General features: G+C 47.1%; 1 protein-coding gene across 6 annotated transcripts; it reads left to right on the top strand.

The window, feature by feature from the left end:
• The first annotated feature begins 21,115 nt into the window (after positions 1–21,115).
• PHOSPHO1 (phosphoethanolamine/phosphocholine phosphatase 1) lies at positions 21,116–48,288 on the top strand. 6 transcript variants are annotated; one of them, XM_068262665.1, is made up of 2 exons: positions 21,116–21,237; positions 47,518–48,288. In XM_068262665.1, exon 2 carries the CDS (start codon positions 47,527–47,529, stop codon positions 48,265–48,267), a length of 741 nt encoding a protein of 246 aa, XP_068118766.1. In that variant the 5' UTR covers positions 21,116–21,237; positions 47,518–47,526; the 3' UTR covers positions 48,268–48,288. The 6 variants fall into 6 exon arrangements, with proteins under 6 accessions (XP_068118766.1, XP_068118767.1, XP_068118765.1 ...); XM_068262666.1 differs by having other exon boundaries at positions 47,515–48,288; XM_068262664.1 differs by having other exon boundaries at positions 21,116–21,296.
• The last annotated feature ends 23,801 nt before the right edge of the window (positions 48,289–72,089 follow it).

Genomic DNA, 72,089 nt, shown 5'->3' with positions numbered 1-72,089 from the left:
GTGGGTAACCCGTGTTTGTGAGTATATATACATACAATTGTACTGAACTCTTCATTTTACCTGACAATACTGCACCATATTGGGCTCTCGATCCTCTTCTTGTTTTTAAAGAGACACTGAAGCGAGAGAAAAAAATTATGATATTATGATTTGTATGTGTAGTACAGCTAAGAAATAAAACATTAAGATCAGATACATCAGTCTAATTGTTTCCAGTACAGGAAGAGTTAAGAAACTCCAGTTATCTCTATGCAAACAAGCCATTAAGCTCTACTACTTTCAAAGTCGTGGAGAGGGCTGTTATCTGACTTTTATTATCTCAACTGTTATTGAACTATTTACTTTTCCTCTGGCAGAGGAGAGGTCATTAGTTCACAGACTGCTCTGAAAGAATCATTTTGAATGCTGAGTGTTGTGTAATCTGCACATATTAGAGAATGATGCAATGTTAGAAAAACACTATATAACTGAAAATAAAAATATGAGAATATTTTCTTTGCTGCTAATCTTCTAGTAATTATTCATAGTACACAACCAATTCATTATATCATATTTTTTTTCGCTTCAGTGTGTGTGCGCGTGTGTGTGCGTGCGTGCGTGCGTGCGTGTGTGTGTGTGTGTGTGTTAGTTATATCAGTTAATGTATCATAGTCTAGGCTCAATTTAGGGGGGGAAGCCAATTAACTTATCTGTGTGTTTTTGGGAGGTAAGCGGAAACCCACACAGGCGCAGGGAGAACATACAAGCACTGTGCAGATAGTGCCCTGGCTGGGAGATGAACCATGGACCCAGCGCTGCAAGGAGTGCTATCCACTACACCCCCCCGCATATGAGCCTGCTCCCTGCCTTATGGCTTTTTTAAGTTTAAATGGACTTGAAAGTGAAAGAAAATGCTCAAAGTAAGTATATTATTATTTACATCGGATGAAAAGAAAGATAACTAACGATTGGTGTCAGCAATAACAGTTGTTATTAATCTGCAGTATCACCAATAATCCAGACACTATACCTGATTATGTGGTGATCTGCAGAATCACCAATAATGCTAGTATAGCAGACAACTGAAGTGATAGCTAATAGCACAGTATCGTGATTGGTGCAACAGTAGTACTGATAGGTTTAGCTATACCTCACCAGAGGAGCTGGTGGGTACTAACAGTACAGAGCCCCTCACCAGAGTCAAGGGCCCTCTGGTGAGAGTAGAGTGCTGAGACTAATCGGGTTGGCAACAGACAGACAGATGAAGTATAGAATCGGAAGGCAAAGACAAGAAGGTTAAACAGGCAGAGTCGGCCGAAGATCAGATGGGCAGAGGTACAGAATCACTGAGCGGAAGAGTAGTCAGAACGAGCCAAAGTCATACACAGATAATATACAGTCTATCAAGTTAGATAATTAAGCTATCAAAGGTCTGAGCGCTAACACGAAGTATTCGCAACAGCAGACAAGTTGCGAGTGATTCGGCAAGGCTTATGAAGCAGAGGAGACCCCTCCGGCACGCCCCCTCCCATCAGCCAACGAGGAGCGGCGAGCGTCTCCTCTGACGTCAGCCGACCGGCCGGTCAGCTGACGCGCCTCCTCCCTGCATAAAGGTCCTGTCTGTGCGCACGCGACCCTATGTGCGGCTGACAGACCCGTCCTCGACGTGCTGGACGCCCGAGGCACAGATAGATTGCTAGGCAGGGAGCTGGAGGCAGCTGCGGTGGTAGCGCTGTTCACCGCAGCTGCCTCTCCAACGATTGTTACAGACTATGAATTAAACCCACTCATTTTCTTTGCCCATCCATCCTGGCCATTGCAACATTTAGATTATGTTCCTAGCACAATGTAAGGTGACAATATTGTATTTGGAAATAAAGGTGTCTTTTTTCTATTTTTTGTTTTCTCGTTGTACGCTATCCTTGATTACAAGGCCTTATTTTGAAAAATAATAGTAATATACACTCATGGTATACATATTTAAAAAATCCAGGTTCCTAAGGTAACAACAACACTGGACAATTACTGTGTAACGGCAGGGGAGCTGGAAAGGTATTAACAGTGAGAGTACAGAAAAGTATAACTAATCCTCACCAGAGGAGCAGGCAAGGGACTAGTAGCAAAATAGATGACTGTATAGTTTAGCCAGACCTTCCCAGAGGAGCTGGAAAGGTACTATCAGTCACTATCAGAGCAATGTGTATGAATCTCCCCAGAGGAGCTGGAGAGTAATAGCATATCACCTCACCAGTGGCAAGGGCCCACTGGTGAGTAGAGAGGTCAGACAGGCAAAGTTCGGCAACAGAGAGGTAAGTATCAGTACAGAATCGTGAGGCAGAAGGATAACGAGTAATCAGGCAGAGGTTCAGCAACTAGTCAGATAGGCAGAAGTACAGAAGCGTTAAGCAGAAGCAGAGTCAGAGAATAGCCAGAATCATACACAGGTAATCAATAACAATAATGTGACAATAGTCCTAGTCTTGTGCGAAATCCCTGGTTTCCTCCCAGATCAAAGCACACCGGATACTAGTCTTAGGTCTGAGCGCTAACACAAAGTATTCACGACAGCAGACAGCGATGGAATGAGTATCGAAGGCTTATGAAGCAGAGGGAGACTCCCAGCCACTCCCAACTCGGAATCAGCCAATCTGAGCGTCGAGAGTCACCCGTGACGTCAGCCGACCGGCAGGTCAGCTGACGCGCCTTCTGCCCGCATAAAGGTCCTGTCTCCGCGCGCGCCCGCGCGAGACAGAAACCTTTGAGCTGGAGATAACACCGTTCCCAGCGTACTAGACGCCGAGGGAACGGATGACACTTGAGAGCCAGGGAGAAAGGCGGCTGCAGACACCCCCTGCGTGTCAGCAGCCGCCGAATCAGTACACGTTACATACTGTATATGTGTCCAGTTAGGTTTAAGTGGTTAATAGTAGGTTAGGTGTGAGAAAACGCGGAAAAATTGCCGCGTGTACTCAGAACAAGGCGGCTGATTCCGCGTCCAACACGGCGGTTTGCACGCGTAGGCCTACATCCACTAGTATGGCTGAACGCGGAGAAACCGCCGCATGCTCTGATAGCGGTGCGGCTGGTTCCGCGTCCAGCGCGGCGGGTGCTTTACAACACATGTCTGGTGTGGCTGGGACTGATAGTCAACACAGGTTCAGAAGGACGCGCGCGCTGAGAGGCAGAACTTTTATGACAGCCAGAAGGGAGTCAGCTGACCAAGCCGGTCAGCTGACGATTCAACCAGTTTCCATTGGTCCAGCACTTAGGGGAGGCGCTGGAGAGCGCTTTACTATATATACTGGGTGCTGGTCATTCTCTGGTTGTCTGCCGTTGCGATCACTACGTGGAAGCACTCAGACCTTTTGTCAGAATCTGTGTTGTTATTCTGTTATACTCCAGACTAGTTCCAGGGTGTTGATGATCACGGACCTCACACCTAAGCCTAGGGACTTGTATTACCATTCTGTTATACTTCAGACTAGTTCCAGGGTGTTGATGATCAAGGACCTCACACCTAAGTCTAGGAATCTGTATTACCATTCTGTTATACTTCAGACTAGTTCCAGGGTGTTGATGATCAAGGACCTCACACCCAAGTCTAGGAACCTGTATTACCATTCTGTTTCTTTTTTGTAAAGAAAAAAGATGGAGGCCTTCGACCGTGCATTGATTATCGGGGCCTGAATAAAATCACAGTAAAAAAAATCGCTATCCATTACCTTTGATACACGATTTATTTACTCAGATCACCGATGCTAAGATTTTTTTAAAAATTGGATTTGCGGGGTGCATACAACCTGGTGCGGATCAGAAAAGGTGATGAGTGGAAGACGGCCTTTTACACACCCGATGGGCATTACGAGTACCTGGTGATGCCCTTCGGGTTGAATAAAAGGACCCAGAGTGTAAAAGGACCCTGAATATTTTACCCACTTCACCCCAAAGCGGTTTTTACCCTAACGGACAAGAGCGATTTTCACCTTTCAGTGCTCATCCCTTTCATTTGCCAATAGCTTAATCACTACTAATCACAATGAAATGATCTATAGCTTGTTTTTTTCACCACCAATTGGGCTTTTTGGGGTTGATATTTGTTTTCAGTAATTACTTTATTTTCTATGCATTTTAAAGGGAAAAACAAGGAAAAAATTAAAAAATACACTATTTCTCCAATTTCATTCCCTATAGTTTTAAAGACACTGTAACAATAAAAACGTCCCCTGGGCGGTACTCCCCTCGGGAGGGGGAAGCCTCCGGATCCTAATGAGGCTTCCCTCGTCCTCCTGTGTCCCACGGGGGTCTCGCTGTAGCCCTCCGAACAGCGGCCCGACACACCCGACAGCCTGTGCAATATTTGCCTTTCCAGGCTCCAGTGGGGGCGCTGTTGCTGCTCTTCTGACGGAGATAGGCAGAAATAGCCGATCTCCATCAGGTCCGCTCTACTACGCAGGCACAGGAGACTTGCGTTTGAGTAGTAGAGCGGCCTGACGGAGATTGGGGAAGCCTCAATAGGATCCGGAGGGCTTCCCCCACCCGAGGTGAGTACCCCCCAGGGGAGGTTTATTAGTTACAGATTTTCTTTAACCACCCTGGCGTTCTGATTAAATCGCCAGGGTGGCTGCGGGAGGGTTTTTTTTAAATAAAAAAAAAAAGTATTTCATGCAGCCAACTGAAAGTTGGCTGCATGAAAGCCCACTAGAGGGCGCTCCGGGGGCGTTCTTCCGATTGCCTCCGGCGGCCAGAAGTAACACGGAAGGCCGCAATAAGCGGCCTTCCGTGTTTCGCTTACCTCGTCGCCATGGCGACGAGCGGAGTGACGTCATGGACGTCAGCCGACGTCCTGACGTCAGCCGCCTCCGATCCAGCCCTTAGCGCTGGCCGGAACTGTTTGTTCCGGCTACACTGGGCTCGGGCGGCTGGGGGGACCCTCTTTCGCCGCTGCACGCGGCGGATCGCCGCGCTGCAGCAGCGATCAGGCAGCACACGCGGCTGGCAAAGCGCCGGCTGCGTGTGCTGCTTTTTATTTCATTAAAAGCGGCCCAGCAGGGCCTGAGCGGCAGCCTCTGGCGGTGTTGGACGAGCTGAGCTCGTCCAGACCGCTCAGCAGGTTAATACAAACACCGCTACTGTGCATAAAACCCACACATTTTATCTGCCCATTTGTCCTGGTTATCACAAGATTCTAATTATGTCCCTAGTACAAAGTATGGTGACATTATACTATTTGGAAACAAAGGTGTATTTTTTGTTTGGTGGTTTTTTGTTTTTTTTACTATTTTCACACGCACGTGTACAACGACAACAGCACTGTCTGACCAGGGCCGGCCCTAGACAAAAAAAAAATTTCCGCCGCCACCCCCCCCCCCCGGTTGGGGGGGGGGGGGCGCTCTGGGGGGCCGCCGAGCTGGAGGGGTAGCTGGCAGGACGGGGTATTGGGCCTAGCGGCGGGGAGGGGGTCGTACCCCCCCTCCCTCGCCTGGGTCCCCCGTCCTCCGCTCCCCTCCAGCCTTACATAGAAGTAGCCGCTATTTGTAAGACGCACGGGCGGGGAGGACTCACCTCTTCCCAGCGTGCGCTCCACTGACATCACTTCCTGCAGCGTTGCAGGAAGTGACGCCAGTGGAGCGCACGCTGGATCGAGGAAGAGGTGAGTCCTCCCCGCCCGTGCCTCTTACAAATAGCGGCTGCTTCTATGTAAGGCTGGAGGGGAGCAAGGACGGGGGACCCAGGCGAGGGAGGGGGGGTACGACCCCCTCCCCGCCGCTAGGCCCAATACCCCCGTCCTGCCAGCTACCCCTCCAGCTCGGCGGCCGGCTCCCCGCACGGACGGGCGGATGCCGCCCCTGGAAATTTGCCGCCTGAGGCAAAAGTTTCACCCCGCCTCATGAGCGGGCCGGCCCTGTGTCTGACTTATAAAAACGTCCTGGAGCCATTAAGAGGCTCTAGCAGGAGGTTTTTTATAAGTCAGCTTGTCATTAAGTGGTTAAGATTGACAAACCTACCTCGGGCAGCTAGAACCAGTTCCTGATCTATGAGCTTTCTCAGGCCTGCATCCTCTAGGAAATGGGTTTGTCCTCCCCTAGAATTTGGGCAGTTAGCACCTGAGGCTGTTGGACAGGCAGCTCCCTCCTCCCATTGCGCATTACATATGGTAAATAGTTGGCCTGTACTGCAGGGCTTACCTTTTTTTGTTTCACAGATACCTACAAATTTGGTTTTTAGATCAGCACACAATAAGAATCTGCATGTTAAACAGGTCTGGTTCACACAACAAAGGGGGACAATAAAGAGTAGGGGGTTGACTGTCAATAAAGGCTTTCATTACACAATGGTGTTCCTTTAGTGCTTCTTACTGTGTTTATCCCCATCTTCAATGCTCCAGCATTTCGCTATTTAATATGGAACCCCTTCAGGCCACCGGGTATTTCAGCCTAAGTGACCAAAACAAATTGTTGTCATTTTAAAGTGACACTGAAGTAAAAAAAATCTCCTTATAATATAATGAATTGGACATGAAGTACGGATAATTAATAGAACATTAGGAGCAAAGAAAAGAGTCTCATATTTTTATTTCCAGTTATATAGCTTTTTTTCTTTTCTTTTTTTATAATATTGCATCATTTTGTAATATTTGCTGTTTACACACTACACTCTGCATTTTAAACTATGAAACAGAGCAGAGCTAATGACCCTTTGAACTTCTCTGCAGTAAAATCTTATCTGAAGTTGTCTTTCACTGTTTCTTTGATGTTTAAGCACTTCAGAAAATAGCAGTTAGCTCTCCGACTAAGCGATACTGGATCCCCACCATACAATTTTTTTGGCAGATTTACCTGCCAGATCGGTTATTTCCAGCATGTCCAATCTGAGAATCGATCGATTTTATGAGCGATTTTCTGACCAATTTACCTTAGCTTCTATGGAAATCGATCAGAAAATTGTATGGTGTGGATTCAGCATTAGTCAGAGAGCTCAGAGAAGCTCTTTTGCATAGATAACAACTGAAGTTTCTTAAAGGATACCCGAAGTGACATGATGAGATAGACATGGGTATGAACAGTGCCTAGCACACAAATAGCTATGCTGTGTTCCTTTTTTTCTCTCTGCCTGAGGGCCCATTCACACTAGAACTGCCTTTCTGAGTGTTTTGCGATTGATTCGCGTTTTTTAAAATCGCTCCCTTTCACTTTCATTAAAATCATGGAAAAATCGCTGCAATTTTCGCGGACGCAATTGCAAAATCATGGCGATTTTTCAGTGATTTTTACCACGATTTTAATGAAAGTGAATGGGAGCGATTTTTAAAAAAAACGCTAAACATTCACAAAACGCTCAGAAAAGCGCTTCTAGTGTGAATGGGCCCTAAAAGAGTTAAGCATCAGGTATGCAAGTGGCAGTTTCTGTCCGGGTCGGGACTAGGTTGGACGGGGTCAGACTATAGCATAACCCTCAATGATAAGTAATTACAGCCATAAAACACTTTCCTGTCAGTAAATGGCTTCTGAGAACAGGAAAGAGATTAAAAAAAGGGTCAATAATTCATAGATTTCAGCTCTGGCATACTTCAATGAAGGTGTCATGGAGCAGAGACAATGACCCAGTAAAAAAACTTAAAAACTAAATTTAAATATAAAATAAAACTGTGGAATATCTAAAAAAGTCATTTTTAGGAGGAGGGGGACACACAATTTTTTTTCTCATCAGTTTATTTTCACCTCGGATGTCCATTAACTCTTCCTGTACTGGAAACAATATGAGACTTATATCTTTGCTACTCATATTTTATTTCTTAGCTGTACTACACATACAAATTATTATATCATAAGTTTATTTTCATTTCAGATTCCCTTTAACCTCCTTGGCGGTAACCCTGACCTGGGTCGGGGCGGAAAACCGCAGCTAAGAGCGGTAATCCCGACCTCTGCTCGGGGTAGCCGCTGGAGGCTGTGTGCAGAGCAATGTCGTCATGACAAGTCTCCTGCACCTGCGTAGTAGAGTAAACCCGACAAAGATCGGCTATTTTCGCCTATCTCAGTGCGGAAAACTGCAACAGCGCCCCCGCTGGAGCCAGGAAAAAATAAATCAGCGCTTATTAGCGCTTGTCAGGCTTGTCGAAGGAGGATTCCAGGACACTTCGGGGGAGCCAGCGCTGGACTGCCTGCAGCTACAGGGGAGGGGGAAGCCTCATTGGGACCCTGAGGCTTCCCTCTCCCGAGGTGAGTACCCCCCAGGGGAACTTTTTTTTTGTTACAGAGTCTCTTTAAAGGGAACTAAGCACATTCTTTTCCCCTGGAATTTCTCCTGGCATAGAAGTGGCCATTTTCCCCCCTCCCCTTCTCACAGTCCTTATTTATACAAGTCAGAGATGCTATCTTGACACATTGGCACACACAATGGCCTCAATTCACTAAGATCATGCTAGAGATAATAAGGCAAGAGAAAACTTACCTCCACACGTGAGAGAGTTATCTTACCTCTTCATTCCTAAGTTACCTCCTCTGTAGTTAATTTACCTCCTCTGTAGTTAATTTACCTCCTCTGTAGTTATTTTCACATGCAGCTAATTAACAGCCTGTCTTTAACTCTGGAGTTATTTTAAGGATTGGAGAGTTAATTTAAAGACAGAAGAGTTAACTTTAGGCTTGCCTGAGGTAAAATGTTTCCTGAATACTACATGCCTTATCACCATGGTAACAACTCTAGAAGAGTTATTGAAGACAGGAGATAAGTGTAGTGAATTGAGGCCAATGTCTATGAAGTAACTGTCCTAATCACCCACCCCCTCTGTTCATGAAAAGGTATTGTTTAGGTCTTGGTAATTACCTCAATAAAACAATTAGCTTCCTTAATACTCTGCAGCTGGTGATGGCTGGGCAGGCCTGCTGAAGTAGGCTAATAAAACTACTTTGAATGTAAAATAAAGGTTAAATGCAAGTTCATTTTAATAATGAAACATTGTTGGCATGCATTGTTCATGTGCTTTAGAGATGTCTTGAGTGCTAAAAAAGGTGCTCTGTTCACTTTTTAAAGCAAACCTGTACTGGAAATTCAGTGCATGATGTGAGGCTACATTGTAAAAACTCACCTGTCCTAGCGCGCTGTTCCATCTGTCTTCTGTCCCGCCCCCTGCCTCCTCTCCATGTAGCGCATGTTATGCATAAAAACCCTGCACCGGATCATGGAGAAGAGGCCGGCAGTGAGGATTAATGCTGGATCCACACAGTGTGTTCGCGCACTCGATTTCCCGCTCGATTTCCGTCGATTTGTTTATTTCCAACATGTTCGATTTGGATTTCGATGGATCGTTAGGTCGATTTGGCATACTTTGCATGCGAATCGACCTAACGATCCATCGAAATCCAAATCGGACATGTTGGAAATAAACGAATCGATGGGAATCGAGTGGGAAATCGAGTGCGCGACCGCACCGTGTGGATCCAGCATAAGACAGAGCAGCTGCTGGGAGAGGTGAGTTATTACAATACAGCACAATGTGCATGGTGCCCTGGGGATTTGGTAATAGTCAGGGAGGGGGGGGGAGGGGATACAACAAAGCATGGACATAACTACAAATCATTAAGCCCCCCCCCCCCCATGAAAACTTGGATGGGACCCATTAACCACTTGAGGACCTCGGTGTTAAACCCCCGGAGTGACCAGGGCATTTTTTACTAAAATGGCCACTGCAGCTTTAAAGCTTCGCTGCAGGGCCGCACAACACAGCACACAAGTTATTTCCCCCCCCCCCCCTTTTCTCCCCACCAACAGAGCTTTCTGCTGGTGGGGTCTGATCGCTCCCCAGTTATTTCTTTTTATATAAATATTTATTGTATTTATTTTTTAATACAATGTGCTCATTTTTTATTCCCCCCTCCCTCCCCCCGCCAGCCAATCCGCGTGATCGGCTGTCATAGGCTTCAGCCTATGGAGGGGACAGCCGTGTCACACGGCTGTCCCTAGTACAGCGCTGCTGCCAATCACAGCGCTGTACGGGGTAATTAGACGGCGTCTAAAGTTTTGCCGTCTAACAGTCTCCGCTCCGCCTTCCAAGCGGCGATGCGCATGCATTAGTGCGCACATTCTTCTGCTAGCCCCATTGAAGGCTATTCACAACAACCGGCGTGGAGCGGTCCTAGCATGCCGCCGTGTCCACGCCAATCGGCGTGGAGCAGTCGGCAATAAGTTAATGTTCACAACCCTTCCCTTATCTCCCCCATTGACCCTCATAGCCTCGGAGCCCATTTTACAAGGGTCAGCATACAAGTGTGGAAAGGGTGACTGTAACACCCATAACATGCATAGCCACATAAACACCTGATCTGGAGTATCAGAGGGAGGGAAGGTTAGGGCCCGTTTCCACTAGCGCAAGTTCACACGCATTTTCTGCATGCAGATTCGCATAACCAGGGCCGCCATCAGAAATTTTGGGGCCCCTCACACATCAGGCCTGGGCACCACCCTCCCTGGGCCCTCCCACTGGTTGCTGTGCCCGCCCACTAGCCACCCCACCGTGCGCGAAATGCGATGCGTGGCTCCGACACTGAAGAAAGCGGCATGCACAGCATGATGCGGCAAAAAGTGGGTGTGAGCATAGCATGGTGTGGGTGGAGCCAAATACTAGCAAAATACAGATAGTCCCCGGTTAACAAATGAGATATGGACTTGTAGGTCCGTTCTTATCCTTTATCCGTTCTCTTTTGTTCCCCTCTTTTCTTCCTGTGCCTCTTTTGTCCCCCTCTGTCTCACCTCAGTTTGTGCCTCTTTTATCCCCCTGTGTTACCTCTTGTCCCCTTCTGTCTCAGCTCGTCCCCCTGCCCTAGCCAGGTATAGGTGCCCTCAGTATAGGTAGCCAGGCATAGGTGTCCCCTGTATAGGTAGCCAGGTATCGGTTCCCCCAGTATAGGTATTCAGGCATAGGTGGTGCCCAAGTAGCCTGGTGTAGATGCCTCCAGTATAGGTAGCAGTGGCGGACACAGCCAGCAGTGGGCCCCTGTGCAAATTTGTAATTGTGGGCCCCCTACGACCTGCGGCGCGCATAGCGCGCCGCGGCAAAATATGGGTGTGGCTACAAAAACAGGTGTGGACAGAACCTTGGCAAAAAAATGGGCGTGGCAATGACCGGATGAAGGCGGAGCTAACTGTAACTTAACGCCAACCTGGGGTGAGAGTTTATTTCCTTTTAAACAATACTAGTTGCCTGGCGGCCCTGCTGATCTATTTGGCTGCAGTAATAAACTGAATTACACCAGCAACAAGCATGCAGCTAATCTTCTCAGTTTTGACAATATTGTCAGAAACCCCTGACCTGCTGCATGCTTGTTCAGGGTCTATGGTTGAAAGAATAAGAGGCAGAGGACCAGCACGGCAGCCAGGCAACTGGTATTGCTTAAAAGGAGAGAAATATGGCAGCCTCAAGATTATTCTCACCTCAGGTTCCCTTGAAAAGTGCAACGCAAAGACAGTGGGCCCAAGTTTTGGTGACCCTTTCCCCAGAAAATTCACATAATTGTGCAGGTTTTCTCAAGAAAATATACATCATGTCGGCAGATATACCCAGAAAATATGTGCAATCATGTCGGCAGATATGCCCAGAAAATACGTGCAATCATGTCGGCAGATATGCCCAGAAAATACGTGCAATCAAGTCGGCAGATATGCCCAGAAAATACGTGCAATCAAGTCGGCAGATATGCCCAGAAAATACGTGCAATCAAGTCGGCAGATATGCCCAGAAAATACGTGCAATCATGTCGGCAGATATGCACAGAAAATACGTGCAATCATGTCGGCAGATATGCCCAGAAAATACGTGCAATCATTTCGGCAGATATGCCCAGAAAATACGTGCAATCAAGTCGGCAGATATGCCCAGAACATACACCTGCTAATATAAATAAAAAAACAAAAACATTTACTCACCTACAGCAGCAGACCTCCTGTCCCAGCCTCCATCCGGCGCGCAGCTCCCATGGGTGGTTGGGTGGATAGGTAGCCTGGTGGGTGGGTGAGTGGGTGGGTGGGTTGGTAGCCTGGTGGGTGGGTGGGTAGGAAGCCTGGTGGGTGGGTAGCCAGGTGGGTAGGTTGGTAACTAGCCCGGTAGGTAGGTAGCCTGTTGGGTGGGTAGGTAGGTAGCTTGGTGGGTGGGTGGGTAGGTAGGTAGCCTGGTGGGTGGGTAGCCGGGTGGGTGGGTAGGTAGCCTGGTGGGTGGGTTGGTAACTAGCCCAGTAGGTAGCCGGGTGGCTGGTTAGGTAGGTAGCCGGGTGGGTAGGTAGGTAGCCGGGTGGGTGGTTAGGTAGGTAGCCGGGTGGGTAGGTAGGTAGGAAACCTGGTGGGTGGGTAGGCAGCCGGGTGGGTAGGTAGGAAGCCTGGTGGGTGGGTAGGTAGCCGGGTGGGTAGGTGGTTAGGTAGCCGGGTGGGTAGGTAGGTAGCCGGGTGGGTAGGTAGCCTGGTGGGTGGGTAGGTAGCCCGGGTGGGTAGGTAGCCTGGTGGGTGGGTAGGTAGCCGGGTGGGTAGGTGGTTAGGTAGGCAGGTGGGTAGGTAGCCTGGTGGGTGGGTAGGTAGCCGAGTGGGTGGTTAGGTATTTGGGTGGGTGGTTAGGTAGGAAGCCTGGTGGGTAGGTAGGTAGCCGGGTGGGTAGGTAGGAAGCCTGGTGGGTGGGTAGGTAGCCAGGTGGGTAGGTGGTTAGGTAGCCGGGTGGGTAGGTAGCCTGGTGGGTGGGTAGGTAGCCGGGTGGGTAGGTGGTTAGGTAGCCAGGTGGGTAGGTAGCCTGGTGGGTGGGTAGGTAGCCGGGTGGGTGGTTAGGTAGTCGGTGGGTGGGTGGTTAGGTAGGAAGCCTGGTGGGTGGGTAGGTAGCCGGGTGGGTAGTTAGGAAGCCCGGTGGGTGGGTAGGTAGCCGGGTGGGTAGGTGGTTAGGTATCCGGGTGGGTAGGTAGGTAGGTAGCCGGGTGGGTAGGTAGCCTGGTGGGTGGGTAGGTAGCCGGGTGGGTGGTTAGGTAGTCGGATGGGTGGTTAGGTAGGAAGCCTGGTGGGTAGGTGGTTAGGTAGCCGGGTGGGTAGGTAGGTAGGAAGCCTGGTGGGTGGTTAGTCGGGTGGGTAGGTAGGTAGGAAGCCTGGTGGGTGGTTAGGTAGTCGGGTGGGTAGGTGGTTAGGTAGCCGGGTGGGTAGGTAGGAAGCCTGGTGGGTGGGTAGGTAGCCGGGTGGGTAGGTAGGTAGGTAGCCGGGTGGGTAGGTAGCCTGGTGGGTGGGTAGGTAGCCGGGTGGGTAGGTAGCCTGGTGGGTGGGTAGGTAGCCGGGTGGGTAGGTGGTTAGGTAGCCGGGTGGGTAGGTAGCCTGGTGGGTGGGTAGGTAGCCGGGTGGGTGGTTAGGTAGTTGGGTGGGTGGTTAGGTAGGAAGCCTGGTGGGTGGGTAGGTAGCTGGGTGGGTAGGTAGGAAGCCTGGTGGGTGGGTAGGTAGCCGGGTGGGTAGGTGGTTAGGTAGCCGGGTGGGTAGGTAGGTAGCCGGGTGGGTAGGTAGCCTGGTGGGTGGGTAGGTAGCCGGGTGGGTAGGTGGTTAGGTAGCCAGGTGGGTAGGTAGCCTGGTGGGTGGGTAGGTAGCCGGGTGGGTGGTTAGGTAGTCGGGTGGGTGGGTGGTTAGGTAGGAAGCCTGGTGGGTGGGTAGGTAGCCGGGTGGGTAGGTAGGAAGCCTGGTGGGTGGGTAGGTAGCCGGGTGGGTAGGTAGGTAGGTAGGTAGCCGGGTGGGTAGGTAGCCTGGTGGGTGGGTGGGTAGGTAGCCGGGTGGGTAGGTGGTTAGGTAGCCGGGTGGGTAGGTAGCCTGGTGGGTGGGTAGGTAACCGGGTGGGTGGTTAGGTAGTCGGCTGGGTGGTTAGGTAGGAAGCCTGGTGGGTAGGTAGGAAGCCTGGTGGGTGGGTAGGTAGCCAGGTGGGTAGGTGGTTAGGTAGCCGGGTGGGTAGGTAGGTAGGAAGCCTGGTGGGTGGGTAGGTAGCCGGGTAGGTAGGTGGTTAGGTAGCCGGGTGGGTAGGCAGGTAGCCCTTTGAGTAGCTATCCGGGTGGGGGGCCCGACTCCTATCCTCCCTCCCTCCCTTCCTTCCTCACCTCGGGGGGCCCCCCTCCCGATATGCGCGGCGGGAGAGCGAGCGGCAAATACAGGAAGTCTTCAGAGCTCCAGGCAGACGCTAGAGGCCCAGCCGCTTGGTCTCCAATATGTCTCCAACTCTGTCGACATATTGGAGACCAAGCGGCTGAGCCCTCTAGCGCATGCCTGGAGACCCGGATTTGCCGCTCTCCCGCCGCGCATACTGGGAGGGGGGCCCCTGAGGTGAGGGAGGGTGGGAGGATAGGAGTCGGGGCCCCCCGGGGGAAAAAAATAATAAAAAAATATATATATAAAAAAAAATACTTAATGGGCCCCTGAAGAAAACGGAACTTCAGGGGCCCTCGTGCGGCGGCACGGCCTGCACGGCCGTATGTCCACCACTGATAGGTAGCCTGGTATAGCTGGTGCCCCAGTATAGGCCAGCAAGATACAGGTGCCCCAGTATAGGTATTTAACTATAGGTGGTGCCCCAGTATAGGTAGCCTGGTATGGATGGTGCCCCAGTATAGGTAGCAAGCTATAGGTGTCCCAGTATAAGTAGCCAAGTAAAAGTGGTGCCCCAGTATAGGTAGCTAGGTATAGGTGGTGCCCCAGTATAGGTAGCCAGATATAGGTGGTGCCCCAGTATAGAAAGTCTGCTGTAGCAGGCTCACTCATCTCTTCCCCACGTTTAAGCGCTGATGTCACTCTTCTCTCAGTGCTGGAACGCGGTGTGCGGGTTAGTGAGACACAGGCCCGCAGCCAGCACATGTGGCTCTTCCAGCGCTTTTTGGGGCTCAGAGCCCCCAGAAACCCTGGGCCCCTCACTGCAGTGTCAGTTGTCCCCCCCCCCCCCCCCCCCTGATGGCTGCCTTGCGCATAACCAATACAAGTCAATGCGCCTGTTTCCACTAGCAAAGAAATCTGCACAGCAGAGCCATCAGAATTCGCACACCGCAAGCATAGTGTGCGATTCGCATGTTATGTAATTCATAGGAAAATCGCATGCGTTTTTGCCATGCAAATTTTCCATGCAAATTCGCATATGTTTTTGTGTAAAATTAATGTAAAAGCACACAGGCACTGACATGGTTAAAATCGCATACTTGCGAAAATGGGTGGTTTTTCACGTTAGAATTCACATAGAAACGCGTACGAATTCGCATCCGCATGCAAACTCATGTACGCGTTTTCTGCACTGGAATCGCTCCAGAAACGTAGCCTTAGTAAGGTTGCAATCGCAGGGGTTGCTTCCCTCTAGTTTCCCCACTGCCACCATGGGGGTCTGGCGGCACGGGGGGCCCCGGTTGTGGTTGGGGCCCCGGCAGTGGTTGGGGCCCCTGTGCAGTTGCTTGCTTTGCCTTCATGGCAGCTCCAGCCAGGGCAGTTTCTAGGCTAAATTGCACCCAGGGCGAGGGTGTAAAAATTGCGCCCCCTTGTCCCGCCCCCGTGGACTAGCGAACCCTTACTCTTTAGGGACAGTCACACAGCCACAGGTCACAAGTAGATCTGCCTATTACTAGTGACCAGCCGCTCATCCAGGAGGAAGCAGGAACAGGAAAACACAGAGGGGAAGAGAGCCCAGAAAGCAGACTCCTCTATGGGCGCCGCGCACTGACAGCCTGCAGTACCGCTACAGGACACCAGGTGTCATCACGTGGTGGTGACAGCCTGCAGTACCGCTACAGGACACCAGGTGTCATCACGCGGTGGTGACAGCCTGCAGTACCGCTACAGGACATCAGGTGTCATCACGCGGTGATGACAGCCTGCAGTACCGCTACAGGACATCAGGTGTCATCACGTAGTGGTGACAGCCTGCAGTACCACTACAGGACATCAGGTGTCATCATGCAGTGGTGACAGCCTGCAGTACCGCTACAGGACATCAGGTGTCATCACACGGTGGTGACAGCCTGCAGTACCGCTACAGGACACCAGGTGTCATCACACGGTGGTGACAGCCTGCAGTACCGCTACAGGACACCAGGTGTCATCACGCGGGGGTGACGTGATGATGACTTGACATCAGACGCAGGCACACCAGGAGGAGTCAATGAAGGTGATCGAGCTGGTAATCTTCTTCTTCCATTTGGCTGCACCGCGCGTCACCAGCTCCCTAGCGGTTATGTCATTCTGCCTGCGCAGGAATAGGTTGTGGCTAGGGGTGAGCGAGCAACATTTTTACATTCAGTCTCGCAGATAATCGGCCCCGAACTCGCTTAGCAAGATTCTCACAAATTCGTCAGTAAAGTTCAGCATGTGGCTATGGGGTAGGCGAGAGCTAATATTTACAAGGATTTTCCTTGTAAATCATCCTAAATTATACCTTATCAATGTTAGCACAATCTCTTAGTCGACCCCAACCGAAGTTTTGCAGGGGGGGGGGGGGGGGGGGCAGTGATTTCTAGTTGCACCTCTGAAGTTATAGCACACTCAGCAAGCGCATGGTGAGCCGGAACTCAGCCTGGTAAGTCAGAGAGAGAGGGAAAGGGTTAAAGAAAACCTTAAAATAAACATACACAAGTCGTACTTACTTACCTCCCGTGTAGTCTACTTCTCAATCTCTTTCTTCTCTCCTGCGTCCCGTTTGTCCACTGTGATCGATGGAATTCTCCGTCCTCCATTCTGAAAATGGTCATTACCCCATAACAGCTTTCTGGCCAGCACACTGTTAAACTGTAACATCACCCACTTGAGCCACAGGGAAACATGGACATTACCTGGCACATCAGTTGTCCTTTCAGCTATAACTGATAGCAACTGATATATAACTTACAGCAACTGATATATTTCAGTTCTGACAAAATGTTGTCAGAACTGGAAGGGATTATTGTCAGAATAAAATGGTGAGCTTCTGAGAGGAACTGCTGGCAAGGTAACTATGTAATGTTCATTTTAAGTTACCTCATGTGTTTATTTTAAATAATTTTACTCAGTTCAGGTTCCCTTTAAGATGTGACAGTAACTTGTGTTGGCAGTCAGTGAAATGATTACAGTTTTCTTTAATTGCCCCATTATTGATAGTTCCAGCAATAATATTGTTCCCTATACTACATGGCAGCCTAGGCTGCACTGCTGTGGTTTCCCAGTATTGTTTATCAGCGGATAGACCCACGTGTAGCTGGGAGAAGGGAGACAGGACAGGGGAGGGAGGGAACAGGAGATGGGGAGGAACATAGGTTGCCAGAAGAACCGGCTAAAAGCAGAAGGAACCTGCTCAGCTTTTGTAACCTCAGTATCTCTATAGTCACTGCTAGGAATCCCTCTGTCTGCTAATACCTGTGTACACAGCGTCCTTTTCCTGCACACTGTGTAATGTTATGTACATTTGTTTATACGGGCAGCAATGGGAGACAGAAGTCATTATTAGTGCTACTTCCAGCCAGCAATTATTTCAGCATGGAATTGGTCAGGAATCAGCTTGCAGTGTATAGCCCCATCAACACGATACCATTTTTTTCGATCTGATCGAATTCGATTGATGAATTAAATCAGACATGTCCGATTGGGATTCGATTCGATAGGTAGTGTGATCGATTTGCCATTTTTTTGCAAAGACATTCGACCACACTATCGAATCGAATCCCGATCGAACATGTGGGATTTAATTGATCAATCGAATTCGATCCGATTAAATCGCACAAAAAGTTGTATCGTGTAGATGAGGCTTAAGGGCAGGCAACAGATCTCTCCGATTTGATCAGAGAGAGATCTGTCTTTTGGTCGATCTGCCCATACATCGCCTGACCATAATAGATGGCCACCAGATTCGATTATCAGAAAGATCCCCCTCAGATCAAATCTGAGGGATCGAATCCTTTCACTCGCTAGGCACAGATTTTCAATAGATTTCTGCATGTAAAGCCACACACACTGCCTGCCGGGGACCCCAATGTTTTATTGTTTTTGCTCAATGACACATTCATTGGAGTATGCCAGAGCTAAAATCTATGAACTATTGGCCCTTTTTATCTCTTTCCTGCTCTCAGAAGCCATTTTCTGCTAGGAAAGTGTTTTATAGTTGGAATTTCTTATCAGTGAGGGTCACACTGTAGTCACTTCCTGTCTGAGTCAGCCACTTACATACCTGATATGTAACTCTTTCAGGCAGAGAAAGACAAAAAAGGAACACTGCATAGTTATTTGTATACTAGGCACTGTACAAACCCATGTCTATCTCATCATGTCACATGTCACTTCGGGTATCCTTTAAAGAGATCCCGAGGTGGGGATCGTAGAAAGAAATCTATACACAGAGGCTGGGTCTGGCTATAGTGCCCAGCCTCTGTTGCTATTTGAATCCCCCCTAAGTGCCCCCTGCGCTCTGCTCTCCCCCATAAATTACAGCCTCGCTGTCGGGCATTGTTTACCTCCCTAATGTCACTCACGCCGCTCCCCCGCCTCCTGCAGAGCGCCGGTCCCCCTCGAGTCCCTTCCCTTCAATCAGCGGTGAGGGAAGGGACGTGGGCAGGGACCGGCGCTCTGCAGGAGGCGGGGGAGCGGCGTGAGTGACACTAGTGAGGTAAATACAGCTCGCTGCGACACGCTGCGTGTCACCAGCGTGGCTGTAATTTATGGGGGAGAGCGGAGCGCAGGGGGCACTTAGGGGGGATTCAACTAGCAACAGAGGCTGGGCACTATAGCCAGACCCAGCCTCTGTGTATAGATTTCTTTCTACAATCCCCACCTGGGGTTCTCTTTAAGGAATTCTGTCCAGACGTTATGGAGAAGAGCTCTAACTCCCAAGGCACAACTATCAGCATATGCACCTCAGTGCACAACTCAGTCGGGGTTGCAAACTTTGCTGGGGCTGACTGCAGATCAATGGAGCTGACTGGGAGGACACTGAGGTACCTTAAAGGCAAACTGCAGAAAAAAAAAGTGCCCATAGGAGGTACTTAAACGGTAGGGGGAAGCCTCTGAATCATAATGAGGCTTCCCTCGTCCTCCTCGGCAGGAACGTTCCAGTGCTGGCACCCCTGAACAAAAAAATTGTCGACAGCTTGAGTAGGCACACTAACAGCATTCCGCTCAGCTTTATTCGCAAAAAGCTGGGTCAAATCAGGTGTGCGCTACTGCGCAGGTAGGAGCTGTCTGCTCCTGCAGCAGCACAGGCCCTATTGGGTTCAGCTATTTCTGCCAGAGCTCAAGGGGGAGTGGGGGTAGATAGTGGGGGAGGGGTTTTAAGGGGGGTGGGCGGTTAAGGTTAGGCATCAGGAAGGGTGATCAGCCGTCCGTGGTAGAGAGGCCTTAGGCCCCGTTCACATCACAAACGCGGATGGCCATGCGTGCGTAACGCAACGCATGCGATCGCACGCCATCCGCGTTTGTGTGCGTTGCGTGGCTAAACCCATCACTGAAAAGTGAATGGGACAGCAACGCGTTTTTGCAAAAAATGCGTGCAGCATGCGTTCCCGGACCGCACAGATCCGGAACGCATGCAGTGTGAACATCAGACACTGCACTCTATGCACTGTCTGATGTCGTGCGTGTCGGGCCACCCGCACGCGTTTCCAAAACGCCGCTGGAAACTCGTGCAGTGTGAACGGGGCCTAAGGGCCCGTTTCCACTACAGCGAATCTGCATGCGTTTTCTGCATGCAGACTCGCATAACCCATTACAGTAAATGGACCTGTTTCCACTTGTGCGGGATTCTATGCAGTTTGTTGTGCAGAAAATAATCTGCACGGCAGACCCATCAGAATTCGCACGCCGCACACCTGCACGCCATTCCTCGGTAATGTAACTACATAGGAAAACCGAAAGCGTCTTGCAGTTTTCCCAGCATTTTCACTTAAAAACCCATGTCAATGCTTGCCAGCATTGACATGGTTAAAATCCCGTTGCACAAACCGCGAGCAATTCCACGTGAAAACCCGCATAAAAACGGCAACGAAACCGCAACCACATGCAGATTCGTTGTTGCGATTTCCCATCTAAATCGCGCCGCACAAGTGGAAACGTACCCTTAGAGTTGAAAATTTCCATCAATTGGGAAAGGGGGAAAAGGGGGGGGAGTTGTCTACAAGCTCCACTAAAGAAGCCCATACACTAAGAGACATTCCTCTGCAGATTTGATCACTGTGATTGAAATTGCCATAGATAGCTGGCCCACACAATGCCCAATTGTAATTTTGATCAATTTATGGCAGAAATTGACTGACATTACCGATCAGACAGGACTTTTTTTCAGGTCAATTGCGGGCGGTGAGAGGAAGTGGCTGGAATCTGTGTGTGGCAATGATCGATTTCTCTTTGATACAATGTTTCTTTTGGGTACCTTGGGAGAAAATCTGCCAGTGTATGGTTCACTTTATGCATACCTCCCAACTTTTTGAGATGAGAAAGAGGGACACTTAAGCCACACCTCCGTCACACCCCTAGACAAGCATACCATAAAGATTTCATAAGAAAAATAGGTTGTTTTATAACTCAAAGCACACTGGTCCTTTCTAACCTGGTTTATTTTCCTTCATATTAGCATTTTACAATTAGTAATATATCAATTTAAAGGATGGGGATAAAGTTTAGAGTCAAACACATTTTTTAGTAGATAAATATATATATTTACATAGAAAGAGGGACAAAGTCCTGAAAGAGGGACACATGAGGAGGAAAGAGGGACAGGGCTTCCAAAGAGGGACAGATGGGAGCCATGCTTCATGTAAGGGGGGGGGGTTGCAGGGAGAGAAGCACTGTGTATGTAATATGCTTATCTCTGTAGCAGAACATTGCACTCTCACAGGTCATATGACTTTTGCTGCATTAAGTTACAGATGATCCAGTGAAGGGAAAGAGGCCACTTCCTATACAGACTGCCTGCATTGGCAACACCAAAAGGTGTCTCTGATCCCATTACAATAACACTGTCAACAATGCAAGCTTGTTATTTAAATTCCTCGGCATGGCTAACGTTAGTGGGCGGGTCTGGCATTCCTTCCTCCGCCCACCCGGCAGGTTGTGAATGGGAGTGGGCGGGGCGAGCGGCTGTGGGCTGTTTCTCATCCCTCCCTACTGCGGCGTCCTCGATCGCCAGAGCGGATCCTGATTGGCTGCCGTGGGTGTGACGCGAGGAGAGGCAGCCGGCTCTTTTTTTCTCCTCTTGATATAAAATATCAGCGAAGAGAGGGACCGAAAGATCATCAGCATCTCATCTGACCAGCAGGAGGATCCCGATAGAACGTAAGACACTCCTGACTGCTCCCCCCTCTATAGGAATTGGACTGCTCTGACCTTCACAGGTATCCTAAGCGAGGGGAGATACCACTGGGGGGAGCTAGGGGGGTCCACTTGGTAGAGGGCAAAGCAAGGAGTTGGGGACGTGGGGGAGCTGATTTCATGCATGATATATTACTGGTTATATTAATAATAATACTGTAGGAAGGGAAAAGGCTCACAGCTTTAGGCACCCTTACCATATATCCCATTTTACCTAGCACAAGTCTCAGGTTCAGGGACCCCTGTCCCAGGCTGCAGTGTGTCCCAGGTTATGTCCCACTTTTGGATGCTGGGTATCCCAGTCGTGGGACTCTTTGGCCACATGAGGTTATGTTTGCCTCATTCACCGTTTGCGGAGTCGGAGTAATCGTTTTCTGCTGCATTTCATGTGCCAGAGGTAACGGTAGTTGCATTTCATTTGTCGGAGGTAACGGTTATTTCAATTCATGTGTTAGAGGTAACGGTAGTTGGCTTTCATTTGTCGGAGGTAATGGTTATTGCAATTCATGTGTTAGAGGTAACGGTAGTTGCATTTCATTTGTCGGAGGTAACGGTTATTGCAATTCATGTGTTAGAGGTAACGGTAGTTGCATTTCATTTGTCGGAGGTAACGGTTATTGCAATTCATGTGTTAGAGGTAACGGTAGTTGCATTTCATTTGTCGGAGGTGATGGTTACTGCAATTCATGTGTTGGAGGTAATGGTTACTGCAATTCATGTGTCAGAGGTAACAGTTGCTGCAGTTATTATTTGATGGTCATAGAGACTGCATTTGCTACTTTGGGGATGTTGTTGCAGCATTTTGGGGCTCATAATTATTAAATGGTATGCTAACACTGTAGCATCAGCAGCTTCTGCAGATTCCACAGCCAATCTAATCCCACCATAGTCATAGTCTAATTGTCCTAAGATATTATTATGTATTTATATAGCACTGACATCTTCTGCAGCACATTACAGAGTACATAGTCATGTCACTGACTGTCCTCAGAGGAGCTCACACTCTAATCCTACCATAGTCATAGTCTAATGTCCCGCCATATCATTATTATGTATTTCTGTAGCACTTGCATCTTCTGCAGCAGTTTACAGAGTACAGAGTCATTTCCCGTCCCAGGTTGAAAAATCTGGTCACTGTACTTTAGGGGACATGCAGTATAATACTCCCATCAGCCAAGTGCAGGCATTGCAAGAAGATTGCCATAATGCTCCAGCACAGACTGCAGGAGGAGAGGTGATCTCTGTGTGACCTCACTGACATCTCAGCCAGTGGTGCCAAAAGACAGCAATTTACGGACAATCCGTGGATAAAGTGACTTATTCTCCCCTTGCTTCCTACTAAAGTTACGCTAGGGGCCAGTTCACACTGCTAAGCGATTTTGCAATGCAATTTTTGTATTGATTGTGCTGTGCGATTTCATTGGAGCACCGAGAAACGTGCATGCTGCAGATTTGCAATGTTATAGAAATTGCAACGCTGCATTGTGAATTCTTACATTAAAATACTTCGTTGCATCGTTTTGCTGGTCGCCTGCGGTCTGCAGAGCACTGCGCCCCCCCACAAAGCACCCCAGTATGAACTAGCAGAAGGAGTCTGCTGCAGAGATAAGGGTTTACATACACCACATACACACAGACACGTGTTCAAACCAATGCTGGGAATACACCATACGTTTTTTTCAGCAGATAGATGGTTCGATAGATAATATCCGACATGTCCGATCTTATTTTCGATCATTTTTTTGATCGATTTCTCATAGAAGTGAATGGAAATTGATAAGAAATGTAACGGAATAAAATAAATAAGATTGGGCAGTAAATTGACTTAAAAATCTCATCGTGTATTCCCAGCATTATTATTCCCACAAACACACACCGTTTCTCTCCCTCCTTCCCTTGTCCTTCCACCTTAGTTCAGCTCATAGACAGAGTGACTCTAAACTTTATCCAATGTGGCAAAACAATCGCTTCCTAGCACACACAACACAGCAGGGAATCGATTGAAAATGGATCGAACCACAACATTGCTCCTCTCGATGCAATGCTATGGGCTGTCAATCTACCATCGCTCCTGCCCTGCTCGTGATCTTCTGTCCTGTCTGATCAATACTTTTTGGTCAAAATCGATTGAAGATTGATTGATTGTATATTCTGGGGGAATTGGTTCTCAGCGGGTTCAATCTGAGTGATGGAATATGCAGGGTATCGAACAGGAAAACTGATACGTGTATGGGCACCTTAAGGTTCAACACACACCATACAATCTTGGTTGTTCAACCTTACCACTTTCATGTAGTATAAGGCCTAGTGCACACCAGAGCGGTTCGGCTGCAGTTTGCGATCCGCTTGCGGGTGCGGATCTGCTAGGGTAATGTATTTCAATGGGCTTGTGCACACCAGAGCGGGAGGCGTTTTGCAGAAGCGCATACTCCCGGGCTGCTGCAGATTTTGGATTGCGGATGCGTTTCTGCCTCAATGTTAAGTATAGGAAAACCGCAAACCGCTCTGAAAAACGGCACTTCAGAGCGGTTTGCCAGGCGTTTTTTGTTACAGTAGCTGTTCAGTAACAGCTTTACTGTAACAATACATGAAATCTACTATACCAAAACCGCTACACAAAACCGCAAAACGCTAGCTGAAACGCTGCAGAAAAATAAGAAAAAGCGTTTCAAAATCTGCTAGCATTTTGCGGATCTGCTAGCGTTTTTTGGTGTGCACCAGGCCTAAGAGCTTATCCAATCAATCATCCAAGGTATTTTCAATCTGTTGGCCCTTATACTACATAGATTTGGTAAATCTGTACAACCAAGATTGTATGGTGTGTGTTGAGCTTTAGGCTCTCCTGCTCTCTCTTTTCCCATCCCACACGCTGAGGGCTGGAATGACCAGTCAGTGGCTTGTCCACACAGGAGCTACGTGCTAGCAAGGAGGTATTGAAGTGTCCCATTCAGGTATATCTGTAGTTACTTTTCCTACCACGATAGCACCAATCTGCTCCGCTCACCAGTATTTGAGTTATTTGTGATGTTAACAATTAGCTCCGGTCATAGCTGAACTGATTAGCCTCAGGGCTCCTTCACACCTAAAATCGCTGTCTATCGATTTGCGGTACCGTTTTCCGTGGGTGATTTTTTTTCCGCGATTTAATGCGGAAAAACCACTGTACTAATTCGCATTTTTTGGAGCAATCGCGATTAGCGTTTCTATATATGCTAATGGCGATCGCTCCAAAATTGCCAGAAAAATGCTGCATGTAACACGTTTGCGCTTAGCGATAATCGCGGAACGCCCGCGATTATCGCTAATCGCTCAAGTGTGAACACTGCTATAGACTAGAACAGCACTAGCGTTTTTTAAAAAATCGCTAGCGCTTTAGCGATTAGCGGGAATCGCACGATTCCCACTTAGGTGTGAACGAACCCTCAATTTTATCATTTCTTAGTTTAGGGATAATAAACACGCTAGCTTCAAGCGGACCTGAACTCAGAACTTCCCCTCTGCTCTAAAAGATACACAACAGCATAATCACCATTAGGCTAGACTCACAGTGGGACGTTGCGTTGTGATGCAAAGTTAAAGTCACAATGCAGCATCGCAACGCAAAAAAAAGTGGTAACGCAGATTAACGCTGCATTACCGTCTCATAAAGCAGGTACAGTAAAGCATACAGTCAATGAAAAGTATGCTTTCCTGTACCTGGTGACGTGTGCGTTTAGAGGTAGCGCACTTCAGCAGTGTGTTACCATAGCACTACACATTACAATGCAACACTAACGTCACACTGTGAACGTTGCATAGAGTTTTAATTGCATTGCGTTAAAGGGAACCTTAACTGAGAGGGAAATGGATATTTCCTTTTAAACAATACCAGTTGCATGGCAGTCCTGCTGATCTCTTTGGCTGCTGTAGTGGCTGAATCACACACCTGAAACAAGCATGCAGCTAATCCAGTCTGACTTCAGTCAGAGCACCTGATCTGCATGCTTGTTCCGGGGCTGTGGCTGAAAGTATTAGAGACACAGGATCAGCAGGCGATTCAGGCAACTGGTATTATTTTAAAAGGAAAAAACTATACCCTCAGTTTAGATTCCCTTTAAAGGACACCCGAAGTGACATGTGACATGATGAGATAGACAGGTGTATGTACAGTGCCTAGCACACTAATAACTAGGCTGTGTTCCTTTTTTTCTTTCTCTGCCTGAAAGAGTTAAATATCAGGTATGTAAGTGGCTGACTCAGTCCTGACTCAGACAGGAAGTGACCACAGTGTGACCCTCACTGATAAGAAATTGCCCTTTTTATCTTTCTTGCTCTCAGAAGCCATTTTCTGCTAGGAAAGTGTTTTATAGTTGGAATTTCTTATCAGTGAGGGTCACACTGTAGTCACTTCCTGTCTGAGTCAGGACTGAGTCAGCCACTTACATACCTGATATTTAAAGTGAACCTTAACTGAGAGGGATATGGATGTTTCTTTTTAAACAATACCAGTTGCCTGGCAGTCCTGTTGATCTCTTGGGCATCAGTAGTGGCTGAATCACACACCTGAAACAAGCATGCAGCTAATCCAGTCTGACTTCAGTCAGAGCACCAGATCTGCATGCTTGTTGAGGGGCTGTGGCTAAAAGTATTAGAGACACAGGATCAGCAGGAGAGTCAGGCAACTGGTATTATTTAAAAAGGAAAAATCCATATCCTTCTCACTTTAGGTTCCCTTTAACTCTTTCAGGCAGAGAAAGAAAAAAAGGAACACAGCCTAGTTATTAGTGTGCTAGGCATTGTACATACACATGTATATCTCATCATGTCACTTCGGGTATCCTTTAAGCTGCCTTATAAGAATTTATAATGCAGCTCTGCAATGTCCCACTGTGAACCTTGCCCCAAAGAAAAACATTTGTTACAGCTCATACAAATCCTGCAATAAATCGGCAGTGTGTCTACTTTCTTCTTCCGTGGAAGCAGACATATTGTTAACATCCTGTGTTTACAAATTAGCAGCTCTGCCATGGCTGAGGGGATTCCTGAGCTGACACAGCTGAAGAGATCAAATTACAGTGCTGATTAGTCACAGATGTGGGGGTATTAGGCTAAACTCTCTAAATACACACAGGATGCATTTCTCTGTTTTTCTTCTGTCCTGTGCAGGTGTTCAGGTCCACTTTAAAGTGGATCCGAGATAAACTTTTACTCATTGCATAATTGTGTTCCTTTCATATAGTTTATAGGGCATTCCTCAAGCCAAATACTTTTTTTGTTTTGTTTTAATATTCTAATTCCCTATAAACTAAACAAGCCTCGCCCACAGCTTTTCAGAGTGCCTTGGCATTTTCAGACAGTAGCAAGGCCTTATGGGAGCTTAGTCTGGGGAGGAGGAGGAGGTTACTAGCTAGAGATTTCAGAGGCAGAGGGGAAGAGGAGAGGGGAGTGAATTTACACACAGGCAAGCTGATAGCATCTCCACCCCTCAACCTGTGACAGTGTGACAAGCAGAACATGGCTGCCCTCATTGTATCACAGAAATAAATAATCATAAACTTTTGAAGCTGTTTGCAGCTAGATTTGCTGTGTAAACTATCTAAACTTTAAATAAGATATATAGACAAGTTACTTGTTATAGTTAGTTTTTCATCTCGGATCCGCTTTAAAGACTTTTTCCTACCACAAAATGGAAATAGTATAACACTACTGGGAATGTTTAGTAAGACAAGTGAATCCTTGCGATTTGCCAAACATGCATTCTTTAAGTATGATATTGAGCAGTACTATAAAAGTCTTGGTCATTTACAGTAAATGACTACACTAAATGGATGTTTCAGCTGCCCTATTACTGTGTCATTATGTCTCTTCTTTAAAATTTTAAACATTGTTAATTATAGATGTCAGTAAAAAAATGTTCGTGGTGAGTACATTTTTATATCTTAGTCAGTAAAAATTAGATTGAAAGGTTGGCAAGGTTGATGTCAGTAGAAATGCGAGTGCGGTTCAGAGGGACGTCTGCCAGCATCCGATGTATGTTGCTTACAACCGCGTCCTGCACTTAGATGAATGGGAGAGTTTATCTCAATGCGTTTACTGTCGATTGCGCAAATGCCACGATCTATTGAAGCGTTTGCACTTTCGTATTCTTTCTGATGATTAAGACAGCTAACCCTCCAACATGTAAACATCTTTTATATACTGTATTATGTTTTTTTTTTTTTTTTTTTAAATAGCATATTTGGTTTTGTGGTACTCTAGAATCTTCTATGACTGCCAGTTTTGTTGTCTTTTGACTCATCTATAGCTAGCTGTAGTGCAGGGGTGTCAAACGCAAATAGATGGGGTCTGAAATTAAATACAAAGACCAAGTCGAGGGCCAACAGTTCTATTTATTGAAAATTGCTTCCCATTTCAAACTTTTTTTTTTTTAAATTTACAATGCAATGTAAACCTTTACTTCCATAGCCTAACGCAGGGGTGGGCAAACGTTTTTACTCCTGGGCCACAAAGCAATCTTAAATTTGTTTCCTCCAAAATACACATATTGCGGCAGCATTGTCACCAAAATAGACATAATGTGAAAGGGTTTCCCCAAAAATACATATAATGTGCAGCATATCCCCCAAAATGCACATAATATGGCAGCATATCCCCCAAAATACACATAATGTGTCAGCTTATCCCGCAAAATACACATTGGGCCTGATTCGCAAAGCGGTGCTAACAGTTAGCACGCTGGTGAAAAGCCCTTTATCATGCCTAAACTCAGTTTAGGCATGATAAGTTTAGGTGTGATAAGTTTAGGTGTGATAAGTTTAGGTGTGATAAGTTTAGGTGTGATTAAGTTTAAGCACCAACTGGGTTAGCACCGCAGTGCACAGCTGATCAAAAGTTTTGCGCTAGCAAAGTCTGGTGCACTTTGCATGGGGTTTAATGGCGCTGCTTTGCGTGTGGGACTTTGCGTGCGATCTAAACTTAGCATACCTAAACTTATCACGCCTAAACTGGCTTTTCACCAGCGTGGTGCAATGGTTATCATGCCTAAAGTCTCTAACTGGGTTAGCACCGCTTTGTGAATCGAGCCCATAGTGTGCCGTTTTCCACAAAATACACATAATGTTGCAGCAGTTTCCAAAAAATACATGTAATGCTGCAGCATTTGCCCAGAAAATACACAGTGTTTTCCCAAAATACACACAACGTGGCAGCAATTACCCCAAAATAATCATCATATGGCAGCATTTTCCCCCTTAAAAAAACACATTAGGCAGCACTTGCCCCAATAAAATATGAGGCAGAGTTTCCCTTTAATGTGCCCCCACCCTTTAATGACCCCTAATAACCCTGGTGTTAGTGTGGCGCCTGAAAATAAAAATCAAGCACTCACCTGGCAGCCGACTCCTCTTTTGGCCTCCAGCGTCGCTCCCTGGTATTCATTGCAGCAACTTTGACTGCAAGTCGTCGCGCTGACAGGCAGTGCAGGGCTACAGGAAAATGGTGGCTGGAGACCAGAAATGGAGACACAAAGAGACTCCAGTGCTGGGCTTTGGGTGCCATTTTCCCATAGTCCTTCTGCCGGACTCCAGAGACTCCCACAGATGTCGGGAGTGGGCGGAGCATCTCAGTGAGAGAGCATGGCCATAATCTATACTCCGTACGAAGAGAGGAAGAAATTGGTAAGAGGGCGGGACAGTGGTATGAGCGGGCTAGAGGTGTGGCCACAGGCCAAATCAAATGATTTTATGGTGCCATGGGCAAGAGTTTGACACCTATGCTTTAGTGTAATCATACATATTACAGAAACAATAATTAAAGTGGATCCGAGAAACTTTTACTCATTGCATTCCTCAAGCCAAATACTACTTTTGTTTTAACCACTTAAGGACCGGGCTGTTTTTTTGCTGATCTGTGCTGCGTGGGCTCTTCAGCCCGCAGCACAGATCAGCAGTGAGGCAGGGCGACCAGACTTCCCCCCTTTTTTCCCCACTAGGATGATGACCTGCTGGAGGGGTCTGATCGCCGCCGTTCCGTGTGGCCAAGCGGGGGCTCCTCAAAGCCCCCCCTCCGCAGCGCTATTTCTCCCTCCCTCCCCTTCGCTCCATGGACGGCGATCCGTCCTGCGCCGCCTCTGATAGGCCTCAGCCTATCAGATGCCGGCGATCTCCGGCCAATCAGAGGCCGGGGATCGCCGATCTCCTTTGCGGCGCTGCTGCGCAGAAGCGAGGTATGATGTAAACAGCGGGGATTTCTTTCCCGTGTGTTTACAATTAGCCTGCGAACCGCGATCGGAGGCTCGCAGGCTGTTCACGGAGACACCCTCCGTGAACTGACATGGAACTTGTAAAGCCACAAACGACCAGCCGCCGCCTATCGGTCGTTATGTGGTTAATATTCTAATTCCCTATAAACTAAACAAGCCTCGCCCACAGCTTTTTCAGAGTGCCTTGGCACTGTAGCAAGGTATTATGGGAGCTCAGTCTGGGCAGGAGGAGGTTACTAGCCAGGGATTTCAGAGGCAGAGGGGAGGAGGGAGGACTGAATTTGTCACAGGCTAAGGGCTGGAGATGCTATCAGCTTGCCTGTGTGTAATGTGACAAACAAAACATGGCTGCTGTCATTGTATCACAGGAATAAATAATCATGAAGCTGTTTGCAGCTAGATATGCTGTGTAAACTATCTAAACTTTAGATAAGATATATAGACAAGTTACTTGTTATAGTTAGTTTTTCATCTTGGATCTGCTTTAAAGTGAATGGGAACTGCATTTTAAAGCACTGGAACGAGGGGACCAGGAGAGGAGCCGGAAGGCTCTATAGGATCCAGAGCCTTCCCTCTCCTTGGGTAAGTATCTGTCTCATTTTTTTTAAATGCGGTTCCCATTCACTTTTAAGTTAAAATCATTTTATTTTTTGACTTACAGGTCCCTTTAAAAAGAGGTTCTGATCAATGAATGGTACTTGCACTGCACATTTTGCCTCTGTATGACAATACCGGTATGTCACTGCCATTTTTTATACCAAGCAATGGTCTGTACTTGGTTCTTAAGATTTGTACACTCACAGGTGTGGTCCTAATGTTGTTGCCTAAGTAGCCACAGTGGAGCATGGCTACCTGTTTCATCGCTAAGCAACCTATCACCGCGCAGCAGTGTCTCTCCATAGGCTCCTGATGTCACATGGCATACATCAGGAGCCTACGGAGAGACGCAGTGATAGGCTGCTGCAGGACTGAAGAGGACCCAGCGATGGACCAGGTAATTGTGCTCCGCTGCTATTCTGGATATTAAGAAGTCACTGGCTCCACCCCCCCAAGATTGTCCAGTCTGTCAGCTGTGTTACAGGATGTCATTTAGGTGAGGTTTTTAATGATGGGTTGAGTTTAAAGCCTAGTACCCATGCTACACTTAGCAGAGGCAGTCATTGGGGCTGTATGCGCAAGAGAGTGTATACAGGGAATGTGCACTGAATTACTTGAGCAAAAGTTTGGGGCCAAGTTCTCTACAGATGCGTCACCAGCCTTGAGGCTAGCGGTGCATTCTTTTGCTGTGGAGGGGGGAGGAGGGCAGATAGTGCAGTGCATGATGTAGCGGAATGGAGCAGGTGGGGTAAGAAGGAGAGCAATGGCCTCAGCTGGCACTCGGACGAGATGATCTTGCAGTCTAGCCATATCTCTCATCAAAGCATCAGGGGTGTTGGGGTGCTGTCACTGACCTGCATGTACATGTAAAAAAGGGCGGGAGGGAAATTTAGGTGCCTGGAAACAGCCACTAGTGGATAGCGGTAAACTCTAACCAAGCTTCTTCACCCCCCCCCCCCCCCCCGCCCCAAACCTGACAATATCTGCGCTGCCTACATCACTATAAATGTAATATAATCGGGCAACGCAGAAGCTTGGGCATCCCATAGGCCCCGATGTCACAATCATGGTTGCCTATGGGGCCCCAAAATTTAGCGATGATGGGCAGATTTGACAAACTGATAAAAACTCTGATAGAATCTGATTAGAGAGAGATCTGTCGGCTGATCATACACCGCAGGCCGATTCCCAATCGATTTCAGCATGAATTTTTTTCAGGAATTTTCAGGAGTCGGACTCATCCATCTGCTGCCTCGCCGCTGCCCCCCAGTGTATAAATGTACTCCCCTTGTGTGCATTTATACATTACCTGTCCTGTGTCGCCCACCGCATGGTGCCCGTCTGTCTTCCGAATCCCCTCCTCTTTCATACACGCCGCACGTGCTGTATGACGGATGGAAGAGGGACGGGCACCATGCAGTGTGGGTGAAACAGGACAGGTCAGTGTTCTCCCCAGGCTCTTTTAGCCAGGCGCTCCACCCGGCTAGTTTTGGTGCGCACCCGGCTGTCATCGGCTCACCTCCTCCTATTCTGCAAACAGAGTTGAGCACAGAAGCACCGGCCCTGCATTCTCTCATCTCACCCCACCCGGCTACTTTCTCATGCCCCCCGGCTGGAAAAGATTTTTGGGGAGAACACTGCAGGGAATGTATGAATGCACACAGGGGGTGGGGGGAGGGGGGGTACACTTATATGCTAAGGGGAACAGCGCCGGAGGTTTCTTTGCGTTCATCGCTCATCCTGATATTGCTCGCTGTTAATGCCGCGGACCTGATCGACCCTGACATCTTGCAGTATGTCCAATCGATGCATGCAACCAATTTCAGCCTAAACTTGGTCGCACCGTCGATCATGCATGCGCTTGGCGGCATCGATTTTCATCTCATTTGATAATTATCGAATCAGACGGTCGATCAGCCGTATGGCCACCTTTAGGCTTAAAGGCCCATACACACGTCGGATTTTAGCGAACGACCCGTCGTTTGAACGTTCCGTCGTTCGGACGTTTTCGCGTCAAATCCGACGTGTCTTATCACCCGAACGATAGTCTGTACACACGTCGGATTTGACGCGAAAACGTCCAAACGACGGAACGTTCAAACGATGGATCGTTCGCTAAAATCCGACGTGTGTATGGGCCTTTAGAGTCCCTGGAATTATTTTGAATTGTGTAACTCCAGCTGGCAGGTGTTTTCTTACAGAAGTGCGTGCTTTGTGTTAATTATTAATTGGAAAGTGATAGCAATGTAAGGATGATGTGCTGAAGGATAATGGTGAAGGATAGTGCAGCACTGCAGTGTGGCTTCCGATAGCAGAGTCCACCCTGCTTATCTCTCCTGCTGATGCTGTCCTCTTATTTACCCTTACGCAGCAGCACAACTATCATTACCATATGGGCGAGAGCTAACCGTCCTCACAGAGCTGAGTGTGAAGGATTCTGGGATATTGCTATACAGCAGCACAACTATCATTACCATATGGGTGAGCTAACCGTCCTCACAGAGCTGAGTGTGAAGGATTCTGGGATATTGCTATACAGCAGCACAACTATCATTACCATATGGGCGAGCTAACCGTCCTCACAGAGCTGAGTGTGAAGGATTCTGGGATATTGCTATACAGCAGCACAACTATCATTACCATATGGGCGAGCTAACTGTCCTCACAGAGCTGAGTGTGAAGGATTCTGGGATATTGCTACACAGCAGCACAACTAGCATTACCATATGGGCGAGCTAACCGTCCTCACAGAGCTGAGTGTGAAGGATTCTGGGATATTGCTACGCAGCAGCACAACTATCATTACCATATGGGCGAGCTAACTGTCCTCACAGAGCTGAGTGTGAAGGATTCTGGGATATTGCTACACAGCAGCACAACTAGCATTACCATATGGGCGAGCTAACCGTCCTCACAGAGCTGAGTGTGAAGGATTCTGGGATATTGCTACACAGCAGCACAACTATCATTACCATATGGGCGAGCTAACCGTCCTCACAGAGCTGATTGTGAAGGATTCTGGGATATTGCTGCACAGCAGCACAACTATCATTACCATATGGGCGAGCTAACCGTCCTCACAGAGCTGGGTGTGAAGGATTCTGGGATATTGCTACACAGCAGCACAACTAGCATTACCATATGGGCGAGCTAACCGTCCTCACAGAGCTGAGTGTGAAGGATTCTGGGATATTGCTACACAGCAGCACAACTAGCATTACCATATGGGCGAGCTAACCGTCCTCACAGAGCTGGGTGTGAAGGATTCTGGGATATTGCTACACAGCAGCACAACTATCATTACCATATGGGCGAGCTAACCGTCCTCACAGAGCTGAGTGTGAAGGATTCTGGGATATTGCTACACAGCAGCACAACTATCATTACCATATGGGCGAGCTAACCGTCCTCACAGAGCTGGGTGTGAAGGATTCTGGGATATTGCTACGCAGCAGCACAACTATCATTACCATATGGGCAAGCTAACCGTCCTCACAGAGCTGAGTGTGAAGGATTCTGGGATATTGCTACACAGCAGAATCCCTTTATTGTAAAAGTGGTTTTCTCTATCAGAAATTGTCATACTCAAGCACATAAGGTATATTGTAGTACTGTATCTTAACCTTCCTGGCGGTAACCCTGAACGTAGTTCGGGTTAAAGGGGAACTTCAGCCTAAACAAACATACTGTTATTAAGTTACATTAGTTATGTTAATTAGAATAGATAGGAAATATAATCTCTTACCCACCCTGTTTTAAAAGAACAGGCAAATGTTTGTGATTCATGGGGGCTGCCATCTTTGTCATGGGGGCAGCCTTTTTTTTGGTGGAAAGGAGGTGACAAGGAGCAGGAGACACAGTTCCAGCAGTCCTGTGTCCTGATAACCCCTCCCAGCTGCATGCGCTAGGCTTCAAATGTCAAATTCAAAATGTAAAAAAAAGAAAATTGCACCAAAACAGCAGAACGAGAACAACAAAATCAGAAATCCCATCATGCTTTGCACAGCATCAGGGAAAAAAAGCCCGGGCAGTTTTCTTCTGTGCAGCTAAAAATGAGGCTTGTATAAGAGAAACAAAGTTCTGATGCTGTGAAACTGTTAAAGAAACACAAAGCCTTTTCAGTGCTGCTGAGTCGATTTTTAGTCCGGAGGTTCACTTTAAGCCGTGCAGGAGGATTTCTCAGGCCCTGCTGGGCCGATTTGCATAATTTATTTTTTTTTTGAAACACGCAGCTAGCACTTTGCTACCTGCGTGTGCACTCCGATCGCCGCCGCTCGCCGCACCGCCCACCCCCAGACCTTGTGCGCTGCCTGGCCAATCAGTGCCAGGCAGCGCTGAGGGGTGGATCGGGACTCCCAATGATGTCATGACGTCGGTAACGTCATCCCGCGACGGGGGAAGCCCTCCAGGAAATCCTGTTCTTTGAATGGGATCTCCTGATCGCCGGAGGCGATCGAAGAGGGCGGGGGGATGCCGCTGCACAGCAGCTATCATGTAGCGAGCCCTGGGCTCGCTACATGATTTAAAAAAAAAAAAAATTAAAAACTGCTGCGCTGCCCCCTGGCGGTTTTTAATAGACCGCCAGGAGGGTTAATTCAGTCAATGAGAGTCATTTTTTTTTTTAATGCTTCAGCAAGCTAGCACAGACGGTGCCTAAGCTAGATCATAATGTACAACCTTGAACTATGCAGTGATTTGCATGCAATAATCATGCAACAGCTTGCACAGGAAGCCTAGAGCTCATCTGTTAATGCAGGGTACAGTACTGACAGTGTGCTCCTCTGTCCACATTTCTATGCAGCCTGGATGATACTAAAGCATTGCAGCCATGCACAAGCAAGTCACACATGACAGGCAATTCCCTCAGTAATCAGGCAGTGGCTTATACAGGAACCTCACCAGGTAATGCAGGTACAGTACTGACAGTGTGCTCCTCTGTCCACATTTCTGTGCAGCCTGGATGATACTTTAGCATTGCAGCCATGCACAAGCAAGTCACACATGACAGGCAATTCCCTCAGTAATCAGGCAGCGGCTTACACAGGAAGCATAGGTCTCACTAGGTAATACAGGTACAGTACTGATAGTGTGCTCCTCTGTCCACATTTCTGTGCAGTCTGGATGATACTGTACCATTGCAGCCATGCACAAGCAAGTCACAGATGACAGGCAATTCCCTCAGTAATCAGGCAGCAGCTTGCACAGGAAGCATAGGTCTCACCGGTTGGTGCTTTTAAGTTAATCTAAGCAGGCCCAGAGTAGAGTGCAGATAGCAAGCAGGCTATAAATGGCTGCCAACCCACCCACTGACCACAGCTCATGGATCTCCGACTGACGTATGATGCATGCCCCGCCCACTTTCCACTATAGCTGGATACAGAATACCGCAGGGGCCAAACAAAGGTTTACTATAACAGAAGTTCTATTATATCAGCGTTTACTATACCAGGTGTTACTCCCATCTTCTATAATAAAACCCCTGTGTCCCTGTGTCGCGCTGTCTCTGTGTAGCTGGGTCCGTGCTTTCTGCTACTGCGCATGTGCACAGCACGGACCCAGCCTCACAGAGACAGGAGGGCGGGGCCAGGGAGACGGGCAGGCGTGTGAGCGGGCGGCCGGGTGTGCGGCGGGTGAACGCGCATGCACAGTAACAGGCGGCAGCGAGAAAACACAGACCTAGAGCTCTTTTTTAAACGGGTGTGGGACTGCTAGTATACCTATAATGGTGGTTGGCGGGGAACTGGACACATAGTTTACTATACCTGAATGTTTATTATATCAGAGTTTTTACTATAATGAGATTATAGTATAATTATCATATCAGTATTTTTTCCTGTATTTTTACAGCGCTGTTTGGAGTACATTGAACTACTCCGTTTCCATCACTCGTGAGCACAGATTGCTAATGAAATGCAAATTATTCCACCTTACATGCAAACGTAATACAGGTAGTCCCCGGTTAGCGAACGAGATAGGGGCTGTAGGTTAGTTCTTAACCTGAATCTGTTCTTAAGTTGGAACATTGTGACATCTATGCCCCCTGTACCTCCTCTGTGCCCTCCTATGCCTCCAGTGTCCCCCTCTGTGTCACCTCTGTCCCCTGTACCTCCTCTGTGCCCTCCTATGCCTCCAGTGTCCCCCTCTGTGTCACCTCTGTCCCCTGTACCTCCTCTGTGCCCCCCTGTGCCTCCAGTGTCCCCGTTCTGTGTCACCTCTGCCCCCTGTACCTCCTCTGTGCCCCCAGTGTCCCTCTCTGTGTCACCTCTGCCCCCTGTACCTCCTCTGTGCCCCCCTGAGCCTCCAGTGTCCCCCTCTGTGTCACCTCTGTGCCCCCCTGCACCTCCAGTGTCCCCCTGTGTCACCTCTGTGCCCCCCTGTGCCTCCAGTGTCCCCCTCTGTGTCACCTCTGCCCTCTGTGCCTCCAGTGTCCCCCTCTGTGTCACCTCTGTCCCCTGTACCTCCTCTATGCCCCCCTGCGCCTCCAGTGTCCCCCTCTGTGTCACCTCTGTGCCCCCCTGCGCCCCCAGTGTCCCTCTCTGTGTCACCTCTGCCCCCTGTACCTCCTCTGTGCCCCCCTGAGCCTCCAGTGTCCCCCTCTGTGTCACCTCTGTGCCCCCCTGCGCCTCCAGTGTCCCCCTCTGTGTCACCTCTGCCCTCTGTGCCTCCAGTGTCTCCCTCTGTGTCACCTCTGCGCTTATACAGGTTTAAAAGCCATTTTTTCTTTTAATTTTTTAAAATCGATTTTCTCAAAAAACTAGTCCAATTAGAATTTTTTCTTTTTTTGACTTGTTCCCATGGAAACACAGAATCCATGCCGTTCGTATCGCCGGGTCGTTTGTAAGTTGGAGACTTCCTGTAATGAAGCTTGGAATTGAGCCAGTCAAATACATTTCCTGACAATTTTGTTTGGCCCAATTCAAAGCTGCATACAATGGACAGTAAATCTGCATGCAAGATGCAATCATTAGCATTTCACAGACTGTCTTCAGGGCTCATTCACACTAGGGAGTGAGTTACAATGCATTAGAATACATGAATAAAGACTCATGAATTGGATTGTGAGTTTCCCTGCATTTCTGTGACTTTTAATCACTCCCGGCGAGTTGAAATGCACAGCACAGCACAGCAACCCACTGCTGTAGTGTGAATGATAAAATGTATGTCTATGGACTTTAATGTGCTCATATCAAATGCACACTATGTGCACAATCACAACTCACTGCAACACACATAGGAGTTGTTTCATTAAAGAAAACTTGTAACGACAAAAACCTCCCCTGGGGGATACTCACCTCGGGTGGGGGAAGCCTCCGGATCCTATCGAGGCTTCCCCCATCCTCCTGTGTCCCATGGCGGTCTCACTCTGGCCCTCCGAACAGCGGGATGTAAATATTTACCTTCCCAGCTCCAGCGCAGGCGCAGTATCGGCTCTCAACTCGGAAATAGCCGAATCGCTGTCGGGCCGCTCTACTGCGCAGGCGCAAGTCTCCTGCAAGCCTCCTGCGCCTGTGTAGTACAGCGGACCCAACAGACATTGGCTATTTCCGGCTATCTCCGTGCTGAGAGCCGCAACAGCGCCCCCGCTGGAGCCAGGGAAGGTAAATATAGCATGCCTCGTCAGGCTTGTGGAGCCAGGATTACGGGTCGCTTCGGGGGAGCCAGCTCTGGACTGCCTGCAGCTACAGGGGAACTTTTTTTCTGTTACAGGTTCTCTTTAAGCTGCTACGCGCTGTCAACCCCATAGTGTGAAAGAGCTCTTATGCCTTGTTCACATCATACGTGCTGCTGTGCGTATTTCGGCAGCGTGTATGGCGTACGACACGCAAGAATGACAGAAGTGCATTGACAGCACCACTGACGTTCAGATCATATACGCTGCGATGCGCCTATCGGGCTACAGTATGCATTTTTCAACCAAGCGCCGCGCTGACCTATTGACTATAGTGAATGGGATCAGCATCGCAGATGGCGTGCAGTCACATTTTGATCGCACAGCCATCCTGCATTAATGATGTGAACAAGGCCTTTGGCGCTGTAGAAACGTATTTAAGCGCATGATGAAGACGCATACGTTGACGCGACTTTCAATGGCTGTGATCACTGTGAGCCAATGTGATCACATGGTCAGGAGCCAATAAAATTGGCTTCGGACCGGCTTACAGAGCTCAGCTGTCATAGTGGCGGTAGGGCGAGTGGGCTGCAGCAGTTGGAGAGTGACGTGATCGGCGGTAGTGGTGGGTCTGTGCAGTGCGTTAATTGAAATCTACGTCCTGGCAGCGAACACGCTGAATTCAGAGCAGGAGATTTGGGCGCAGCCAGCGCCACCATAAGCCTGTAATAGGAATTACAGCTACAGCACAGGGAGTAACTTCGGCGCTGTCAGAAGACTGAGCTGATGTTACTTATAAAACACTGTAATTCGGCCTCCAGCAATCACTGGCAGCCGAATTACATCATTCCCCACCATCCATGGCGGCCTGGAGGGGGAATAGTATTTAGCACGGCCAAAACTTGTGCAGAAGCAGGATCAGCCATATACCGGCTGTATCCTGCGCCCAAGTCTTCCGCGCCGATTCCTCTCCTGCGCCCTGGCAGGGATAACAGGTCCCAACAAGGGCTTAGATTTCAATTTGCTTGGTCCTGAAGCGGTTAGCATCCAGTGTATACATTAGCTGTATATGCTGAGGACTGCCAAATTTCTGTGCTGACACAGCTGAGAGATCAAATTACACTTGTGATTACTTGAAGATGAGGGGGATTTAGACAGGCTCTTCTCTCTAAAAACACACGGTGCGTTTCTACTTTCATTGTCCTGTGCAAACGTTCAGGTGCAATTTGAGGCCCCTTTCACACTGAGACAGTGGTATATTTACAGCACCCCACCGCCGGGCAATGAAAGCCTATGTAGACTTTCATACTTCCGCGGTACGGCACAACACGACAGAAGTGTCGTTTTCGACGCATTCCCAGACGCAGGTCCAAAACTATGTTACCGCGCATCTTCTGCGACGTTCTGCATCGGCCCAGAAGACATGTTAGTCTATGGCGACGTGGGGATATTTAAAAAGTTACCGGCGCAACATTGCAACAAAGTGTAGTTTTTACAATACAATTCCATGCACTTCTGCATACCCCGAAACAGGTTCAATGCCAGATGGGGAATACCGTGTAGTTTCGGTATTCCACGAAGGCCTGTTTCTGGCGGAGCGGTGCAGCGGAAGCGAAGTTTACCGTGTGAAACCGGCCTTAGGGTTTGGGATCATGGAGAAAAACGTACGGTACACAATCCATGCAGATAGTGTCCTGGCTGAGACTGAAACCTGCTGAATCCTGGATCTCCATTGCTAACCACTTAGTCACTATGTTACCCATTCATTTATTAAATAGATGTTTGGTACAAGAATCTGCCTGAATTCTACAGACTCCTATGCTACGTACACACATGCGACAATGATCGTTCGTTGTGAACGACAAACGAACTTTTAATTGATGAAAGAACGACCTAAGTAAAGTTAGTTTTTAAATGTGTGTAACGATCTGATCGTTAGAACGAACGTTACATCACGTAAAGCAACTATTGCGCTTGCGCATAAAAATGAAAAGTTTCATGGAGAAATAGCGAAATGCGCATGTCAAGCCTAGTACGACCGACCGTTTCCAACGATGTACTACTTTTGCAAACGATCAGCGTTGGAAAAAATCCGCCAAGCTAGATCGTTCTTTTTTAACGATCTAGCTCGTCCGTCGTTAGACTTGATGATCGTTGGTTGCTTTTTTTTTAAAACGATCGTCGTTTGAAACGATCGGGGAACGATCGTTTCAAACGACTATAGTCGCATGTGTGTACGCACCTTCAGTCTACTTCATATCTTTGGGTCTGAGGTACGTCTGTCCCCACCATGTTTTCTTGTCGCTCTTCTTCAGCTCCGAGACTGGTTCCTTCTCACCCAGTTATCTGTAATCTATAATCTCTGGCAGCTAACAAAAAAATCGTAGAAATCGTTTCGTCCTTGCAGTGCATCGATTTGCATTGTCGTCGTTTATGCTGATCGGCGTTAGCGGTTTCCTCTTGTTACTATTTCTCCATCTGCAGCATGTCATTACATTTCCTGTTTCTTTTTTTAGCTGACTACAGGCTGGGTTCTGTTGTAAATTTAGGAACATGGACTAATATTCCACCACCTGTTCCCATCTATAATTATGGTCCATGTCTGAGCTTTGTAGGTTAGTTCTTCTATATTTAAAGGATACCCGAAGTGACATGTGACATGAAGAGATAGACGTGTGTTTACAGTGCCTAGCACACAAATAACTAGGCTGCGTTCCTTTTTTTTTCTTTCTCTGTCTGAAAGAGTTAAATATCAGGTATGTAAGTTGCAGTTCCTGTCTTAGGGCTTGTTCACACCTAAGCGGGAATCACGCGATTCCCGCTAACTGTTTTTAAAACCTCTAGTCCTATTGTACCCTTTTGTGATTATCGCTAATCGCAAACGCGTTACCTACAGCAGTTTGCCGACGATCCTGGAGCGATCGCGATTAGCATGTATAGAACCGCTAATCGCGATCGCTCCGAAAACGCTAATTTGTCCAGTGATTTTTTTTTTCCTCGTTAAATCGTGGAATAATCACCCGCTGAACTGCTTACGCTAATCGCTAGCGTTTTGCAATTTTAGATGTGAACGGGGCCTAAGTCAGGACTGGGTCAGACTACAATGTGAACCTCACTGATAAGAAATTACAACTATAAAACACTTTCCTAGCAGAAAATGGCTTCTGAGAGCAGGAAAGAGATTAAAAGGGTCAATAGTTCATAGATCTTAGCTCTGGCATGCTTCAATGAATGTGCCATTGAGCAAAAAACAGTAAAAACGTAAAAAGTAGATTTAAATATAAAATAAAACGGTGGAATATCTTAAAAAGTTATATTTAGGAGAAGCAGCATAGATATGATACAATGGTTTATTCCATTAGTTTATTTTCACCTCGGGTGTCCTTTAACCACTTGCGTGCCAGCAGTGTCTGACCCCTTAAAGACCAGAGACTGATGGTACCAAAAACTGGGCTTACCGACGTCTAGCCGGATGGTATTGCTGCTGTCGCCATTCACCCATCATTAAAGCCCACTCGCTCTGCTGTCGCTATGACAGCAGAGCTCTGTGAGCCAGTCAGAAGCCAATTTCACTGGCTCCTGACCGTGTGATCAGTGTGACCCCCCCACGGACCTCTGCTGTCATACCGACAGCAGGGTTGTGGGCTCTAGTGACAGGAGAGCGGCGTGATCGGTGGTAGTGGCGGGAACGTGCAGCAGGCTAATGGAAATCTACGTCCTGGCAGGGATAACAGGTGCCAAACAGGGCATAGATTTTAATTAGCGTGGTCTGGAAGTCGGTAAACAGAAAGAATGTTAGTTTTTTAAACTACCATTTAATGCTTAATTATTGGTGTTCATTCTTTTACATATACCTTTTTAATGTGAAATATTTGAATGAGGAATTATCATAGAAGGGCTAGGAATTTAATTAAGGTAGTTAGGGTTAGAGTGGGGTATTGGCTGGCAGCTAGGGTTAGGTATACAGAAGAGCTGTAGGTTAGGGTAAGGCATGCTCAGATAAAGGTTAGGTGTATGATAATGGTTAGGTGGAAGATTTTTGTTAACAATGGACCCGTTACATGGTGGCCTCTGCATGAACTGAAGGACTCAATCCCTCGGGTGACAGTTTGGGATATAGTTCAGCACATATGTGTATCTGGCTATTGGGGGGAGGGGGGGAGGGGGAGAGAACATTGAAAGGTGCATCACAGGGGTAAGGAGGAAGATCAATGGATTTGGCCGATGCTTGGACAAGATAATCCAGCAGATCTCTTGCATCAGAAAGGACCGGCCATACACATGCTCGATTCTAGGCAGAGGGGGCCCCAGTTGGTTGCCAAGAACCATCTTGCAGGTGTACAAAGCTTTAGGGGCCAAAGAGCATACACGGTCAGACCAACTATCAGGTCCAAGGAGGCTTTGACTTTATGGACCTCAGGAGATCCCTGTCTTATTGTCATTTTCCACACTGACAAGCGTGCTCCCTGCCTCTAAGGAAGTTGCAATAAAATCTCATCAGAACATCAGTGATATACTATGTAAATAAGAATGCCAGTGATATACTATGTAAATATACCCAATGTATTTACACTGCCTGATCACAATGCCTTCTTCTGGGTATTGAAGTATTTTATATTATTCTGTCTTGGGAGTCCCCAGATGCTGGTGGGGCCTAAAGGGATGTGGTAGAGAGCCACACGGGGCCGTACCCCTGATCTGATATGCCATTGCCTGTTTTGCTAGCTCATGCGACACCCACGAGTGTGTCGTCTGTAGGGGACTTTGGTCCTCTTTTCTGAGAAGAGATGTCAGAGCACATGTTCAGTAGATGCATTCCTCCGCAGTGGGATTACCCGAGTATGACTCAGCTGGAAAGGCCCATAGTATTCACACCCCATAGCAGACCTTTCCCAGGGCAGACATCCAGGATCTTGTTTCATTGTCAGTTCACAGACCAAAGCTAGAATGACCTGTTTTATTTTTTATGACAGTTGGACTGAAGAAAGACTTGTGTTCATCAGTCAAAGAATATTCTGTATTTTCCAAGGTGATTAATAAAAAGTAAAAACAAACAAACAGACCTGCAATAACTTGTACAACACACCATTTTTGTGCAAAAATTGATTAAAAAAAAAGTCATTTCTCACGTTTACGCTTTTGGCGAATAGTTGAGATCCTCTACAGGCCGCTTACCTCGGGCAGAAAGGGTCCTTACAGCTCCTGAAAGCGAACCTGAATTCAGAACTTCCTCTCAGCTCTAAAAGATAAACAGCATTATAACCTTTAAAGAAAAAAAATTGTTTGTTACAGCCAATACAAATCCTGCAATAAAGCTGCAGTTTATTTACTTCCAGCTGTCATGGAAGCAGACATATTGTTAAAGAGGCGGGGTTCTGGGAATGAAATCCCCATACAGAGGCACGGTCTGTCTATAGAGCCCAGCCTCTGCTGCTATACAGATCGCCCCCTGCGCTGTGCAATACCCCATAACTCACAGCCGCGCTGTGTTTACCTCGCTCCTTTCACTCTCGCCGCTCCCCCTGCATCACTCCGGTCCCGCCTGCGTCCTTTCCCTCCAATCAGCGGCGAGGGAAGGGACGTGGGCGGGACCGGAGCGATGCGGGGGGAGCGGCGAGTGTGACAGAAGAGAGGAAAACACAGCACGCTCTGACAATCTGCGTGTCAGCAGCACGGCTGTGTTTAGGGGGGTATTGCAGAGCGCAGGGGGGGCTTAGGAGCGATCTATATAGCAACAGAGGCTGGGCTCCATAGGCAGACCCAGCCTCTGTATGGGGGTTAAATTCTCAGAACCCCGCCTCGGGTTCTCTTTAACATCCTGTGTTTACCAATTAGCCACTGAATCAGCTGAGGGATTAAATTACAACTTGAGATTAGTTACGCATTAGGGGGAATTAGACTAAACTCTCTAAATGGTGCATTTCTGTATGTTTTCCTACTGTCCTGTGCAAGAGTTCTGGTCCACTTTAAATGGATATACTGTATATATACACTATTATTATTATTATTATTATCTATATTTTGTATATACACGTGAGCTTCTGTAGATAGAGGTGGCACTGAAAGCAAAGACCAGTTATCCACCCTTCTTATACATGGTACGATTTATACCAGTATAATTCAGCAGAATACAAGAGGTGAAGCACACCATAGAGGCATGTGCCAGGTCAGTTCCGCACCAGAGATGTGGTCACCTATTCAGCTCAGCACCCAGTACTGGTTATATTGGCTGTCTTGATGCTGATAGGTAAGTATCAATAGTTTGGGCTGTTGGTAATAGGTTACTTCCACGGGCTGCAGAAGTGTTAAGCTCCATACACACACTAAACAGCGGTCTTTTAAAGTGTAACTGTCGGGCATAAAATCAAAAATCAATTCTTTATTTTTATCTGGTTGACAAGTAATAAGGATGCTAACCAGGCAATCCAAAAGTTAAAATCTATTACTTTTCTGGTTTATAAATGATCATTCCCCAGTTACCTGACTCTTATTTGGTACGTTGCCGCACAAAGGAAGTTGCAGGGCATGCTGGGTTGTCTTTTTTTTTGCTTCTGCACATTAGTTAAGTCTCAGGGGAAATAAAGAAGCAAAAAAAGACAACCCAGCATGCCGTGCAACTTCCAGTTTGCAGCAATGTACCAAATAAGAGTCAGGTAACTGGGGAATGATCATTTATAAACAAGAAAAGTAATAGAGATTTTAACTTCTGTATTGCCTGGTTAGTATTCGTATTACTTGTTTACCAGATAAAAATAAAGAATTGATTTTTGATTTTATGCCCGACAGTTGCACTCTAAGCAGCAGAATTATCAAACAACTTTTGTTGTTAAACAAGCTGAAACAACCAAACAAAAGTTGCTTGCTATTGTTCACACAACTGATAAGACTTCAATCCAACTGTTGGATTGATGTCTTATCAGCCTTATCAGTTGTTTGAACAATAGCAAGCAACTTTTGTTTGGTTGTTTCAACCTGTTTCACAACAAAAGTTGTTTGTTAATTGTGCTGCATAAAAGACCGCTGTTGAGCGTGTGTATGGGGCTTCAAGTGAACCTCCAGACTAAAAATCTACTCAGCAGCACTGGAAAGGCTTGGTGTTTCTTTAACAGTTTCACAGCATCAGAACTTTGTTTTTCTTACCCAAGCCTCATTTTCAGCTGAAAAGAAGCTAAGCTCTGCCCCGTCAATAAAAACTGCCCGGGCATTTTTCCCCTGATGCTGTGCAAAGCATGATGGGATTTCTTATGCTGCTGTTCTTGTTGCCTAGCAACTGGGAGGGGTGATCAGGACACAGGACAGCTGGAACTGTGTCTCATGTTCCCTGTCACTTCCTTTCAACCAAAAAGATGGCTGCCCCCATGAAATCACAAACATTTGCCTGTTCTTTTAAAACAGGGTGGGTAAGAGATTATATTACCTATCTATTTTAAATAACATAACTAATGTAACTTAACGACAGTATGTTTGTTTAGGCTAAGTTCCCCTTTAATGCTGGGCATACACGGCTCGACGCAGGCTTATCAATCGAGCCGCTGATGGCTCGATTGATAATATCCGACGTGTCCGATGGCCGCGGAGATCGATTCCACGCTCGATACCCGCGGGCAGACAATAGCGGCGAATCGAGCGGAAGATAAGAACCGCCGGCAGGGTTGAGCGGGAATCGATCCGGGGGGACGCGGCGGGAGTCGATCCAGCGGCTAATCGGCCACTGGATCGACCCGTGTATGCCCGCATAAGGCTTGGTTCCCTCTACAATGGACAACCGATCTTTTTTGTTTGTTTACTGCATCGTAAATCTGACAGTGAAGGGATCCTATGTTATAAATGGGAGCTGTTCACACTTGTCAGTCTGCAGTGGATCCGTTGAGGTAAGTGGATTGCACTTCTGTGCCCTTTGCGAATATACCAGGCTGTCGGATGCCTTTCCCACATAGCCTATGGTTGAAACACATCCATTCCAGGCTTCAGCCGGACCATCAGAGTGGACACTACACTGTCCGCTCCCGCTGGCCATTCATGCTCCGGCACAAGTGGGAACCTAGCCTTAGTGTCAGATTGCTGCCTGGTCTGGGGCTGCTATACACACACCCTATTATTAGCAGAGGTTGGGAGTGCTAACTTTCCAGTATCTCACTATCAAGCCTTAAAAGGGAACCCGAGATGTGTCCCTCGCCTTAAAATATACATACCTGGGGCTTCCTCCAGCCCTCTTTCGCCTCATTGCTCCCACGGCGTCATCTTTTCACTCTCCGTTTCTCCACAATTGGCCCCGGAAAGTCTTCCATTCCAGGGCCAACTATGCAAGCGCAGCCAGCCCAACCCCTCCCCCCGTGCGTTCACATCGCCTACAGTATTCTGCGCCTGTGCAGAATGCTTCTGGTAACGGGAATGAGACAGATGCACCTGCGCCGACTGGAGGATTTTTCGGGGCCATTTGCCGGCGAACAGAGAGCGAGAAGAGGAAGTAGTGTGAGCGATCAGGCCGGAGGGGGCTGGAGGAAGCCCCGGGTAGGTATATTTTATGGCGAGGGCCCCACATTTAAAAAAAAAAACTGAAGTGACATGTGACTCAGTCCTGACTCAGACAGGAAGTGACTACAGTGTGACCCTCACTGATAAGACATTCTAACTATAAAACACTTTCCTCGCAGAAAATGGCTTCTGAGAGCAAGAAAGAGGTAGAGTGAGGGTCACACTGTAGTCACTTCCTGTCTGAGTCAGGACTGAGTCAGCCACTTACATACCTGATATTTAACTCTTTCAGGCAGAGAAAGAAAAAAAGGAACACAGCATAGTTATTTGTGTGCTAGGCACTGTACATACCCATGTCTACCTCATCATGTCACATGTCACTTCGGGTATCCTTTAAGCCGCTTTCAGTTTGTCTCAGCTTTTATTTTGTAAATGTCTTCATGGACCATTTATTAAAGTGAAGCAAGCAGAATTCAGGGATGAATGGGATCTCTCTGGGTAATGAAAATACCACTGACAGTGTGCAAAGTAGAAATGAGTTCACAGGAGATGGGTCCACCTCATGTAGAAGCTTGAGAGAGCTCACTACTGGTTGAAATTGCCTGGTGTGATCAAACAAGGTCCACAGCACATATTGTCAGAGCACACTCTACATACTGACTCACACCATCACATGCCTAGCAGACTATTACAACATATGACAGTTTGTACAGCTAGTTACTATATATAAGCCATGCAAACAAGATAGTGTTAGTAGATAACAGAAGGTGGCATATGGCTTAGTCGATAATTTGCATGGAAGGAGCTCAAGGGTGAAACAGATAAGTAGAACATAATGTAGGTACATAGGTAAAGGTGGCCATACAGCTATCGATTTTTGTGGCCAGACCGACCATCCGATTTCATAATTTTTTTGCATTGGATGAGAATGGTGAAACAACAAGCATGCCCCAATCGATGATTTCTGGGCCAGAATCAGTCAAATGTATCGATTGAGCATGCTGGAACATCTGAGGACGACAATTGGGTGCGCGGTGGTAGCGGCGGTTGATGTCGCAAGGAAGATCCCCTGTCCCCTGAAATGTTAATGTGCCCCTCAATTGCCCATGCATGCAAATCTCACCTGTTCCAGCTGCCACTAGTTTCTCTTTAAACCATTAGACATTTTCTTAAATATAGTCGAACTGATAGTTAGGCAGTAGGCATGCTATCTAACCTGAATTCATTTTTTATGTAAATTTCCGGTATGCAGTAAGTCAGAGTCTACATAACCAAAGTTCTGCTTCAACAACTTTAATCTTATTTATTGTTTATTTGACAGCAGACCCTGAGGATGGCTTCCAAACTGAAATACCTTCTAGTTTTCGACTTTGACGAGACCATTGTCAATGAAAACAGCGATGACTCTGTGGTGCAAGTAGCTCCTGAAGAGGAACTTCCCGATTGGTTGCGTGAGACCTTCCAAGACGGCTGCTACAACCAGTATATGCAGAGAGTGTTCAAGTATCTTGGAGATAATGGTGTGAAGCTGGCTGACCTGAAGGCCGTATATGAGAAGATACCACTTTCACCCGGTATGCCTACTCTCTTCCGATTCTTGATGAGGAACCAAGATCGCTTTGAGATCATCCTCATTTCAGATGCCAATATGTTTGGAATTGAGAGTAATCTGAAAAACTACGGCCACCACTCACTTTTCCGCAGGGTCATTAGCAACCCCACCGCAATAGAGAAGTCTGGTTACTTGACTCTGGGACCGTATCACACCCATAGCTGTCCACAGTGTCCAGCCAACATGTGCAAGAGGAAGATCTTGACTGACTATGTAACCGAAAGAGCTCAGGAAGGTGTCAAGTTTGAAGGCCTCTTGTATGTCGGAGATGGAGCAAATGATTTCTGCCCCTCTGTTATGTTCAGCTCCATGGATGTCACCTTCCCTCGAAAGAGCTATCCTATGCACAAGCTGATAAGAAAAATGGAGGAGAAGCAGAAAGGAACCTTCAAGGCTAAAGTAGTCCCTTGGGAATCTGCTGACGTTGTTGCACAGTACCTCCAAGCTCTTTTGAACAAATAAAAATAGCAAAGATCCCATGGACATCTTAGTATAGAATAGTGACTTATTTCCATCACCCTGGCTCTCTGTTTACGATCAATCCTACTATGCAGTTTTGTCAACTTTCAACCTCAGCTCTCTTGGTTGCCTCGTTGACCTTCTCTGGCCAGTGTTCAAACATGATATCTTCTGACAATTAAGTTGTTTGAAGATGCTCCGTATGGGTTTGTCTTGAACTCCATAGTTAACTAGCAAAAGTACTGAATTAGTATTGCAACAAAAACTGTTAATAGGATCAGCCTTGTTGACTTTTTACAATGTACACATTTTATGGCAAATGCATGACAATGCACTTACCTCACAGTATTTTTATTAGAATTCTCTGGAAATTCTATAAAGTAAGAAAGTTGTGTAACTTAGTGGAGTGTGCGATTGATGCAGGCCAATTGGGAATTCTGAAAACGTGCATTAAAATATAAACAAACAGCTGGGATCGCCATTCCAGTGGTTTGTCAAGGCTCGGAATCATACCTCTCTTTTTGTTTACAGCCGCTTATACAGTTTGCTCAAGGAATGGATGGATGAGAGGTTCTCTGGCTGAAACTTGAGAGTTTAGATCTCAGTAAATTCAAGGACCTTTAGCCTGCACTTTATTTTCTCAGGTTTTAGAAATATCGCCAGTGCCTAGTGGAGAGTGCTAAGGTTGCTGGGGGACTGGTTCCCTTTTAACGATCTGAATTTTCAGGTGGCGTATTGGCAGAATATAGCAATGTAAGTCTCCTTTTAAATGTAGGTATATTTTGTATTGTATTCCCACGCTACTTCCTATAATACATTGAAACCAGGACCGGATTTTCCATAAGGCAGTGTAGGCACGTGCCTACAGGCGCCTTATGTGGGAGAGGCAGACCCTCTTCCTCAGGTCACTGACCTCAGGCACTTACACCCTAATCTCATGTCACTAAACATGATATGAGACAGTGATTGGCATGTAAGATTCTAAGGACAGTTTGTGAAATAAGGCAGAGATCACAGTTCAGAATATTTTACTGGGGGTGTGGCCTGTGTTCAAGGGCGGAGTTTAGGGGGCCAGAATGCCTACAGCCCTCTGAGTTGTAAATCCGGCCCTGATTGAAACTACAGTATTGCATATAGTAATTGTATGCATGACACTAATAATGCAAGATACAAATAACTAATAAAAAACCAATAATACTGTGCACTTCAGTATATTATTAATATAGATTTATTTCCATGGTGCTGAATATGGCATTCTGTAAACATATATTTCTAACAATATCACCAGCCAGAGGCCGGCATATTTTTAGATGAGTAAGCTGTCAAACCTGTCATTGCTGAAAATGACTACCTAATCAGCTCCTGCTTACTGAGGAAAAGGCTCTGCCCCTGCTTGTTGTTAATAACTTATTATCTGAGCGTGGGGGCTCAAAGTTGCAGCAGAGCTGTTAGGTTTGCATTAAAGCTGACCTCCAGCAACAAGTGGTGCTTTTCTGTTTAAATGTTATTGTCATGTATATTATGAAAAAAATACCTTATAAATGTATGATTGCTTATCTTCTTGTGACCGCTCTTTATTGAAGGTGTGATAAGCACTGCAGCCTAGCCTCAGACATGCCCCTCGTAGACTTTACAGAGTGTGATTAGGTTATCACATTGAGCTTCCTTCAGATATTTTTGCGGTTGTGTACGCACACACGTACGCACAGTGACTGTTTCCTATAGGGATGTGGACTTGATCCCTTGGGTAACAGTTTATGGCTGAGTGCTGTACAGATGTGTTGCTAGACGTCTGTCAAATGATTCGTTCTGTTGCTATGGAGGAGGAAGTATAGTGCGATGCACGACAGTGCGGCTCCTGGTGGGCGGGGTAAGGAGGGGAACAATACCGAGATGATCCAGCACTCCAGATCATTCAGTAGACACATCAATGCATCTGTATACACGTTAGACGATAGTTTAACCTAGCGACCGTATGAGGCTTTAGATTCTAAAGTTCAGTTTTGAGATATGTTTTCCCTTTTTTTTCTACCTTAGTCACACTATAGTAGACTTGTGTAATATAATATGATGTATGAGGATACGTAGACCTGTATATTTGGCTAGCGTTTGTATATATTTTAGTTTTGGTTAGGGTTAGATCAAACGAGTAGCTGAACAGCGTGGTTCGCCCAGGAGCGGGACCTTGGGGGCGGTCCTGTAGGAGCGGGACCTGGGGGGGCGGTCCTGTAGAAGCGGGACCTTCGGGCGGTCCTGTAGGAGCGGGACCTGGGGTGGGGTCCTGTAGGAGCGGGACCTGAAGGGCGGACCTGTACAAGTGGCAACGGAGCTTTATACATTACCTTCTCCCAACGGTGATACAGGTCATCTTCACTTCTACTGGGTAGCCAGCCAATCCACATGCTTCTTCCATCCCTGTCTAAAGCTGCGTGGTGATTGGCTGACTGCATGGTACTTGCATACTGAAGAGGAAGTGAAGAGGACCTGTATCACGGCCGGAAGCAGGTAATGTATAACACACCACTTCACTGCCGCTCTGCATTATGCTCAGGACTAGGCCCCCCAGCTTCCGATCCCCTCCTGTCCAGTGATAGAGGGGGGGGGGGGGGGGGGTCCTGGCAGCTCCAGTGTGTAGCATCATGGATGCGGATCAGGACTGCCACATGTCATGTCAACCACCTCCTTAGTTGAGGCTAAATTCAGTTCCAATGTCAACACTTGGTAACATCTAATGAGAACATCTTGGTTCTCATTTGGGAACATTTTCCTGTTGTGATGGGAAACTGATAAAGTCCTCCAAACGTCCTCTTCTCAGCAGTCTCCTGCTGCCTGCTCACTCCCCACCTCCTCTTCCAATTAGCACACCTCCCTGCTAGAGGTCATCAGTCATGAGCTGAAGGAGGAAGCTCTGCATGCCCATGTGATTTTTAGTCTCCTTCAAACGCTAGATAAAAGTCTTTGAAAACAATCCACGACTGATCCTTAAATGGTCATTCGCTGAAAAACAGCTCAGTGACATGAAATAATAATTAGAGATGGATTTGACCTAAGAATTTCGCAATTTCAAGTTTAAAGTAGGAATTCTTGGAATACCGATGTGTAGATTCCAACCGTTATCCGATATTAGGTTTGTGTAATGCACCAATGGCGTTTTTTTTTTCCCGCAGAGATAGCAAAAGATATCTACTGACTGAGCATGCTCAAGTGGCATGAATGAATAATCACGGTGCGAAAATTCAAAGCAAAAATTGCAACCCATTGTGTGCATAAATTTGCATATTCGCACGAACCATAACTAATCTTATGCTTAGTGTAAAAATCGCCATAAATTACAAATCCGGGATTACACAATGCAATCTGGGAAACTGCAAAATTATGAACTCTGAAATTTTGGCAGATCTTGAATTGGGAAAACGCCAACCATTCCTAATCAAAATGAAAGACAGCGTTTTTAAGCACAGTTGGCGAATCCATTCTTGCAATAATCACCCTTGTGTATACAGATGTCGCTAGATCATGAATGACCATTACCACAAGTTCTGTCCAGTAAATAAACAAAAAGAAAACAAAACTTGAACAGGGACTTTGAAAGATGGGAATATTGAAGGACAACTGTAGTAAGAGGTATATGGAGGCTGCCATATTTATTCCCTTTTAAGCAATACCAGTTGACTGGCTGTCCTGCTGATCCTCTGCCTCTAATACTTTTAGCCATAAACCATGAACAAGCATGCAGCAGATCAGGTGTTTGACATTATTGTCAGATCTGACAAGATTAGCTGCATGCATGCTTCTGGTGTTATTCAGACACTATTGCAGTCAAATAGATCAGCAGGACTGCCAGGCAACTGGTATTGCTTAATAGGAAATACATAAGGAAGCCTCCATATTCCTCTCACTTCAGTTGTCCTTTAACCACTTGAGGACCCACCCTTTACCCCCCCTTAAGGACCAGCGCTCTTTTGAGTGATCTGTGCTGGGTGGGCTCTGCAGCCCCCAGCACAGATTAGGGTGCAGGCAGAGTGACCAGATCGCCCCCCTTTCCCCCTCCCCCCCTATGGGGATGATGTGCAGGGGGGGTCTGATTGCTCCTGCCTGCCTGGGTGTTGCGGGGGGGGGGGGGGGCACCTCAAAGCCCCCCTCCGCGGCGAAATCCTCCCCCTCCCTCTCCTACCTGGCCCCCCCCCCCCCCGACGATCGAGGCTGCACAGGACGCTATTCGTCCTGTGCAGCCAGTGACGGGACGTCCTCTGTCACATGGCGGCGATCCCCGGCCGCTGATTGGCCGGGGATCGCCGATCTGCCTTACGGCGCTACTGCGCAGCAGCGCCGTACAATGTAAACAAAGCGGATTATTTCCGCTTGTGTTTACATTTAGCCTGCGAGCCGCCATCGGCGGCCCGCAGGCTATTCACGGAGCCCCCAGCCGTAATTTGACAGGAAGCAGCCGCTCGCGCGAGCGGCTGCTTCCTGATTAATCAGCCTGCAGCCGGCGACACAGAACTGCGTCGCTGGTTCTGCAGCTGCCACTTTGCCGACGCACGGTATAAGCGTGCGGTCGGCAAGTGGTTAAAGGACACCCGAGGTGACATGTGACATGATGAGATAGACATGGGTATGTACAGTGCCTAGCACACAAATAACTATGCTGTGTTCCTTTTTTTTTTCTTTCTCTGCCTGAAAGAGTGAGGGCCCGTTTCCACTATAGCGTTGCGGAATCGCCGGCGAATCACCGCAGGAAAATCGCATGCGGGTGCGATTCCGCATGCGTTTTTTTACGCGATTTCGCATAGGTAAGGGTGATGCGATTTTAACCATGTCACTGCCTGTGTGAATTAACATGGGTACCTATGCGAAATCGCATGCAAAATCGCGGCAAAAAACACATGGGGAAAACGCATGCGATTTCCCTATTAAATACATTGCGTGCGATTCGCCTGCATTCCACACGCAGGCGAATTCTGAGGGCCCTACCCTGCAGATTTTTTCTGCACAGAAAAACGTGCAGGAAAAGGCACAAGTGGAAACAGTCCCATCCACTTGCACTGGCTATGCGAATTCGCATGCGGGAACCGCATGCGAATTCGTGATAGTGGAAACGGGCCCTGAAACATCAGGTATGCAAGTGACAGTTTCTGTCCGGGTCGGGACTAGGTCAGACTATAGCATAACCTTCACTGATAAGGAATTACAGCCATAAAACATTTTCACAACAGGAAAGAGATTAAAGGGTCAATAATTCATAGATTTTAGCTCTAGCATATTTCAATGAAGGTGTCATTGAGCAGAGATAATAAAACAGTAAAAACTAGATTTAAACATAAAATAAAACTGGGATATCTACAAGAGTAATTTTGGAGGAAGAGGATAGATACAATTGTTTTTTTTTCATCAGTCTATTTTCACCTCAGATGTCCTTTAAGGAAATAGGTGGGGATGCAGACAAACATAAAAAATCAGAGATGTTCTCCCCCCTCTTCTGACTGCAGCATAGCTAGGTGAGATCGGGAAGGACTATCTTACGTGCAATAATCAGTCCTTAGTGCCGTCATATTGATTGATTGGTAAACAAAGCAGCACTTGCATGAAGGTCATTTGAGTCAGATCTAACGGCCGGATGATCACAGCAATAGTGGGACAATGCTGTATGCTGATATACTGACAAACAAATACAAGCAGAGGCGTAATCAGAAATAATCAGTAATCAGGCATAATCAGAAATAATGGGGTCCTCCAGAAAATGGATGATGCCCCCCCACGGTTTTTTTTAAAAAAATCATGTAGTGAGCCCAGGGCTCGCTATATGATAGCCGCTGAGCAGCAGCATCCCCCCGCCCACTCCGATCGCCTCCGGCGATCAGAGTAAGCAGGAAATCCCGTACAGAACAGGATTTCCTGCTGGGCTTCCCCGGTCGCCATGGCGACGGGGCGGGATGACGTCGGGACGTCAGAGGGAATCCCGATCCACCCCTCAGCGCTGCCTGGCACTGATTGGCCAGGCTGCGCAGGGGTCTGGGGGGGTGCGGCGCGGCCGGTAGCGGCGAATCGGTGGGTGGCGTCAGCGATCGCGTATCACATGCAGCTAGCAAAGTGCTAAAAAAGATTTGAAAAATCGCCCCAGCGGGGCCTGAGAAATCCTCCTACGCAGGTTACCCCGAGCTGAGCTCGGGATAACCAGCAAGGAGGTTAAAGGATACCCGCGGTGACATGTGACATGATGAGATATTAGTGTGCTAGGCACTGTACATACACATGTCTAACTATGCTGTGTTCCTTTTTTTCTTTCTCTGCCTGAAAGAGTTAAATATCAGGCATGTAAGTGGCTGACTCAGTCCTGACTCAGACAGGAAGTGACTACAGTGTGATCCTCACTGATAAGAAATTCCCCTTTTTATCTCTTTCTTGCTCTCAGAAGCCATTTTCTGCTAGGAAAGTGTTTTATAGTTGGAATTTCTTATCAGTGAGGGGTCACACTGTAGTCACTTCCTGTCTGAGTCAGGACTGAGTCAGCCACTTACATACCTGATATTTAACTCTTTCAGGCAGAGAAGGAAAAAAAGGAACACAGCATAGTTATTTGTGTGCCTGGCACTGTACATACACATGTCTATCTCATCATGTCACATGCCACTTCGGATAGTGTCCCTGAAATTAACCCGAGCAATAGAAACTGAACGTTTAGTAAACTGTCTTTACATTTGCATGCTAATCGTATTTTTCCTCCAGTGCTACAGTCAGGAGAATAAAATGCAAACTGCTACTGCTAGGTGTCCGGGAGGCAGCCCCCTCTTTTTTGACCTTTTAATTCTTTCGACTGGCTCTTTTATTGAATAGGTTACTTCACTGACTAATTGTAAAGCCCGGCTCATTTCACTGTAATTTCCACTTTGCCTTATTACATCTGCTCCAGTTTCTAGAGATAACAGGCATGCTATTTTCCTCTGATTTTTTTTTAGTCTTTTATTACTTGCTTTGTTAGTGTTACCTGGGTTTGCTTTAAACAGACCATTAGGCAACAGAATTCCTCAAACACGGAATCCCCTACTTGCAATATATTTTAAATGAAAGCTCTACATGTAACCTGTTCCCATCCTGTAATCAGAGATGGATTGAGAAAGGCAGTACCCAAGCATCATGATGTCTATTGTCTGTGGAGCTTTTAGCTAAGCCTTATGGTGCCCACACACGGTACACTAAAACTGTTCCATTTTCCCCTTCATTAGACCAAAACAATCGAATGAAAGTTGAAAAGAATCTTTTTTTTTCGATCAGGAAAAATGAACGATTATCCCGTTTTTTCAAATAAAAATCCGATCGGACATGTTGGCAAAAATCTCTATATTCAGTCTAACGGAATCATCGGAAAAAAATGAAAAGAATTGTACCCTGTATGGGCACCATTAGAGGAGGTACAGCTAGTTCTCTGTGAACTAGTCAGACAGCAGGCTAGATAGACAGTTTAGAACACAGTAAACTTCTTTTTGTGACGAATACCTGTTACAAGACATAGCATTTTAAAAGGGTATAAGTTATAGATTGTATTTTTTTTATGCCCAGTGAAATGAAGTCTCCAGCACTTATGGTCTGTATCTTTATGTATATCTAAGTACAGTACTTCTTTTTTTTAGATATTTTTTGTTTTGAGACAATCATATTACGTTCCCTGTCTAAAGTAATATCTATAATCATTATATGGTGTATATGGGTATCAGATGTCACCTCTAATTATGATATGATGTACAGGGTGGTGCATTACAGACCGGACCGCCTGTCACCAGTGCAAGGATACTGGCAAATGGTGGTCAGTCCCTGCTTGTCTCCTATGCTATCCCTACTTTGTGTGTCATATAATGCGACTTAGTTGAAGCTTGTGTTGCTTACTATCGTAGCAAATGGCAGCAAATGCTGGTGACACAGGCTACAGTTATTTGGGTGAAAAAAAGACAAAGGCCCATCGAGTTCAACCAGAAACAAAGTACAAAACCAACCTGCTCCCTCACATATCCCTGTTGATCCAGAGGAAGGCGAAAAAACCCTTACAAGGCATGGTCCAATTAGCCCTAAAAGGGAAAAATTCCTTCCCGACTCCAGATGGCAATCAGATAAAATCCCTGGATCAACATCATTAGGCATTACCTAGTAATTGTAGCCATGCATGTCTTTCAACGCAAGGAAAGCATCTAAGCCCCCTTTAAATGCAGGTATAGAGTTTGCCATAACGACTTCCTGTGGCAATGCATTCCACATCTTAATCACTCTTACTGTAAAGAACCCTTTCCTAAATAAATGGCTAAAACGTTTTTCCTCCATGCGCAGATCATGTCCTTTAGTCCTTTGAGAAGGCCCAGGGACAAAAAGCTCATCCGCCAAGCTATTATATTGCCCTCTGATGTATTTATACATGTTAATTAGATCTCCTCTAAGGCGTCTTTTCTCTAGACTAAATAAACCCAGTTTATCTAACCTTTCTTAGTAAGTGAGACCTTCCATCCCTCTTATCAATTAAGCCAAAAAGGACACAAACAGCAGTGATAGAGTATGAGGCTACGGAGACCGGACAGCATCATCCTGTATAAACGCACTTGTGACAGCAGCTGGGCCGTGCACCACCCTTTTTGACATTTATGGTCATTTTTGATGTATTGGGGTAGCTGGTGACACATATGGTTATAATATAATGTATATGGGTACCTGGTGACCCTTTTGCCCAATCTCAGTGAATGTTGATTTGACGGGGTAAGATTTGTGGCCTGGTACAGAAAGGCTGTCAGTTGTTCTGATTTCACACTGTACTGACAGTAAACATGTAGTACATTTTTTCCAGAGTAAAATGAGCCATAAATTACTTTTCTCCTGAGTTTCTGTCACTTACAGTAGGTGGTAGAAATCTGACCGAAGTGACAGGTTTTGGACCAGTCCATCTCTTTATAGGGGATTCTCAGCAAGGCTTTTATTCTTTATAAAGATATTCCCTAAAAAGGATTTAAACAATGATGCTGGCCAGCTTCCCTGCTCACTGCACAGTTTTTTTGGTAGTTGGACAGAGCAACTGCCATTCACTAAGTACTTTTGAAAATAAATAAATCTCTGAGAATCCCCCCATGAAGAGATGGACTAGTCCAAAACCTGCCGCTTCTGTCAGATTTCTACTACCTACTGTAAGTGACAGCAACATAGGAGAAAAGTAATTAATGACTCGTTTTACTCTGGAAAAAATGTACTTATTTTTGCACATATTTTTAAATTTTAAAATTTTTCGCCATAGTGCTCCTTTAAGCCAGCGCCACTAGACCTTTCAGACCAGTTGCTGTTACCCCCCCCCCCCCCCCCCCCCCCCCCTCCACCTTCCCAGCAGATAAGGCCAAACATGGTCATTTCACACCTCTATTGGCTGACTGGGATCCATACTTCTGGTGTAATGTATGTTCAGCATTTATGTGTTAGGTTTTGGTTTCAAGAAATCTAGTTTTACACAAGACTTCAGACATAGGATTTAAATAATGGTGTTTGACTCACATCTGTGTATTTATTGTAACTGAAAATAATATTTTACCGTAAGTAAGATCTTTTTACTTTGTTGCAGAAACCTGTAACAAGAACAAAAAGTTGCTCTATTTAGGCTTAGAAGTTTGTTGTGTGGCCTTGCAGTGGTGCGGGGGTCTTGGGTTCAGTTGCTATCTGCCGGCAGTTTGTATGCTGTTCCAGTGATTGCGTCGGGTGAATGTTCTGCTGTCCTTCCATAACCAAAATCCCACCTGAATTCCTAATATATCTCTAGCGACAACAGCAGTGATTGAAAGCTCTTTAACCAATGGGAGACAGTATGACTGGAACAATGTTATAATATATTAAATCTAATAGATATATGGAAGTTTGTGCAATAATGACTTAGAACAGCCAACCACTTTTGTGGTCGCATCAAGAAATATGGTGATACCACATTCTATATTAAATGAGACACATATGGCTTATTTATCCAAGTGAATCTTACACTCACATATAATGAACAGTTCTGGTAAAATAAAGCAGGCAAAGTGTTTGCTCAGTTGGATATAGTTATAGAGCTTTGTTCACCTCCATATGTGTCCATCAGCTCGTACCTGTGTTTAAGCAGGGGCTGAAGAGCTTGGAATGGAAGTGGCAGCTATGCTAAATCTTGTTTTACAAATCTAAGTTTGGTTTATTATGTGTGGGAAAAATGAAAGGTTGACTTTAAGGCTACATTACCAGAATTATATTCTTAAAATATGCTTCCCAACCCCTTGTGTAAGAATTTAAAATGGTGCATGCCTTAAAAAAAAAAACCTTAATTGCCTCTAGTGTGACGTTTTCTATGCAGTCATGTGACCTCTATTCATGCCTCCTGCAGATCCTTTTTTTGTCAAGTAAGGTCTGGCACCATGGCAGCCCTGGACACGCCCTCTTCCATAGTGAACTAAGATAAGTATGTCATTAAAGCTAAACTCAACGCCCTTTCTCATAGTATCGTAAGTGGAATTGGGAGGCAGTCATGTGACTGTGTTCTTTAGGAGACATGGGTGGGATGTATCATTTTAAAAGGGTGGAAGTTCTGGATTTGTACTTTTAAGTCGGTGCGACTGGTTATGTGCCAATTAAAAGCAACCAACTAACTAGACCAGGGGTCAGGAACCTTTTTGGCTGAGAGAGCCAGAAAAACACCACGTTTTAAAAAGTATTTCCCTGAGAGCCATACAATAGGTTTCAAACTGGGTCAGTTCGCATGCGCAGCAGAAGGCTCACGTCCCTGTTGCCATCAGGGCTGTGGAGTCGGAGCAATTTTGGGCACCCGGAGTCGGAGTCGTGGTTTAAGAAACTGAGGAGTCGGGAGTCAGAGTCGCATGATTTTTGTACAAAATCCACAGCCCTGTTAAGCATTAGACTAAGGAGTCAGAGTCGAGGAGTCTGAGTCTGAGCAATTTTGGGTACCCGGAGTCGGAGTTGGAGTCGTAATTTCATAAACTGAGGAGTCGGAGTCTGAGTTGGAGTCAGAAGATTTTTGTACCGACTCCACAGCCCTGGTTGCCATGGTGATGTGCATACAGTTGATCCTCTGGGCAGCGGAAGTGTCAGAGACATCTTCAGCTTTTTTTAGGTTTCAGCAACATCAGCAATTTCCCAGACAGGAGAAATACAGACTAACAGCGTGAACAATTCGCGAGCTGACTTGGAGGTTGATTCACTTTGTAGGATGAGATCCCCACAATTTGGTCCAACAGGCTGCCTGCCAAGTGACAGCCTATTGGGCCAATCAAAGTGCGGGGATCTCGTCCTACAAAGTCACTGGACCTGACAGGGTCCAGAGTGGGACAATTGGAGCAGCCGTTAGTTTTGGGGTAGCGTGAGTAAGTTAGTAGTACATGCTGCAGCAGTAGTGTGCCTACTTTGAAAATGTTACTTGCGCTGCCACACTAAGCTGCGCTGCCACACTAAGCTGCGCTGCTTGACCAGTGTAGCTCAGTGAATCAACCCCAACTGATTTGTCTGTGAGGCAGATGTAGCCATCAAAAGAGCCACATCTGTCTCCCGAGCCATAGGTTCCCTACCCCTGAACTAGACTAAACTAAAGCCTGTTAGGTCTCGATGCTTTTTTACATCTCCATCAGTACAAGACCACTGGTCTGCTCAAGCTGTTACTAGTCCATTAAAGAATTTCCAGTGGTCTTTATGTTTGTCCTTTATATTGATTAGGTAATTGATGTCAATTTCGGGGGAAGCAGTGGATTGATTGGATCTGCCTGTAAATGACCAGGGGCCATCTGTGTGTTGCCAGATCTACTTTGCGCACTGAACAAGCCTGCAGATGTCTTATTTATGAACGGATTAGAGTGCCCGCTGCAGGGGGCCTTAGTGATATGCAAAATGGTGGAATTATGACCGGCGATACACGATTTACTTTTCTTGCAGCACAAAAAAAAAAGCCATATGAACTATTTTTTCACAATCCGCTAGAAGAAACAGTAAAAGTCTATGTATTTTAGCATGTAACTAAATGAGCTTGTACAACCATGTAATAAACTCTGAGTGAAAGACTATGTGGAATTTGTCCTTTTTTTAAATGTATTCCCACTGAAAACAAATCCTTATCTGATCATCTCTGGAATAGTTAAAGCGTTAAACCTTCATTCACACTCCCTGATTCTTCACAGTTGCCAGATGTAAGCTGGGGGCTACGCCGCTACTCAACACCATAGTCATATTTGGTGCAGCTGTTCCAGAGAAGTTCCCTATGGAAAAAATCAGTCACATGACTCTGGTATCTGTACATAAAGTATAGAGGTGCCAGCAGAGTGGGAATTTCTTCCCCTGCACAGAGCCATCACCTGACCTCCTTCTGCTCCTTCCTAACCTCCTACAGCCATCACCTGACCTCCTGAACCTTCCTAAACTCCTCCTAACCTCCTAGAGCCATCACCTGACCTCCTCCTCCTGGCTCCTTCCTCCTTTCTCTTAATATTGGCCCTGTCAGGCAGGCACGTGGGGAGGGGGGGGGGGGGGGTTAGGCTCTAGCACCCCCTCTTTAAATTCCCATAAAAAGGCCCCTTTGGCAGTAAAGACTACGCTCTGCCTCCGGCCGCGATAAGCTCTGCCCCTTCCCACGGGAAGGCTCGCCCACACCCACAGAAAGCTCCTCCCCATCTGGGACACTGGAGTAAAGTGGTGCCATACAGGAATCCTAGTGTAACCATCCCCACAGCTGTGTGGGAGCAGGTAAGATAGTATCTCTCTGACAGCAGCAACCTCTCCCTCCCCCAGCACCCACAGTGACCTTTCCCTCTCCTAGCACCCACAGGGACCTCTCCCTCCACCTAGGACCCATACTGACCTCTCCCTCCTCAGCATTAGCACTGCAGTGATCCTGCCTCCCCAGCACCTACATTGACTTTTCCCTCCCCCAGTAACCTTCCTGTCCCCAGCAGCACCCATAGTGACCTCCTCCAGCACTTAAACTGATCTCTCCCTCCCCCAGCACCCCTAATGACTTCCCCTTCCTGCAGCACCCACACTGATCTCCTACTTCTCCCAACATCCACCCCTTGCCCTCATAGCTGGCACCCACTACTCAGCATCTGCATTCAGCACCCACATGACAACCGATACCACCCTAGCCAGAAATGAGGAGGGGGGAGGGGGGGCACCCCCCACTTAAAGTGGATCCGAGGTGAACTTTTACTCATTGCATAACTGTGTTCCTTTCCAATTGTTTATAGGGCATTCCTCAAGCCAAATACTTTTTTGTTTTAATACTCTAATTCCCTATAAACTAAACAAGCCACGCCCACAGGTTTTTCAGAGCGCCTTGGCAGTAGCAAGGGCTCATGGGAGCTCAGTCTGGGCAGGAGTAGGAGGAGGTATTACTAGCCAGAGATTTCATAGGAAGAGGGGGAGGTATTACTAGCCAGAGGTTGCAGAGGGGAGGAGGAGAGGGGGATTAGGTTTTTTTTCTTAAGTGCTCAAGATACAGATAAGCCTGCCTCTGTGTAATGTTTAAAAACAACATGGCTGCTGTCATTCTATCACAGGAAGAAATAATCATTTTCTATTACAGCTGTTTGCAGCCAGATTTGCTGTGTAAACTATCTAAACACTTTAAGGACCCTCTGCACAGCCCTGCTGTCAGGGAATTTTGACCTGGTCAGGGAATTTCTTTCCCTGCACACAGCCATCACGTGACCTCCTCCTGCTCCTTCCTAAACACCTCCTACAGAAATCACCTGACCTCCTCCTGCTCCTTCCTAAACACCTCCTACATCTATCACCTGACCTCCTCCTGCTCCTTCCTAAACACCTCCTACAGCCATCACCTGACCTCCTCCTGCTCCTTCCTAAACACCTCCTACAGCCATCACCTGACCTCCTCCTGCTCCTTCCTAAACACCTCCTACAGCCATCACCTGACCTCCTCCTGCTCCTTCCTAAACTCCTCCTACAGCCATCACCTGACCTCCTCCTGCTCCTTCCTAAACTCCTACAGCCAGTGGCGTAGCTAAGGAGCTGTGGGCCCCGATGCAAGTTTTACAATGGGGCCCCCCAAGCACTCTATACATAACAATTTATACGGCGCACCAAAATCTGCCAATGGCAACTACAGTGTCAGAGGTGCAAGAAGGGGATGGGGAACAGTTTGTTAATGATTACCACTATTCAAAGTATCTACAGAAGTCATTATTATGAGCATAGGACCAATAGAGAGCTAATTCTGTAGTTAAGGGAGGGCCCTTCGGGGCCCCTCTGGCCCAAGGGCCCCGATGCGGTCGCTACCTCTGCACCCCCTATTGCTACGCCCCTGCCTACAGCCATCACCTGACCTCCTCCTGCTCCTTCCTAAACACCTCCTACAGCCATCACCTGACCTCCTCCTGCTCCTTCCTAAACACCTCCTACAGCCATCACCTGACCTCCTCCTGCTCCTTCCTAAACACCTCCTACAGCCATCACCTGACCTCCTCCTGCTCCTTCCTAAACACCTCCTACAGCCATCACCTGACCTCCTCCTGCTCCTTCCTAAACACCTCCTACAGCCATCACCTGACCTCCTCCTGCTCCTTCCTAAACACCTCCTACAGCCATCACCTGACCTCCTCCTGCTCCTTCCTAAACTCCTCCTGCAGCCATCACCTGACCTCCTCCTGCTCCTTCCTAAACTCCTCCTGCAGCCATCACCTGACCTCCTCCTGCTCCTTCCTAAACACCTCCTACAGCCATCACCTGACCTCCTCCTGCTCCTTCCTAAACACCTCCTACAGCCATCACCTGACCTCCTCCTGCTCCTTCCTAAACACCTCCTACAGCCATCACCTGACCTCCTCCTGCTCCTTCCTAAACACCTCCTACAGCCATCACCTGACCTCCTCCTGCTCCTTCCTAAACACCTCCTACAGCCATCACCTGACCTCCTCCTGCTCCTTCCTAAACACCTCCTACAGCCATCACCTGACCTCCTCCTGCTCCTTCCTAAACACCTCCTACAGCCATCACCTGACCTCCTCCTGCTCCTTCCTAAACTCCTCCTGCAGCCATCACCTGACCTCCTCCTGCTCCTTCCTAAACACCTCCTGCAGCCATCACCTGACCTCCTCCTGCTCCTTCCTAAACACCTCCTACAGCCATCACCTGACCTCCTCCTGCTCCTTCCTAAACACCTCCTACAGCCATCACCTGACCTCCTCCTGCTCCTTCCTAAACACCTCCTACAGCCATCACCTGACCTCCTCCTGCTTCTCCTAAACACCTCCTACAGCCATCACCTGACCTCCTCCTGCTCCTTCCTAAACACCTCCTACAGCCATCACCTGACCTCCTCCTGCTCCTTCCTAAACACCTCCTACAGCCATCACCTGACCTCCTCCTGCTCCTTCCTAAACACCTCCTACAGCCATCACCTGACCTCCTCCTGCTCCTTCCTAAACACCTCCTACAGCCATCACCTGACCTCCTCCTGCTCCTTCCTAAACTCCTCCTACAGCCGTCACCTGACCTCCTCCTGCTCCTTCCTAAACTCCTCCTACAGCCATCACCTGACCTCCTCCTGCTCCTTCCTAAACTCCTCCTGCAGCCATCACCTGACCTCCTCCTGCTCCTTCCTAAACACCTCCTACAGCCATCACCTGACCTCCTCCTGCTCCTTCCTAAACACCTCCTACAGCCATCACCTGACCTCCTCCTGCTCCTTCCTAAACACCTCCTACAGCCATCACCTGACCTCCTCCTGCTCCTTCCTAAACACCTCCTACAGCCATCACCTGACCTCCTCCTGCTCCTTCCTAAACACCTCCTACAGCCATCACCTGACCTCCTCCTGCTCCTTCCTAAACACCTCCTACAGCCATCACCTGACCTCCTCCTGCTCCTTCCTAAACACCTCCTACAGCCATCACCTGACCTCCTCCTGCTCCTTCCTAAACACCTCCTACAGCCATCACCTGACCTCCTCCTGCTCCTTCCTAAACTCCTCCTACAGCCGTCACCTGACCTCCTCCTGCTCCTTCCTAAACTCCCTAAAAAAGACAACCCCTTCCTAAATGCCTGGGCGTAACTTCCTTTTTCCTAACACTGACCTTGTCATCCATCTATTAGGTGGGTAATCAGCTCTGCTGAGACACTAATCACCTCACCTAGGAATGTTGCTGGTTTCCTGAAAAGTATGCACTGTTGGTGGGCCTCGAGGACAGGGTTGGAAAGGTGTGATCGAAGGCATCTTCAGCCCAACATTAAAGCAAACTCATAGGACAGGGCCGGTTCTAGCTACAATGGGGCCCTGGGGCAAAAGTAACCTGGGGGCCCCCCTGAACTGGAGCGCTGTGGAAATGTTGGCGCAGCCGGCGCCACCATAGGCCGTAATAGGAATTACAGCTACAGCGGCGCTCAGACAGTCATTTGGGCAAATTACTTTAAAAACTGGTGGCAATAGCTGGCGTCCGAATTACATCTTTCCCCACAATCCACAGCGACCTTTAGGGGGAATATTAATTAACGCCGCCGGGACGCAGGAGCAAGGTGAGCCATTCTTCGGCATTACCCTGCGCCCAAACCTACCGTTAGGTTTAATTGTAGGTACTGTATGCCCTTGAACAAGGTGAGTGTGTTCCTGTCCTCACTGCCTCCCTAATGCTGCGGAGGGAGGAGGGCCACATAATTTAGTGGATGATGGGGACACTTGGGGGCCTGGGATGCTGGGGACCTGGGGCAATTGCCCCCTTTGCTCCTATGGTAGCGCCAGCCCTGCCATAGGGAAAAAGTTAGATACTTACCTCAGTAGAATAGAAATCGTGGTTGGGGTGTCTTGGCACCCTATGGGAAAAAAAAGATACAGGAGACAAAAAAGGGAGCCCAATAGTGCAGTATGTCAATAATAGGTGTGTGGAGAAATCAATTGATTGAAAGGGCTACTCACAAAGGAGGGTTGCAAGGGGCAACCGACCACAGGAAGCAGGTGGAGACCATAATCCCGACTCCACTCGGGGTGGTCCTGGACGGACCTGGTTGCGGTCGCTCTCTTAGATGAAAAAGGATGCACAAAACATTAACCTTGGTAAAACAACGGGTGTTCTGTCACCACCCCTCGGACAAACATGTACGGGGGTATAACTATGCACAATAAGGGAAAGAGGCGCCCTGATTTGAATAAAAGCTTTTAAAACCAGTTTAAAAACGAAAAAGAAAAATGAGGTATCTTACCTCAATGACGAAATCTCTGTAAACTTACAAAAGATTTTTATTTGAGCACAGGCAACGCGTTTCGCGGGTCTGAGCCCGCTTCCTCAGGCCAATACAGTGCCAAATGACAGAAATCATGTAGCATAGGGAGCTCTTTTGTAAGTTTACAGAGATTTCGTCATTGAGGTAAGATACCTCATTTTTCTTTTTCGTTTTTAAACTGGTTTTAAAAGCTTTTATTCAAATCAGGGCGCCTCTTTCCCTTATTGTGCTCAGTAGAATAGAGTCTCAGGAAATATTATTTAGCTGAAAGCTTTTCTTTTAAGTTAGCCAATAAATGGTATCACCCTGATTCAGAAGTTTAGTGAATTGTGGCCCCGTACAGAATGGAGGCTAAACAGCAAGGCTGTCGCAATAAACAACCACACCCATTTTTATATTTCAATAATTTTTATTGGTTTTAACATAGAACCAGAATAACATTACAGTCACAGTAATGAACCATGAAGTATATTGCTGTTTACAAACAGAAGATAATAACCACACCCATTTTTTAAACACCATGCATTCTGCAAAATAACGCGTATCTCTCTGCTACTGCGGGGGTTGATTGAGATCCAAAAATGATTTGAAGGGTTCATCGAGGATAAAAAGGTTCTTATATACTCCAGATATGTACAACCCTATAAAACAAATTAAAATGCGCACATAGTGCCTAGTATTGTCTTCATAAAACACGATTAGCACCCCGTGCTGCAGTCCTGAGGGACGTGCCACCACCTTATGGGGATCAGATCTTTCCCCCTTCTGGAACGCACTCACCAGAAATCCACTTGTTATTTAGCATATCATGAGTGTTACTGCAGAACCATCAAACGGCTCTCAGATCGCAGTGAATAAAAGGCCCGCTTATTACCAAAGTAGACTGCTTTACATAGACTTTTCTCCCTGGCCGCGGAACTCGGAGTAATACGTCCACTCTCTGCTCGCCTACACCTCCCTCAGCGTCAGCGTGTACTCCGGCTCCATGAACAGATAAGTAAACAGGGGCTATGAAATGTTATAAGCTTGTCCGAAAAGGTGTTTTAAGAGTGCGATTGAAGATGTCCAGATTTGGAGCATGACATACAGGATGTGAAAGAGAGTTCCAGATAAGGGGTGATGCTCGTGTAAAGTCCTGGATGCAAGCATGAGAGGAGGTGATCAGCTTAGAGGCCAGAAGAATTTCTTGGGAGGAGCGAAGGTTGCGGGAGGGACAATATCTAGCGATTGTAGTAGAGGATTATGTGCAGGCACTCAACATATATAAAAATGGCAGTTCAACATACGTAAAAAATGTGTCAGATTCTCTGACAGTAACAGTCACTTAAATTCACATAAAGTCCCACAGTTCAAATCCACGTAACAAGTCCCACCAGGTACTCTCACCAGATCAAAAATCAGCATAATCAGCTTTTAGGCAGCATTCAATCTTCCTCCGTGGGTAGGATTCTCTAAAACTCAAAGACAGAGTTGCAAACAACAGCGTAATCCAGCTACACAACCAGAGCTCGGCACACTCCACGTGTTTCAGTGATCAGTGACAATGTTCCCCACCACCGAACAAAATACACTGTTAGTACGCGCTCACCAGATGGAAACGCTGATCCCTCTATTGACCAGCAATGTGCGCCTGTTAAAATGTCATCCTGGTATCCAGCATGTATCGGTTCTTAAAAGACTAAAACAAGCGCTCCATAGCGTAATACTGCATTTATTAAAAAGTTAAAAGCATAAAATTGCACTCACAATTGTATGATCATACAGCGCATATAGTATATATCCTCGTCAGTCTTCCGTGCGGTCTGTCGCGTCTCCCAGTGCGACTTGCGCCAGAGGCCACACCTTACTAGTTTAGTCAATAATGACTCAATAATAATAATGACTAATCTCACATGGCCTAGTACAACACACCAACGCCCCCACTCACACTGCACGTCACACTCTCGACCTTATATTCACTAAATCCACCACCATTGCAGACCTCGACATCGCACCATTTCCACCCTCAGACCATTACCTTCTCGCCTTCAACCTCCTCACGGAAGGCACCTCCAAACTACCCGCCCACCCACCTGGTCGATGGCAGCGAGACCTAAGCAAGCTCAACCCTGGCGTCCTTGCTGACTCCCTCCATGGCCTATCCTCCACTCTCCCCACCCTAACCTGTCCTAATCTTGCTGCAGCTCAGTATCACCAAATTCTCTCATCAGCCCTAGAGAAAGCTGCTCCACCAATATTTCGCCGCAACCGACCCCCTGACCCCCAGCCCTGGCGCACTACCCATACTCGCAACCTCCAGAGGGAAACACGCGCCACTGAACGAAAATGGCGGAAAACTCGACTAAACCAGGATTTCCTACAGTACAAGACTAACCTGCAGCAGTTCCACACTGCCCTTGCTCATGCGAAGCAGGAATACTTTACCAAGCTCATCGGAGCACAAGCTTCCAATCCCCGGCGTCTTTTTAGCACCTTCAACTCCCTGCTTAAACCCACCCCCCCACCTTCTGTTTCCTCCCTCTCTGCCACAGATTTAGCCACCCACTTCACCAACAAAATAGTCTCCATCCGTCAGGAAATATCCAATCTTCAATCTTCACCTCCCACCTGCTCACAACCTACTCCTTCTCCACCCTATCCTCCCCTCACCTCCTTCACTCCTACTACCACTGAGGAGGTCAACCACCTACTGCAGACTTCCCATACCACTACCTCCCCCCTTGACCCTATCCCTTCTGATCTACTTCAGCCTCACTTCACGGATCTGGCCCCAGTCCTCACTACCATGTTTAACCTCTCCCTATCCACAGGCACCTTCCCCTCAGACTTCAAGCAGGCCACTGTACTGCCTCTGCTCAAGAAACCCTCCCTCGACCCCTCGCTACCCTCCAACTACCGCCCGATCTCCCTCCTCCCCTTCGCCTCAAAACTCCTTGAGCGTCTGGTTCACAAACGCCTGACCCAGTACCTCAATGCCAACTCACTACTAGACCCACTGCAATCTGGATTTCGGCCTGCCCACTCAACCGAAACGGCTCTCACCAAAGTGGTCAATGACCTTGCCTTAGCTAAAGCTGAAGGTAAATACACCATTCTCCTCCTCCTTGACCTTTCAGCAGCTTTTGATACAGTAGATCATCCCCTACTCCTCCAGTCCCTCCAATCCATGGGCATTCACGATCTCGCCCTGACCTGGCTTTCATCCTACCTCTCCAACCGCTCCTTCACGACCTCCTTCAATGAGTCCTCGTCCACCCCCAACCACCTCTCAGTGGGAGTCCCCCAAGGCTCGGTCCTTGGCCCCCTACTGTTCTCCCTATACACATCCTCCATTGGCAAGGTTATCTCCTCCATGGGTTTTAACTATCATCTGTATGCAGATGACACCCAAATCTATCTCCACACCCCTGACATATCCACCACTACCATGGACAAGGTCTCCTCCTGCCTATCTGCCATCTCCTCCTGGATGTCCGCTAGGTTCCTAAAACTAAATCTAGACAAAACGGAATTTATGATCTTCCCACCCCGGTCATCCCTGGACCTCCCAGATGTGCAGGTCACTGTTAACCACACTACTATTCACCCTACCTCTCAAGCCCGCTGTCTGGGTGTCACCCTGGACTCCGCACTCTCCTTCACTCCCCACATCCAAAACCTCACAAAGTCCTGCAACTTCCACCTTCGTAACATCTGTAAGATTCGCCCTTTCCTGACCCCTGCCACCACCAAACTCCTCATCCATGCCCTCATAATTTCCCGCCTCGACTACTGCAATGCCCTTCTGTCTGGACTCCCTAAGACCCGAATAGCCCCACTGCAGTCCATCATGAATGCGGCTGCCAGAATTATCCACTCCTCCCATCGCTCCACCAGGGCGGCTCCCCTCCGTGAATCCCTCCACTGGCTTCCTATCCAGTCCAGAATCAGATTCAAGATATTGTGTCTGACCTACAAATCCATCCACAAAACCTGTCCAACCTACATTTCTGATCTTACTCAGAGATACACACCAAGCCGCTCACTCCGCTCCTCCAATGAACTTCGCCTGACCGTCCCCCGCATCACCCAGTCCCATGCACGCCTCCAAGACTTCTCAAGAGCCGCTCCGACACTATGGAACTCCCTACCTCCACCCATTAGGGCAGCCCCCTCCTTCAACACCTTCAAGAAGGCCCTCAAAACTCACCTTTTCACTCTTGCCTACCACCCCTCACAATTGCTCTAAACCCACAGCCGAACTCTGGTCCCCTACCTCTCGTGTCCCTACCTCTCCCTCTAGATTGTAAGCCTTTGGGCAGGGTCCTCACTCCTTTTGTGTCCTACCTGATCATGCACCTCTATTACTGTGCACCCATGCTATGCATTTGAGTGAACCTAACTTGCCTAACTCCATGCTCCCATCCAGTGACTGACTAAGCATTACCTTGTACTCATACTGTGCTGTGTGATCTGGTTTTCTTGTATTCCTGTATTGTCATATTGCTGTTTGTCACCCCTAAATATTGTCTGTAACCTAAATTAATGTCCAGCGCTGCGTAATATGTTGGCGCTTTATAAATACAACAAATAATAATAATAATAATAATAATCTAGCGATTAGTGAGGAGATGTATGGAGGGGACAACGCGTGAAGGGCTTTGTATGTTAGAGTCAGGAGTTTGAACTGGATCCTCTGGGTAATGGGCAGCCAGTGGAGGGAACGGCACAGAGGGGCTGCATCGGAGGAGCGGGTGGAAAGGTGAATGAGGCGGGCAGCTGAGTTTAGAAGGGATTGGAGAGGTGCTAGCCAGGTTTACTTTAAATGGCATGTCCCACAGAGCAGATCTGCAATAAGCGGGACTGAGACCAGAGTGCAGCAGCTCATTAAAGTGGACCCAAATTAAAAATACAAGATTTCAGAAATAAAATCTATTTTCTAAATTATAATAATAAATAGCAGCCTTTTTTCAGCTGCATGATGACAAATATAAAATATTTTACATTTATTGGAGGAACCCCTCACTTCCTGTCAAATTCCCAGGATTTTTCCGGCAAACTGGTGGAGTAGATGGTGTCCGGCAATGGAGGAATTGCTAATGGCTGCCCCCAGTATACTCCTAGCTATAAAAAAGAGAAGGGTGAAAAGCATGCACTGAAATGCTCATAGGCTTGAAGGAGTGTTTATTTATCTTTGTATGTGTCAGAGTGGTGCAACAAAATATTTTTAATTAAAAAAATGTTTGGTTTGGGTCCGCTTTAACTCTGTTAAGCATTATTTTAAATGCATATAACACTATTCATTATATAATTACATTTTAACACATTGTTTGACACCCAACAAACTATTAATCATAAACATTAATCCTCGTGTGACTAAAATCGAGCCAATTGCCATAAAACTTGTCAAGAGTACAAATACAATGCTGCCTCCCGCTGCCTGGAACGCAAACAGCCGAAGGGCACAGGGAGATGTCAGGAACAAAATCACACCCTGTTGTCAGCTCACTGCCAACCAAAGGGCCCTTAAAGAGGAACTCCAGCCTACACACATACTGTCATTAAGTTACATTAGTTATGTTAGTTAAAATAGATAGGTAATATAATCTCTTACCCACCCTGATTTTAAAAGAACAGGCAAAGGTTTGTGATTTCATGAGGGCAGCCATCGTTTTGGTTGAAAGGAGGTGACAGAGAGCATGAGACACAGTTCCAACTGTCCTGTGTCCTGATCACCCCTCCCAGCTGCTAGGCAACGAGAACAACAACATCAGAAATCCCATCATGCTTTGCACAGCATCATGGGGGAAATGCCCCGGCAGTTTTCTTTGATGGGGCAGAGCTTAGCTTCTAAGCAGCTAAAAATGAGGCTTGGGTATGAAAAACAAAGCTCTGATGCTGTGAACCTGTTAAAGAAACACCGAATCTTTTCAGTGCTGCTGAGTAAATTTTTAGTCTGGGGGTTCACTTTAACTAGATATCTTTTTGTTAACCAATATTAATTCAAATATGTACTTACCTCTGAGTATGACTGTCACAGGAGCCCTAGTGGTCAGACCGCAAATTGCCTTCCAATCGGTTTCAGCACACAGACCATGCAAGCAAGCTTTGGTCGCGATCTTTGCGCAGAAACCGACAGAAATCTGGGCTGCAGCCCGACCAGAAGGGAGCCTGTGGGTTACGGAAATACAACTTTATACACTAGTTCAGGGTATAACTGCCACCACCTCTGTTACCATGGGACAGAGGAGCCCGCTGACTGACTAGTCCTGTGAATAAAACGGTTAAACACACTCTATTCTGTCTAGATATCAACAATAGTAGCGTCTCTTCAGAGATCTGAGTTCCGTTCCTGTGTATGCTGAATAATAGGGTAGCTGGAACAACAACTGACGATAGCGTCGGTTTATTGAAAGCAATATAAATAATATATACAGAAAATTATTAAAATCAACAATTATTGAGACATGAGATAACACTATGAAAATAAAGGGGACAAAAAATACTTAGTTTCATGGAAAATGTCCTTTTGTGGGAAAATCATCAAGTCCTTGATTTCAAGTTCCGCAGAGTTCTTGGTTTCAGCTAAGTTCAAATCAAAATGGCCACCACTTGTTCCTCACGGTGGC

Source organism: Hyperolius riggenbachi, chromosome 12 (genome assembly GCF_040937935.1).
Source record: "Hyperolius riggenbachi isolate aHypRig1 chromosome 12, aHypRig1.pri, whole genome shotgun sequence".
Classification (NCBI taxonomy): domain Eukaryota; kingdom Metazoa; phylum Chordata; class Amphibia; order Anura; family Hyperoliidae; genus Hyperolius; species Hyperolius riggenbachi.
Note: the sequence above shows the minus strand (reverse complement) of the source record. Positions and strands in the feature narration are given on the sequence as shown.